Genomic DNA, 60,948 nt, shown 5'->3' with positions numbered 1-60,948 from the left:
ACGTTACACACACAGAGTCCTTCCAGACGATCCTCCCTGGGGATTTGTTATTCCAACCCTGGTAGCAATACTCGAGTCGATGATTGACTCGAACAATTCCAGGCACTCCTTGCTGGCTCCTCAATCAGGCAACACAATAGGAACACACGCAGTCTATCAGTAATTCATTAACTGGATCTCCTCTGTAAGCACAGTCATGTAAAAGACCAATGGCAATTATGTAAGCGTTTCCTTCTGTCTGCACAATCTCATTCAGGATGAGACTAAGTCAACATGATAGCAAATACACTGTACAAAAGTCCCATGAAACAAAGAACTAAGAATCACAGAAAATTTCATTCAAAATTAGAAAACCCAAATTTCAACATGTTAAATAAAACTTCACTACTATCATAAAGTACTACTAGAATCAAACTAACTACAGAATGACAACTTAGAAACTTTCCACATTAATTGGGAAACACATGGTCCTTCCACGTTTCAGCTTGAGGGGTGTGTCTCACACTCTGAGACTTTTAAAAGTTCATTGTTTTCAATACCAAAGCGTTCAAATACACATACCTGTAAGCACAGTCATGTAAAAGACCAACCACGTTGTCTTGGAATTTTTTCTTGGCAGTAAAACGGATAATAATTCCTAAACGTACGTCCACACCAAAGTACTGTCTTCAAGCAGTGAAAATCAGTAGAGCATTGCAATGCATTGTGGGTGAAAGCACTATCAATGAAATTCCACACATGTGTCATCACACTCAAACAACATGCAGTCATCCTGATCACATGACTGACAATCGTAACCGGAGTTACACATTCCCCTCAGATGCTTACACACTCCGGGTGTAAGTTATTTTGGTAATTGATACAATGAGACTCAAGTTAAAACATAAAAACTTAAAAGGCAAAGGTCATGGTCAAGTCAATGTAACCCACTGTTATTGTTTTTAACAGTCAGTCACTCTAATCATAATTCACGTCTTTGCAAACAAGAAACATCTCAGTACCTGGTATAGGTATTACATGAGTGGTAGGACTTAACAGGCTTAGCACTTTGCTTGTACCGCCATTCGGTCATAGGTCAATTTATCAGCAGGTCTTCCAGCATTCAGTCGTTTTGGTCGTCCTTCTTTGTGTGGTTGTGGCTTAATTTTCACTTCATTCTGGTGTGTTTCTTTTTCATCAGGCACATCTGTTGTATCAGTAGGGTCAGCTGCTGTTTCTATGGTGCTGATATCATTGTCGTCAGTTACTATTGGTGATGCTTTGGGGATTGGCGGGTTGGCAAACAATTCCTCCATATCTGAATCAGTGTCTGTGTCCTCTTTCTTATCAGTCTGTTTTCTGGCGGACTGTCTGGTAATCGGTCTTCTTTCTTCAATTTCAACCTCTTCTGGTTCTGAGGCGGACAAATAGCCAATAGGAAGTAGCAGGTTCCTATGTAGTGTCCGTTCTACCCCACCTCCAGTTTCTGGTTTTACCACATACACAGGCAAGTTGTCGTCCAATCTCTTCTCAACAACATGCACATCAGGTTTCCAGCGATCGGCCAGTTTGTGTTTGCCTATCAACACGACATTGCGTATTAGTACTCTGTCTCCCACAAGCAGATCACTACCACGCACCTTGCTGTCATAGCGTCTCTTGTTGGCGAGTGCTTTCTTCTTTGCTTCCGTCTCAGCTAATTCATAGGCTCCTTTCAGTCTGCTCTTCAGGTCCTTCTGGGCTAACACCAAAACAAAGATCAATGGGTAGTCTGGCTTCTCTTCCAAACATGAGGTAATACGGTGAGAACTGAGTGGCATCATTCCTGGTACAATTGTACGCATGCACCAGAAAACTGATATGCTGACTCCAGTGCTGCTTTTCCTTGGTGTTTAACGTTCCTAGCATGTTCAGTAAAATACGGTTAAACCTCTCTGGCTGCGGATCCCCTTGAGGATGATATGGGGTAGTTTGGGACGTGCGTATACCGGCCACTTTCAGTAATTCTCTTATGAGTCTGTTCTCAAAGCTGCGTCCCTGGTCGCTATGGATATGGGCCGGTAGTCCATAATGCACAAAGAACTTCTCCCACAGCACTTTTGCCACTGTCTTTGCTTCTTGATCTTTAGGCGGGTATGCCTGAGCACATCTAGTATAATGATCAGTTACCACTAGTACATTCTGTGTGTTACTTCTGTCCTGTTCTATGGTCAGAAAATCGATGCAGACTAATTCCATTGGGCAGCTGGAGAAGATGTTAATCATCGGAGCAGCGCGGCGTGGCAACTGTTTTCTCTGTACACACCTACTACAAGTCTGGCACTTTCTTTCCACATCTGCCCTCATTCTTGGCCAGTAGAATCTTGCTCTGAGGAGATCGAAAGTTCGGTCGACTCCCATGTGACCCATGTCATCATGCAAGGCTTTCATGGCTTGTGCCCTATACTTGGTCGGTAATACCAGCTGATTAGTCTCCCTTCCATGGTTATCTCTAGTCTTTCGGAATAATACTCTATGCCATAGAAACAGCCTGTTTCTTTGTCTGAGCAATATCTTGACTTCATCAGGAAGTGATTTCAAGTCTACACTCTTCTTTTCGTCTTCAATGTAGCCTATCACTTCATTCAACACTTCATCATTTCTTTGCAAGACAAACCAATCCTTCTCTTTTGCTGCCATGGAGACAGGGGTTCCAGGGGGGTTTTCACCATAGTATTGTAGCTGGTAATACGGTTTCAGCAATGCAGCTGCTGAGATGGCCACTGTTTCAGCAAGTGCGGGTGATTCAATCTTACTGTGGTGCTGGTTATTGTCAACTTCAGTGGTACATGTGCAGGACAGAACATGATGCTGATATACATTGGCTGTAGTGGGTCTTGTAATACCATGGCTCATGGTAATGGCACCTATCACTTCTCTGGTCATAATTTCATCTGATTGTTTATCAACTCCTAGGACGCGTTCCCTCAGCCGTCTTATCTTTTCTTCCATATTTAGTGATTCTTGGTCATCTGGCATGTCGGCATTTGGACGGCGAGACAGTGCATCAGCGTCGATGTTTGCTCAGCCACTTCTATACTGTAGTGTGAAATCATACGCCGCCAGGGCAGCTAACCACCTATGTCCCGTAGCATCTAACTTTGCTGTGGTAAGGACGTAAGTCAGCGGGTTGTTGTCAGTAACAACTTTAAACTTCATCCCATACAGATAGTCGTGAAACTTGCTTGAGACACACCACTTCAAGGCGAGGAATTCTAACTTATGCACTGGATATCTCTTTTCACTTTTAGTCAGTCCTCGACTGGCAAAGGCGATTGGTTTAAGCAGGCCATCATGTTCTTGGTACAGTACTCCACTCAGGCCATCCAGACTGGCATCTGTGTGCAGTATATATGGTCGGGATAGGTCTGCAAATGCTAATACTGGAGCGTTTGTCAGTAGTTCGATGATCTTAACCATGGCTTTCTGACATTCTAATGTCCATCTATCGCCGAATGGTACGCCATCATTGTCCTTGTACTTCCCTAGCCTCTTTCTCAACTTTGGAGGGATATACCTAGCAGTCAGGTCGTTCATTGGCTTGACAATTTGGGCATAATTCTCAACAAAGCGTCGATAGTATCCTGTAAATCCAAGACATGTCTTTAGCTCTTTAATATTCTTTGGGGTGGGCCAATTCTTCAAAGCTTCTATCTTGCTGGGGTCAGGGCTCATGCCATTTTCATCAACTTTATGTCCAACATAGGTGACTGTCCTCTGGAAAAGCTGACATTTCTCAGGTGATAATTTCAAACCATACTCAGCTAATCGGTCCAGCACTTTTATTAGCCGGTCTTCGGCCTCGTCAACAGATCTGCCAAATATGATCAAGTCATCCAAGTATATCAATAGTTCTATCAGGTGCATATCACTCATACATTTCTCCATCAGTCTCTGAAAAGTGGCTGGTGCTCCTGTGATTCCCTGGGGCATCCGTTCAAACTGGTAGAAACCAAGGGGACATATAAAAGCTGTCTTCTCCTTGTCTTCCTCCGCCATGGGAATCTGATAATAACCCGACTTCAAATCCAGCACATGAAACCGTGTACACCCGTTTAGGCAATCGAGTGCTTCCTGTATCTTAGGTACCGTGTACTGATCGGGTATTGTCCTCGTGTTTAGAGTTCGATAGTCAACGCACATACGTATCGCCCCCGATTTTTTTCTCACAAGCACAATAGGCGAAGCATATGGGCTCTTTGACTCCTTTATTATACCGGTATCTAACAATTCCTGGATGTGGCGCTTTGTATCGTAGAAGTCCGCTGGTGCAATTCTCTGTGACCTCTCTCTAAAAAGGGTCAGGTCACTCAGGGGAATGCGATGTTCAATGGCCGACGTATGTCCTACATCCCAATCGTGTTGCGAAAACACATGCCGTCGTTGCTTTAGCTTCTCATTGATTCTGACCTTGTCCTCATAACTAAGCGAGGAGTCACCAACGTCAACAATGAAGTCCGCTTCATTTTCCGTCTTGTCAGCACTGTCCTGTGCTGTCACTTTCGTTTGGTAACTGCCGCACTCAGTATTCCCCTCAGAGCCCTTTTGTTCTGGTTCAGGCATAAGCTCACTGGGTTGTATGGCCGCACCCATTCTGGTAAGACTAAGTCCGCAACAACACATCTTGGCATGATGGTTATGTTATGTCTGGTATCATTATGCACAATGACTTTCACTCGTTGGGTACTCCCTGGCAGGAGGGTGGTGACACTGCTCTTTATTATCAATCCCCCTGGAGTGTGGTGATGGGATGGGGTTTCCACCAACACAGTAGTTTCTGGCAATCCAATTATTCCTCTTCCTATACATGTCAATGGCATTGTCTTTCCACTCGGTATAGTAACGGGCCTCCTCCCTGCTAGCCTAACAGGGCTGATCCGTCCATCATGACCACACTTGTCAAAGGCATCTATCCTCTTGTACGCTTCAGTGAAGAGGGCTGCCATTGGCAATTTCTTCAGGTAATGCTTTCCCGCTATTTCTTTACATCTATGGGCCATATTACGAAATATACTAGTGTTGGTACCACAAATCACTGGTACGTCTCCACTTTGGTCACGGTCTGGGGTAACTAAAGCAAGAGTTTCACAAGTTTCCTCCACTCCAGCTACTTCCGTAGGGAACCGAATAGATACTCTGATATACCCATAGTACGGAACCACTTGATCACCTGCACCACATACTACCAAGTCTTCAATTGGCTTGAGGCGGCAGTGAGACAGGTGTCGATCATAAAACAAGCGCGAAATGAGGGTGACTTGGGAACCACTGTCAAGCAAACACGGGCAACTGATTCCATCGACGAACACTTCTGTAGTCATACTACGGAATGTTCGTTAATTTGTGCAATGTTGTCAATTTTGTCTTTCCTTTGTTCATGTGTATTACTGGGGCTACACTCTTCTTGGACATCCACCGGCCCCTCTACTGTGGGTGTCCCCGGTAGTTTCCCTTCAACTCAAAAAATGCTCGTGCGAACTTCTGCTTGACCAGCTGTAGGTCTGGGTTATCCTTTCTGAGACATTTCTTCTCCGTATGTCCGTCCAAACCACAATTAAAACAAAAGTTCAAATTCTTGAACATATCAGATCCCGCTGGGTTAGAACTCAACGACTCCATTGCTGATGTCGATGTTTCTGGTGTTGGGGTGGAGGCTGGTGTCGATACTTGGGACTGGTTCTGCTCTCTCCTCCTGCGATTTTGCTGACGTGGTCGTTGCCGACTAGTTGGCGTTGACCAGGTGTTACTCGGGGCTGGCTGTGTGGGTGGCTGGTTGTCATTTCCCTTCATCATCTGATCCATTACCTGCTGCACTACTTGCTGTATATCCGACTTATCCAATGATTGCTTTACCACTGGTGCCGATGTTGCGGTTGCTTCAAAACAATCACAGATAGCGGTGTAATTTGTACTGGCACTCGGCGTTGTCCCCCATGGACTCTTTTCTTAGCTTTCTCTTCTTGACGTGCTTCCTCCTTCCTTACCAGCTGCATTAACTCAATGTAACCTGGCGGGTGGTTGAGCTTCGTGTCGAGTTGCAACGATGACAAGTGGCTTTCATTGTACAACACTCCATCGGTGAACTGTTTCAGGCGAAGGTAATTGGCCTCATACTCTTTGACACTGCCTTGTCGTATTGCTCGTCGCAACAGAGTCTGTAATTCCTGCAAGTACTGAGAATGTGACAATTCTGGTTTCTGATAACACGACTGAAATGCCTTCAAAGACTCGGCAGGGGTAAGTCTTGTGCCATACGAACCCTCAAGGGCATCAAGGTAATCACGTACTGTCAAATTGGGTGCTGGAGTCAATGACCTAATAGTGTTCATAGCAGGTCCGGCTAAGCTTTCAGCGATACATTTCTTCTTTTCTGCATCTGATCATTCCATTCTTTGATCATTTGCTCTGCTTGCTCTGCCCAACTTTCATAGTCGTCTTCATTTACTGGTACTGGTCGCCTACCGGAGAAAACTCTCAGTTTACGATACCACCCAAACTCATTTGTCCTTGGTTGCAGATTAGTCACAAGTTTCTCCATCATATCCATCCAAGCAGCATCAGGACCAGCTTGGCGTGGCGGTGGTGATATGCTTGGGGGTCTGTCTCTCGGCTGGTAAGGCGTACTATTCCTGGGAGGGGTAGGCAATGAAATATATTCTGCTGGTTCTCTGTCCCTTACGTCATCGTAGCCGTCCAATCCAGCCAATTGTGCTTGGGTCAACGGTGGTGGAGTCTTGATTGCCGTCCCCCAATCACCCAAATCCTCCTTTATAGGTTCCTGTCCCTCCCTCATCCAGCGGTAAGATGCTCCATCGCTGCTGGCCATATGCAGCGAAGCCTGCTCTCTGACTTTGACCGAATGGGGGAACCTTAGCGTTTTAAAAAAACGGGGCAACAGGAGTGAACATCCCAACACTAGTGTCGGATCCACTCTTTTCATATGCCAAGAATCAGCCCATTCCCTCTTTGTGGCTGAGTGGCAAATCACACCTATTCCACCTTCACATCTTAATATTTCTGTTAAGTCGGCATCTTTATATTCTCTGGTAATAAACTGCAATAAATCACTCACATCGTTAATAGTTCCATGGGAAACCCAGAAAACTAATCCATGTCTAAGATCAATACCATTCTTATCATATACTTCAACTGCTTTTCTCTCAAGCTCATCCATTTTTTCGTCAACAACAAAACAAAACAAACAATGCAATGCAATACTGATATCAACGGGGTTGGTCTTTTGTAATCTATACTCTTAACTGTTAAAACACTACTGCAACATTAACTGTATGATAAATAACTCATTCAATCCCATATCCATCCCGGACGAGCCCCCAATTTTGTAACCGGGTAATTAAACTGACCTTGAATGTAGCCAGCCAATTAAACCCGACCAAGGTTCATATCACACAATAAACAAACCAGGAAAGAATGATTATCGTACAATTTGCGTTGCAGTTCATATTAAGGTTTATTTCACTACAGCTAAAATCTCTACTACTACTAATAATAATAATAAAAGAACAAAAACACTGATCTACAATGATTAAAACCAATAGTAGTATTACTGGAAAATAATTTCCAGGCGCAAAATCTAAAGTTCATCCACCATAATAAAGTTCCAGGTAATTCTAAAGTGGCTGTTGTCTAGGATTTATTCACTTAGCTATTGTTCATATGGCTGCACAATGGCTTCTCCTTGAGCTGTAGGTCAATGTCCGTCCTGTTGCTATGACGATGACAGTCTATCCAATAGGAAACTACGTTACACACACAGAGTCCTTCCAGACGATCCTCCCTGGGGATTTGTTATTCCAACCCTGGTAGCAATACTCGAGTTGATGATTGACTCGAACAATTCCAGGCACTCCCTGCTGGCTCCTCAATCAGGCCACACAATAGGAACACACGCAGTCTATCAGTAATTCATTAACTGGATCTCCTCTGTAAGCACAGTCATGTAAAAGACCAATGGCAATTATGTAAGCGTTTCCTTCTGTCTACACAATCTCATTCAGGATGAGACTAAGTCAACATGATAGCAAATACACTGTACAAAAATCCCATGAAACAAAGAACTAAGAATCACAGAAACTTTCCTTCAAAATCAGAAAACCCAAATTTCAACATGTTAAATAAAACTTCACTACTATCATAAAGTACTACTAGAATCAAACTAATTACAGAATAACAACTTAGAAACTTTTCCACATTAATTGGGAAACACATGGCCCTTCCACGTTTCAGCTTGAGGGGTGTGTCTCACACTCTGAGACTTTTAAAAGTTCATTGTTTTCAATACCAAAGCGTTCAAATACACATACCTGTAAGCACAGTCATGTAAAAGACCAACCACGTTGTCTTGGAATTTTTTCTTGGTAGTAAAACGGATAATAATTCCTAAACGTACGTCCACACCAAAGTACTGTCTTCAAGCAGTGAAAATCAGTAGAGCATTGCAATGCATTGTGGGTGAAAGCACTATCAATGAAATTCCACACATGTGTCATCACACTCAAACAACATGCAGTCGACCTGATCACATGACTCACAATTGTAACCGGAGTTACATATATATATATATATATATATATATATATATATATATATATATATATATATATATATATATAAGTGTTTAAGTGTTTGACAATTGATGGGGATATTGATGGCTAGATTTTGGTTGTTAGAAGTGTATACATATGTGACAAATTTGATATTGTAATTCATGCAAAATATTTGTTCACCATATTAGGCGTCAACGGGAAACACATTTTTTCAAATATTAAACAACCTATAATATTATCTGTGCAATAAGATACCCTCGATTACTGATATGCATGTACTTGACTATTTTAGGGTGGCTAGAAGTGTATAAGTTTACGACAAATATGATATTGGAAATTAACACAAAATATCTTCACTATCAATGTGCATCTGTGAAGAAAACTAATGATTTTTTCCTATTAAAGTTGCTGTATCGGAGCTTTCATATACACTGATATAAATAAACTTGGCAAAATTAGGGTCGTTAGAAGCGCTTAATTATATCACAAGTATGATATTAGAATTTTACTCAAAACTTTTGTCCATTACACATGGGAATGCAATAGGGATACATACACATTAAACAGGTAGTGTGTGTTCCACATGGAATCATTAAAATGAGTGTTATCATTTTGGTGCGAATAATATTATATAGGGCTCAGCCCTTGGTGTCACGCCAGGGGTTAAGATTGGCAATGTTATTTGTATTGATTCATGATAAAATGTAATTAATTGTTACTTCATAAACGTATATATGACAACTATGCCCAGTTTCCCTCTGATGAAAGCAGTTCACGTACGTACACGACGTCAAACCCTGCAGCAGTGCAGGTTGGCCTATAGATTTTCTGTAACGTGTAAAAATTTTGGACAAAAATTGGCCAAATTTTACAATGATAACAGCCTATTGCGTTAAACAAGGGACATATCATGCAATCATTATCATTGCAATGGTAACCGCACTGCCCAACTTCCACTTGCAAGCTGAAAACTATAGCGTTCCGTCTAAAAACTGGCAATTTTTGAATTTAATTATTGACACAGGGGGCGCTTTTCTAAAATTCAATCCCAGCATTCTTTGCGTATGCCACCGTTCATATGCACGACAGTTTTCTCCCTTTATCTATATTAACGATATTCTGTATCAGCGACAAGGTGCATAATAACATTTACTGGCTAATAAAAGAGGTATATTTTATAAATGGCATGTTATATAATAATAATTTGTTTCGTATTTGTTTATTTACGAGTACTCAAAAAAAAAACATGGCGGCGCCCATGAAAGAAGGGTACACTTCCGGTTGCTCGCATAGTATATTATGAATAAGCGCATGCGTAGTCAGTAAGCCGCTGGCGCTATTAATAAATAAAGCTTGTGTTGTAATGTACATATAGAAGTCAAATTCCAAAGAATGAGCAAATGATAGGGGTAAGAGAACATTGCATGAACATACAGTAAACTTGAAAAAGTATGGGGCATGGTAAGGCTCTGCATATATTTCAAGATTTGAAATTGGAATGGGGAGGGTAAATGTGTTACAAAATGGAAAAACAGCAGAGTCACATGTTAGATAATAGGGGCATCTGGGAGGGTCGCACTTTACTTTTATTGTTTATTCATGCTATTTACCGCCTGAAAACTCACCGTGGGGACGAGATGCGTCTAGTTTTTTTGCACATATTCTTGGTAAACTGTACTCAACGGATGACATTGACGCTGTCATTTTGTGCGGGGATCTCAATGTCCGTATTGGAAATTTGCATGATAATATTGTTGGCATAGATAACGTACCAGACAGACAGGTGTTGGACAAAGTTGTAAACCAGCATGGTCGGTCACTCATCGAGTTCCTCATTGATTCTAAAATGTGCGTTTTGAATGGGAGGGCAGATCATTTAAATGATAATTACACATCGATATCCACCAGAGGTAAGGCCGTAGTGGACTATTTTGCTGTGTCACATGACTGTCTTCATCAATGTGTAAATTTTACAGTCAAAACTACGTCTCAAATTATAGATGAGAACAATCTAGTACCCTTGTTGGGCAATCGATGTAGACAGCCTGATCATTCCGCCATTATTTTTGATTTTATTCCAAGGTTGAATTGTGCACGTCATCTTGACGATGTTCATGAGCGTGTCACAAGTAATGGTAAGTTTGGACAAAAAAAGTACAAACTTGGTGATATTCCTGCATCATTTATGGGTTCTGAAATTACCCGACGTTTATTGATGGGTATCATTGACAATATTACAACTTGTCGTGAAAATCAACAGTGTATTGATGGCATTTACTCAGAACTATGTAATTGTATTGTCAAAGAAATGGATAACTTGTTGCCATCTCAACATTTTATTGGACGAACTAAAAAAAGGTATCGGCATACTAAACCTTATTGGAATGATGAGCTTAATACCCTCTGGAAATCCATGCATGAAAAAGAACAGTTGTTCTTGTCTTGTCGATTAGGCAACTCCCGTTTCAAACGAGAATTGCGTTGTGCCTTCAAACATGCCCAGTATAAGTTTGATAAAAAATTACGGCATTATGAACGTTGTTGGAGAAATGGTACAATTGCTGAAATTGAGAATGTCTCCACAAAAGACCCTAAAATGTTCTGGAACCATATTCAAAATTTAGGTCCCCCCAAAAAGAAATCAATTTTGATGGAGGTGTATAATGAAAATGGTGAAATCATAACAGATCCAAATAGAGTGCTAGATTCTTGGCGTCAACAGTTCTCATCTTTATATGAGGACAAAAATTCCCAAGATTTCAATGCTGGGTTTCATGATCAAATAAAAACACATAAGATATTGATGGAACAAAATATGTCGGGTCCAACTTATCTGCCAAATCAAGAACTCAACAGAAATATTATTTACGACGAAATAGACAAGGTTGTAAAAAGAGCAAAAAGTGGTAAAAGTTCTGGCATAGATGGTATTCCGTATGAGGTTTTGAAAAATAAACACACAATAGAGGTCCTGGTACATTTGTTTCAATTATGTTTTGACACTGGTATCATATCACCTTGGAAAACGGCTGTTATTATTCCCATACCTAAAGATACATCATCTGACCCACGTATACCTCTAAATTATCGAGGCATCAGTCTGCAAAGTACTATCTCGAAATTGTACAGCTCGTTTTTGAATTATAGACTTTTAAATTATGTAGAATGTAATGAAATTTTAGCAGAGGAACAGAATGGATTTAGAAAGGATAGGTCTTGTCAAGACCATATTTATGTTCTGACTACCATCATTCGCAATAGAATGAATGAGAATCTACCAACGTTTGCTTCATTTCTTGATCTACGTAAGGCTTTTGATTTTGTAGATAGAGACTGTTTACTTTACAATATTGATGAATGGTATAGATGGTAAAATGTATTCCTCCATAAAAGCAATTTATAGCGATACAAATGCAGTTTTAAGTCTCAATGGTAACCTATCAGCTACATTTCACACAACTACAGGTGTTAGACAAGGAGATAATTTATCACCAACTCTATTTTCTTTGTTTATTAATGATATGGTTAGTGATTTACAAACCTTAGATTGTGGGATAAAGATTGGTGGATCAAATTACTGTATGCTACGCTTTGCTGATGATATTGTTTTGTTTTCAGATTCAGAAATGAACTTGCAAAAGATGCTTGGCCAGTTTAATGTCTAATGTAAAAATTGGCGCTTGACAGCGAACGCACTTAAATCTAAAGTTGTTCACTTTCGAAGAAAAAATAGCAGTCGTAGCGAGTTTCAATTTCACATTGGAAATGTCAATTTAGATTTTGTTACACAGTATAAATATCTTGGAGTTTTACTTAATGAGCACCTTGATTTCTCTGTAACAGCAGCAGCTCTTGCCGAATCGGCAAATAGGGCCTTTGGTGCAGTTATGTCGAAATTAAGATTTTTAAGTAATATGGGATTTAATACGTACACAAAAATATATAATGTCTGTGTGGTGCCGATCTTAGACTATTGCTCAGGAGCTTGGGGTTACATTACGTATAAAGTGTGTGAAACGGTGCAGAACAGGGCTTTGAGATTTTTCCTAGGGGTTAATAAATTTGCACCAATATTAGCAGTAAATGGCGACACAGGTTGGAATACATGTATCACAAGGCACTGGGTAAACAAAGCCCGGTTATGGAATCGTCTGTGCTGCTTAGATGAAAGTAGATTGACAAAGAAAATTTTTTTGTGGGACCACTCATTGAATATTAATAATTGGTCATCTGAAATGTACAATATATTTGAGTTCTTGGACATAGATGATATTTTCCCTTGCAACATTCACAATATAGAATTAAAAAAACAAACAGACTGTACTAAAAATTGGTCTGACTTTGTAAAAAACAAGCCAAAATTGCGTACATATGCCAAATTTAAGTTTAATGTTGGAACAGAAAAGTATTATTAGATTTATCAAGAGCCGAAAGATCTTTACTTGCTCAATTACGGTTCGGTATTCTTCCACTCCGTATCGAAACTGGCCGATATAGAGGCGAATGTGTAGAAAGACGTACCTGTCAGCTGTGTTCTTCAAATGAAATTGAAGATGAAATACATTTTATGTTTCACTGTTCCTTGTACAATGACCTTCGTGACCACTTATATAGTACATTAAGACTTTCAAACCAAGATTCTGTTTTATATGACGACACTCGAAAACTTGCATTCCTAATGGAAAATAATACTAGAATTACAGCGAAGTATATAGTCAAGGCATTTCATAGGCGACGTAGCACTTTATTTCAGAAATGATATTAAATAGATTTTTGTTGTACTTTTATTTGAGTGCCAAATGTATTTCAATGGTTCCAATACTATAGTGACTTATAAGCCCGTTGGGCTGGGTGACCACTCACTCTATAGATATTGTATTTTTTATAAGTGATGTATATGATTTTAGTGATGTCACATGTCACTTTAATAAATAAATACTACTACTACTACTACTACAAGAAGGGACAATTCTGACTTCCCCCTGCTGCCAGTTTGTATTATCAACTGAAAATTTGCTAAAGGAGTGGGGATTGTATGGATCTCTCTGCCACACAGCAAAAACAAACGCACCGAACAAGTGATAATGCTATTTATTCTATTGGAAACAATATTAATCGGAAAAGCAATAATACACTATATTTAGAAACAAAATGCAATGCATGAAACAGTATACTGGTGAAACAAAGCCTTCACCTGCGTTTCAGTGTACTGATAAATCTTCACATGATATGATATGAAAAAAAAACACCCCTTTAGAAATTCATTGTAACTAGAATGCACACATCATTAATGTTGCAACAAACAATTTACAACAGTGTAAATACAAAAACTAAAGACCCTCACACCTGGATGATAAAAAAATCAGTCTATCAATGCTTCCGCATGCTCCTTTATGATTACCTGTAGACCGCCCTCTATGCACTATAACCAAATATATAAATCTAGCGTTTCTTTTGTTCCTCCTATCTTTTTCCATCACCTACTGTTACCAAGATAAGTTGAATACATTGGTACAAGGTACGTTCTTTTCTGTACATAATGTATTTCTTCCCAATTGAAGTTGCAATGTCTGTTTTAGTCAAATTGATTTCTATTCTTGCATTTTTTATTACATTTTAAGTTTTCTACAGATGTATATGTATATTTTGAAAGTTTTAAAAACATTCAAAGAAACTCTAACTACAGAGTGAAAAGTTGCTAACTACAGAGTGAAAAGTTGTACTACACAACAAATGCATCAAAGTTCATAAAAAATAATCAGCCTGTGTGTTACTTTTTAACTTTTTTCAAACATACATCATATATAGGTTAATTGTTATGAAGATACATGGATGAGGCAAAATGGGAGCCGATAACAAATCCACGAAACTGAAGGTAAGGAGACCATAGATTTGATTTATAAGAACTTATGGATTCAAAAATGTAAACACACTCCACCTAGGGTAACTACAAATTAAATGTCAGAAAACTTTGACCACTGCTACCTGTATTCCAGCTTTTTTCACCACTTATGTTTTCGACATGATTTGCATGTATTTGACACTTTCAGAGACCAATAGCAGCTCCTCCAGTACAGAGCATCTCCTCAGTTAATCAAATAAAAGCAGTAACTTTGAATATATTGCTTATCATGGACATAGTTATGTGTAAACAATTTGAATTTTGTTTACTTTGAATATTTGTTTCTCATGGACATGTGTAAACAATTTGAATTTTGTTTATGTCCATTCTGTCAAAAACTCTTAAAGCAATCTAATTACATGTTATTTTGTTTATACAAAACACATCCAACACACTTGAAAAAAGTGACTTTTATATGGATAGAAGCAAAACCTTTGCAACATGCTTTAAATGGAAGGAGTCACCTCTTCTGCAGCGGTGTGTATGGGACTCTATAAAACGAGTCTGTTACTATGCACAACACATAAAAAATACAGCCCTAGTCCATGTCGAAAATTTCAAAATGGCTGCTGTACCACAACTGGTGATCACTGCCAGAGCAGCTTAATGTACACGAACGACACAACCAAAGTTTCTTCAGCAAAATCTTGCAGTGATTGTATATTTTCAAAATTTGTAAACTATGGACATGTAACAAAGGCATAATTTGCTTCAGATTTGTTAAACATTAAAGGTATACTGTCACCTGTTCGAACTTTGCCACAGTTACCATGGAAAGAGAAAATCTGACCAATAACAGATTTTAAGCGGGTGGCCGCTTTTTAAAAACAGCGCCCTCACATAGGCATTGTTGAATACCAAGGAATGCCCTTTTACCAAATATGGGCATATTTAGATTACAGGTGACTGTATACCTTTAATTGCAAATTTTCAGAAAAGGATAATCTTTAGCATGAAAAAACTTGTACAGCCAGAGATGGAATGAGCGTCTCCCTTTAACAAACTGCGTTTTATTTGTTTGTGACCTGATATGAATTTTCATATTTCTTTCTACCAACCTACAACATACTTTGCAGACAAATTAAATCAAATTTGTATAAAACTTCATGGGATGTTTGTCCTTTCAATTTTAAACCCTTGCCAATCACTTTGCTTTCCAGATGTGCGCACTGGGATGCAAACTTTGAGAATTTTACTGATGTATCCCATAATGCTCACTTTTCAGACATATGGTATTTTATTTGTATGTATACTGATGTTAAGTTTGTCCATGCTAACCCTTCCAGCACAATTTGTGGACAAAAGGCATTTAATTTGTATGCATCCTGTCGTGAAATTTAAGATTTCTATTCTGAGCATAGCCCTTACCACATATTTTGCAGACATAGAGCTTTAGTTCATGTGTATCCTCATATGGACTTTCTGAGCTCCATTTACAGCAAAGCCCTCACCACATATTTTGCAGACATAAGGCTTATCTTTTGTATATGTCCTCATATTCTGACCCTTGCAACAAACTTCAGACATAAGGCTTTTCCTCACTTTTTTTAGAGATTTCCATTCTTCGTATAGCAATTACCCCACACACTTTGCAGGTTTTTCATTTGTATGTGTCCTCATATGAATTTTGAGAGTTCCATTCCGAGCAAAGCCCTTACCACACACTTGGCAGACAAAAGGCTTTTCATTTGTATGTGTCCTCATATGAACTGTGAGATGTCCATTCACAGCAAAGCCCTTACCACACACTTGGCAGACATAAGGCTTTTCATTTGTATGTGTCATCATGTGAATTTTGAGATTCCCATTCACAGCAAAGCCCTTACCACACACTTGGCAGACATAAGGCTTTTCATTTGTATGTGTCATCATGTGAATTTTGAGATTCCCATTCTGAGCAAAGCCCTTACCACACACTTGGCAGACAAAAGGCTTTTCATTTGTATGTGTCCTCATATGAACTGTGAGATGTCCATTATGAACAAAGCTCTTTTCACACATTTGGCAGACAAAAGGCTTTTCATTTGTATGTGTCATCATGTGAATTTTGAGATTCCCATTCTGAGCAAAGCCCTTACTACACACTTGGCAGACAAAAGGCTTTTCATTTGTATGTGTCCTGATATGAACTGTGAGATGTCCATTCGCAGCAAAGCCCTTACCACACAATTTGCAGACATATGGCTTTTCATTTGTATGTGTCCTCATATGAACTGTGAGAGTTCCATTCCGAGCAAAGCCCTTACCACACACTTGGCAGACAAAAGGCTTTTCATTTGTATGTGTCATCATGTGAATTTGGAGATTCCCATTCTGAGCACAGCCCTTACCACACACTTGGCAGACATAAGGCTTTTCATTTGTATGTGTCCTCATATGAACTGTGAGATGTCCATTCTTAGAAAAGCCCTTACCACACATTTGGCAGACAAAAGGCTTTTCATTTGTATGTGTCATCATGTGAATTTTGAGATTCCCATGCTGAGCACAGCCCTTACCACACACTTGGCAGACATAAGGCTTTTCATTTGTATGTGTCCTCATATGAACTGTGAGATGTCCATTCTTAGAAAAGCCCTTACCACACACTTGGCAGACAAAAGGCTTTTCATTTGTATGTGTCCTCATATGAACTGTGAGATGTCCATTATGAACAAAGCCCTTTTCACACACTTGGCAGACAAAAGGCTTTTCATTTGTATGTGTCCTCATATGAACTGTGAGATGTCTATTCTGAGCAAAGCCCTTACCACACACTTGGCAGACAAAAGGCTTTTCATTTGTATGTGTCATCATGTAAATTTTGAGAGCTCCACTCTCAACAAAGTCCTTACAACACACTTGGCAGACAAAAGGCTTTTCATTTGTATGTGTCCTCATATTAACTGTGATATGTCCATTCTCAGCAAAGCTCTTACCACACACTTGGGAGACAAAATGCTTTTCATTTGTATGTGTCATGTGAATTTTGAGAATCCCATTCTGAGCAAAGCCCTTACCACACACTTGGCAGACAAAAGGCTTTTCATTTGTATGTGTCATCATGTGAATTTTGAGAGCTCTCACTACATACTTGGCAGCTGAGAGGCTCTTCCTCTATATATGTGCTCATATTGACTTTGACTTTTCCACACTTTACAAAAACCTTCCTGTACTCTTTGCAGTTATAGGTCTATCATTTGTTTCTGTCCATATATGAGAGTAAGTTTATGAGCAAACCTCTTACCTCACACTTGACAGAGAAGTCTTTTATTGTATGTTCCCTCATGTGAACTTTGAGACCCTCATTGTTTGTAATATCTTTTTCCACACATTTTGAGGTCAAATGACGTCTCATTTGTATGTGTCATCATATGAATTTTGAGGGACTATTTAAGCACAAAAGCCTTTTGGCTTTTGATTTGTATGTGTCTTGATGTGAACTGTTAGATTTACACAGAAAAGTTTTACCACACACTTTGCAGACAAGCCACAGTTTCTTCGTATGTAATCTTGATGAAAGAGAAACCACTTCTGAAAAAACCTCTCTGTCACTAGTTTCTTTTGGCTTATCTTCATCCTTGATCTTCCTGAAAGACTTCTTTACTCTGAAATATAAGCATTCATGTGGAATAATTGTATTCAAGTTCTTATTTGTGTTTGTTGAAAAGGAGCTCTGGTCAGCGCTCACATTTATACCAAATTTTCTGTCAGTGCGAGGTTGTACCGGAGGTATTTGATGAAGCAAGTCGTTGCTGATGATGTAGTCCCCACAAAATAAGATTGTGTTGGTATCAAATTCGACAAACTGGGTAGTGAATTATTTTTTAGCAAAAGCCTCGCTTTTCAATATGCTGGTATTGTCAATATGTCAAACCATGGACCTCACCGCTGATGTACACACATTTTTTAAAAAGTAGTTTATACGATGGTATCAACCGGGACTCGAACCCACAACGCACGGCACCCAATCACCTAGCGCAGAGGACAACAGTCAAACCGCTCGACTAAATCCCCAATCCTAAAAAGATTGGTTCAATAACCGAGCTAAGGATGTTACAATTTTGACTGCGCCCTCTCCACTCGCTGTAGAGTTCGTGAAGCACTCATGCTAGCACACACGCTATCATACATCTCACACAAACTATATCGAAGCGAAGCAATGAATACAACGCTTTACACCGGGCGGTCTTCATTAAAAAGCCCAAAAGAAAAATGAAATTCAATATTTGTGTGTAACGTTACAACAGTTATTAGGTACTTTAATATGTTGTTTGACAAGTGCGTTTTAATTGTCTACTGCAATTTTGGTGGCACTGTTAGTTTAAAATGGTGTAGGAACTATCCAAGGGTCACATAGCACACTGCATTGTAGGCATGACCCCCAACTTAAACAATAGCTACGAGGGTAAAGTTAACATAATCTTCTTCCTCAGCAGGTGAAAATGATTCAGCTTCATCGTCAGATCCAACTTTTCCAAATGCGTCCGATGCAATAACAAGTGTGAAAGTAAGTGAGGAAATGTACTCGGACTTTTGTATCACCTTAAATATTAATGGAATCACTGTAGCTTTTGTATTTTATAGTATTTGATAACTTCTCATCTCAATATCTCTTTGTCACAATGTGGTTACAACACAACATTCTTAGCCGTAAGTTCGAATGCTGTGTGTTTTGTACATTCTTCCTTGAAATGAAAATTACATTGACTACTCAAATCTCAAGTTATGGTTATTAAAGTCCCACTAGATGTATCTTTTAGCATTATTTTTATGATTTCATGTTCAAGTTAAAATAGGTTTGTGAGAATGTACTAATTTAGGTATGTGTTTACACTGTATACACCTATTTTTAACTACCCTCTGCGACTGTATATGCAATTTTGAACAAGATAAAGATTACAATGCGATTAAATGTTTGCAAAAACATTAAATCGTAGCCCCATGTGGAACAGCAAAAATGTTGGCTACTGTGCACATCTGTACTGAAATCTTTACATAAACTGCACAGAGTAGTCAATGTAATGCATAGGGGTGAATGTTTTCAACTGTGACATTGTATGTTGTTTCCTTTGTAATTACCAATTTTTGAAATGGCAAGAAATCAAAATGACCATTAAAATTTGAATTTACTTGTCAAATGTTTTACGAAGGAATGGCTTCCTAATGCAGTAAAAGAGCCAGTATCCCTTCAGAGGGTAGATTTCAGAGAAAACCTGGAGAAGAATAGGAAGATGGTTTGAGGTCTACAAATTTCAAGAGAGATACAGCTAGTGCAGCTTTAAAGTTCATTGTTTCTCCTGACATAATTAGAGCTTTAACATACAGTCACATGGTGGCGATTTTTACATATTTCAGACCAAGGATAGCTTTTTTATATCCATGTTTGGAAAATTTGAATTCAAGAGTTAACAAGACACCTGCAAACTCTGCTGCAGATCATGGACTGAAAACTACAAACAAACACAACCAAATATGAGTCTTTGTGGGATACTCTTCTCATAAAATATTACTTGTGAACCAATTGTACGATTCAAACAAAACTGTGAAGGACCATGTACAGTGTTTTGCCCAGAGTGCGTCCTTGCATCTTTTGACGCAAAATTAGCAGCAATGTCCCGCAAAAATACCGGACATGGGTCATAGGGACGCACTAAAATCAGGGCTAGAATTGTAAGTCCAGCGTCCACAGACAGACTACTTCTTTTGTTACCAAATTACACACTCGATAGCCAGTACAGTTATTGCTTCTCTATTGAGAAATTGAAACATTTAAAATTTAGTCTATTTTTTTCGTCACAATGTAAACACTATTGAAATATCAGTTAGTCTGTTCCTGGTGTGAGCGAGGCGATGTGCGTCCACTCGGCCCTGCAGCCTTGGGGACAAAAATCAAATGCCGGGCCACGTACAATCCTGATAACCACAATGATTTCGGAAGCAGAAGGCTTGTAAAAAGAACTAACTTTTCACAAATTTTATTGACCACCAACTTGAAATGAAACGTTAACATGTACATATACGCTAGTACAATGAAGTACGGAGAATCAATTTTTCAGTCATGGCACATGCATGGCATCAAACAGAATTGACTGCATGTGTATTTGGTGTACTGGAAGCTCATGATTTCACCTAAAAATATCATCAACCCCCCAATTTTTGTTGAAACACTGTATCTCTGACTTTCAAAGTAGTAATTTGCCTTAAATTTCCCCAGAAGGAGTCTCAAAAAACTCTCCGATCGTCTGCTAGAGACCGAGGTCACAATGCTGAATTCCTTATATAGTCAAGACCCCCTAGCTCGATTGTAGCTGATCTTAACAAGAACCACCTAGCTTGTCTAAACAGCGTTATGGCAATGTGCTATTGCTATCATGAGGACCAAGGAGTTCTCGCAGATATTTGTGGTTTCAAACTATATTTTTCAATTTTCAGGGAAAAGTGTCAGTCATTGGAGCAATTATAAAAAGGAAGAGAACTTTATAGCAGTTATAAAAAAACAGGTTACAATGTGTATCAAACTACTGTCTTCAACCACTTCTAGTTCTGGAGTCATAAGTGTAATGAAACATTCTTCTTTATTTCAGTTAAAGACATGTAATGCAGAATCCCCATAAAAGAAAAATGCGCATGAAATTGATTTTATCATGATGATGTCTTTTTTTTTACAATTCAAAACAATAAATACAACCAGTTAAAATGACTTTCTCACAAACCATTATAGGAGATGTCCAGCAATCTTAATTTTACAATGCATGTATGTATTCATGATATCAAATTTTTTATGGAAAACAACAGCCCTACATGTTTACAATACCTTTCTGCCTTGGTGACTTGACTTTGCTTTGCGTTCTTCGCTCACACACTGACCCCTATTGTAACTCAGTGTCCCCCTATTTTAGCAATCATGGGACACTGTGTCCCACCTTTACAATTCCTGGGCAAAACACTGCATGTATTTTTTTAAATTTTGGGGCAAATTTTATCATTTATCCATCATTTGGGAGAGTCACATTGGCTTTCTTTGAATGTGATGTGTCAGAGGTCAGTTGCACACAGTACTGTAAATTTCCCACAATTCATTATGATTTGTGCCATTGTAGATTCCTAACAAAGTCTCCTATCTGTAGACAAATTTATAGACTAGTTGTGAAAATTCTGAAAATGTTATTTTAAGCACATCATTCTTCTCAATTCAGATTCTAAATGATTTGGAAAATTATGCATAATTAAGAACAGTGACAGCACTTTTGAAAATTTTTTCACTGATTGTCTTCAGCCAAACAGAATGAAGCGATGGAAGGTAACCGAGACTATTTGCACCTTTTTTATGAAATAAAAGGATATCGATTTTTCGAATGAAAATCACAAAATAAATTCGCATCCTAAGTTTTCTCTGAGATTAACTCCTACAGTTCGTACTGCCCAACAGCATGGCATTTGTAGTACATGTACCTACAGAATGTGACTTTTGGGGTTGTTTAATTGTTATTGGAAACTCTCACTGAAATATGTAAATGTACTTGCACTTGATATCATTTAACAATTATTCTGATGCTGCACATTATTGCTTGTGCAGAATTGAAAAAGTTATACGAAAAGTAACCGTCAATGATACAAATCGAAATGTAGTTGAACTTGAGGGTGAGAAAAAGGATGAGGATGACGCCAACTTTGGACGACAGCCGCCAATACAAGTTTTCATGACGACCGGACGTCTCCTCGAGAAATAGCACAGTATGTGTCAAGAGACCATTGATATAGAAATAGCCCATACCTTAACAATTTCACTGCTCGCCTTGATGCATAGAAATCCTCAGTGGTCTTTGAGTGGATAAGATTCCCTAGCGGTAGACTTAATGTATTCACCCGCCTGCATTGGCATCGATCTTCTGCACGACTTCAGCACTGACGACTGTGCATTTGCAATAAAGTGATTTTCACGACTCAGCCCTTCTTCCGAGCCTTCCGTTTTACTTCGAGCTCTTCGGTAGTAGTTCTGGAGATCTATCGCTGTCTTCGTTTCACACTGGAACCCTGAACTAATGTCCACACAAGCGATGTTGTTGATCAACTATCAGTGTGAAGATAATCTCTACATGCCCAAAGTGCAAACGCACGACTTCGAATGGCCGTGAAACACCACAGTCACTACAATATGGGTAATCCCTGGTTTCCACACCAAAACCGGCGATTCCAGAACAAAGGTGGGTAGGCTGATCGTCGCGCTACGTCGCAGTTACTGCCGTAAAGTATGGCTGACCGCGGCGGCCTTCGTCCGCACGAGTAACAGGTCAAATGCTACAAAGCTCGTATTTGGATTCAGAATCAAGTTGATTTCGGAGTGACTTGTGAAGTTTTGTTGCAGTATCAGAACTGCATTGTGGAGACCCACTCATACGTGTTCCTATGAACAATTGCGAGGATAAGTGATTGAAGGCAGATGCCCGATAGGCCGGTGTTAGAGTTTTTTTCTCAATTTCTCTGCGTTTGTTGGTTTCGCATAAAATGACGTCATAAAAACAACCGCTTTCAACATTGTACATTACCCTCACAATTAAGCTTACTAGTATTGAAGTCTTAGCAAGCACCAGCAACGAGAAGTGTCCAACAGATGATGTTGACCCAAATAAACAAATGTCTTATATAACAAGATGCTTCGCTGAACCCACAGGCGACCCAATAAGTATTAGAGTTTTTCACAGTGTTTTCTCTATCATTTTCTCTTCTTTCTTCATGCTCTGAATGATCGGAATAAATAAAATAAATGGTTTATATAACCTAACCTAACCTGTGACTCTTTATTTATTTTACACTCCATTACAAGGACGTATATCTCTCATACACACATGCTGTAATTAATTAGTCAACACAACTAATTATGCTAATCCGTAGACTTATCAGGGATTTTACGGGTTGGTCAACATTGCGAAAGATAGGAATGGTCACTAAAATGGGCTCTTTTTTCATTAACATCACTGTCATCATCAGGTGTAAAATAAATAAAGAGTCACAGAGGCTTGGTTAGGTTATATAAACCATTTATTTTATTTATTCCGATCATTCAGAGCATGAAGAAAGAAGAGAAAATGATAGAGAAAACACTGTGAAAAACTCTAATACTTATTGGGTCGCCTGTGCTGAACCCTGCTGAATGAAGTAGTTCCCGATTATGTTGTGTAAGCTTATGAGCTACCAAAATGATTGAGAAGTGGATATGATAGAGCACACCCCCAACCACCAAAAGGCACTTCAGATTCTGCAATTTTGACATCACTTAAGAAAGATGTTCACGTTTTTCTGTTTTTGTCGGCTTATTCTTTGACTCACATTGACACATTGCAAGTAGTTGACTACAAAGTTGCATATTCCCAAAAAATCATATACGGTAAAATGTTTTACAGAATTTGATTGGAGACAATGACATGATATGCTCTTTTTAATAGTTATTTTAATTTGTTTTTGATATACAGCAAGAGTTTGGGGATTTCAAAATGATCTCTCAATCCCTTCTACGGTGATCTTTAATTATTTAATTGTCCGAAAATATAAAACAGGGGAGGTAGGAAAAAAATGATCAAATAATGCTACTAATAATTATACTACTAATAAAATAAAATAAAATAATAATGCTAAAATAATACTAAAATGTCACCTTATTTCCATTCATTCATTCTGTATTGTGAAAAGCACATCGAGCAATAAATGATTGATGTTTATTCAATATTTATTTCTAGACACCGCTAAAATCCAAGTAGATGCCAAATTTATTTCGCTATATTTGTACCGTTGGTATTTCTGGATACACTGGTTTATATTTCTGGTATCAATGATTGTGGATATCTACTTATCTTGCATGCGTTCAGTTGTATTCATTCACGAATGTAGTATTTGAAAAGCTATTATAACAATCAATACTCTTTGCTACACCGTTTTCTGGTTCTTGAAGGTGCCATAAATTGTTTTGAGAGAGTGGAGGTGCCACAGCTATATTGTGTTGAAGAATGAATTATGCAGAGGATGATGCGAGTCATTGATAAAGGAACGAGTCAAGTGATGACCTGGCATGACACAGAAGTGTTGGAAATTATAACTGTTCAAAGGTCTATCCTGAAAAGCTTTGTGTAAATGTATCATAACTTTCCCTCATTCAATATTTGCTTCATCATCGCCATTTTTCCGTTTTGTGAGTTATATTTATACATATATAGGCCTAATACTTGATCAGTTGAAGACAGATCAATTCATTAAAACCTAATTTTATGACAATGACTTTCTGTCATATATTTTTGTTGGCATGTAGCCCTACTGTCATAAAAACTGATGGTAACAAATCTAAGCTTACATGTATACTCAGTAGGTAATCCGACCTACTAATTTTCCAACCCATCCCGAACCGTATAAGTTTTGCTTGAAATTCTACTTTAAACTCACCATATTAGTACCAGGTCTATCCTGGATTTCGTGGATATGCGTCAGAACTTTCCCCCATTCAATCTTTGCTTCATCATCGTATTTTTTTGTGAGTTGTAATTTATACATCAGTTGAAAAGGATCAATTCATTAAAACCTAACTTAATGACTTTCTGTAATATGTATTTGTCGACATGTCCTGTCATTAAATCTGATCATGGTAATAAAATCTACAAACTCGTACTCAGTGGGTGATCCGACCTACCCATTTTCCAAACTCCTTATCCTGAAACTTCACTCGTTTTACAGGTTTTAATTCTACATAAAACTTACCGTATTTGTGAGATTTATGCATTAAAAAGTGAGACTGTATATTTTAGTTTTCCGAGATATTCTGATATACATAAAGTCAGCTGAAAATAGAGGCAATAAACCGATGAATGGATTTTATCGAACATGTTAGGCTACCCCTCATAAGCGTCCTGTTGCATGTTTCCACAATGGTTCTACTCCGGAATAAAAAGGACGCGATGCGTACGCCGTTCTACATACTCAGTACGTAGCCTCTCCAGAGGGCGCCGTGCATGACCTTTGGCCTTCTGGGACGCGGTCAACGTACACACGTCTCTCAAAATCCACTTTGAACGACCAATGACGTTGCCAAAATGGCGTTCGATGTAGGGGAAGGTATATGATTCGTCGACTGCATTCCGGTTCTGAAATCACTATGGCAGTGGATTCAGAGGGTGATCTTGATGGCGGAGATAGAGCAAGCAGAAATTTACGGCGATAGGATGTTTTCACGCAAGGTCACTCTTTATTTTGATGAAGTTTACATCGGTGCAGGAAACTTATTGACATGATGGACGCAGTCATTGAGCATTTAATGGATATAATACGATTTACGGTAAGTTGAATGTTTGTTGTTACCGAACGATAGCAAACACCCGCCAAATAATATTCCCAAACGATAGCAAAAACCCGCCATAAATATTAGTTTGATCAAGACCGTCGGCGGAACGTCTTTTGTAGTTTGCAGTGAGTTTGTAAGGCAACTTTTTCGACCCACCCTCTCAGTAACTAAAAGTATGGATTTCCAGGACGCATTACAGAAATCAATACACTGTTTTTCCCCATCATTGAAGCTACGGGAAAAACAGGTGGAGGCCTTAAAAAGCATTTATGATGGCCGTGATGCTATGGTTGTGTTGCCGACGGGTTACGGGAAATCCGTAATATACCAGCTCTTGCCATATCTCTTGTCATGCAAGCAATTTGGTCACTGTGACACTTTGAGAACAGTGTTGGTGATTTCACCACTAAATGCTCTGATTTTGGAGCAAGTGCAAAAATTGCGAGCAATTGGTATGAAAGCAGCTTCCCTTGACGTGAAGACCAAAGCGTGTAGCGAAGATAGTTCAGAAGTTGAGTTAGAAGAAACAGATGATCTGAAGCTAATCGAAACAGGAGATATCCATGTTTTATTTGCCCACCCTGAAGCAATTGTGTCTAACAAAGATGGGAGAAGTTTATTGATCTCAAGAAAATACCGGGAAAATCTAGTCGCTGTAGCTGTGGATGAAGCTCATTGTTGTATTGACTGGTGAGTAAAATCATGCTCCTTGAGTAAAAATAATACTAGGTATATGAGAGAACCTTGCCCCACAGTGAACTGGGCCAGAGGAGGCGTACATTTTAGATACTAAATTACTATTTTTGTTTACAACTGGTCAGTGCACACTGTAATTATTCGTCCATTGTGTACAATGTCTTTTAACCCTTTTCCTGCCAGACAGTAATAACTGTATCACTTCCCTATCAGCCAAGTCATTAAAAAGCGGTATTGAGCCAAAACATGACGTATTTTCACACACTTGGCTTGGTACATGTATATTATAGCATCTTTTGTCCAAAAAAATCAAGTTTAAAGTATTTATGTTTTCAACGGCCTTCAAATGTACAGTGTTATGTTAAAATACACCATATGGAATATGTTGTGTTTCATTAATTTTAACCATCTTGACCTGGTGGTGAAATATGGACTTGGCAGGAAAAGGGTTAAAGTACCAAGCAGAAAGCAGTGTAATAGTTTCCTCATCAGTGCCTCTAGAATTAATCTGAGAAAACATTCCCCCATTTTCAGATGTTACCACTGTTGACGGTCTTAAAACTCACTTAAAAACCGATTTGTTTATTTCTGTTTTCCACCTTTCAGCATGTGCTGTAGGATGTGTGCTTATACTAGTTTTCCTGCATTGTCATTTGATTGTGGTGTCACTTTTATCTGCTGTTGCTTTGTATAGTCACAACAGTCTCTCCACACAAATGTAGGAAAATATAAATGACAAACAACAAAGATAAAAAGTGTACTATAGCACATAGTTTATCTCATTTGTCCATCTAATAAATAAATAAATAAATAAGTAAATAAATTGAACCTGACCACTCAGCTTGAAGAACAGAACAGAGAAAAGCAAAGCAACAATTTTTATATTGTCACATGAACATGTCTTAAGGGACAGTGTCAATACTTCAATGTCTGATAAAAGAAAACAAATTCTTTAAGTTCCCCCCCCCCCAATGAAACTTAATTGTTGAATATTGATCAGCGCTTCCCATTATTTCCTTACTGTGACAACTCCATTCATACCTAAAACACATCCAAGATAGAAAACTACAACACTATCACACTTGTAAGATATCGATATATAATGTATCAACAATATTTCAATAAAAACACATTTATTTCTGTTTATTTCTGAGTTTATTTCAGGTCTGGATCGATTTTTTCTGCAAATGGAAAAAAATATGCAATTTAAAGAATTCTCAACCAACTCAAAATCATATCATTTTTGATGTGGTTCTTAATTTTGGGTTAATACATTGAATAAATTTCAGATTTATGCTGAGTCATGAATTGTGTACCAGTAGATAATTGCTGCAGGTTTATTTGCACTATTAATTCATAACTTTTCTCTTTAATTTTTTATTACAGGGGATATGACTTTCGCCCAGATTACTCTCGCCTCTGTGTTCTTGCGTCTTTGTTTCCAAATATTCCCCACCTGGCACTGACAGCTACTGCAACAAAAAAGTATGAAGAGGCCATAGTGTCATCCTTGTGTCTTCAAAATCCTGTGAGGATAAGGAAAACCCAAACCGCCCCAATATCATCTACGAAAAGTACCTGCGTCTACCAAGCCAAAGCGGAAAAGAAAGTTATAGTACAATTTTAGAACCCCTAGCTGAAGATTAAGAAGAGAAAGTTAGATTTTCCGTTGACATTTATCTATCTCCCATTAGAATGGTGCGGATATGCATATATCTTGTTTGAACACATTCTTGGCAATGATCAGTTTCAGCCTGCCAATGCTCCATGTCTTCCTAAATACAGACTATTCAACCAATATCACGCCCCACAAACAGCAGCAATGAAATCAGAAATTCTTTCTTCTCTCATGAATTCTACTTCTTCTCTGCGAGTCGTTTTTGCCACTGTAGCTCTTGGGATGGGTCTTGATTGTCAGCGGGTGAGGCAAGTGATCCATATTGGGGTACCAAAGACCATTGAGTTTTACTTTCAAGAAACAGGTAGGGCAGGGAGGGATGGTAGTTTAGCTAGGGCAATCTTATATTATAATAAATCAGACATAGCTTTAATCAGAAATGTATCTACATCAATGCGTAAATATTGCCTAAGTTCAGTTGAATGTTTGCGGGAAATTCTCTTAAACCATTTTGATTTTGCAAAGCCTTTAAATGATTCACCCAAACATTTATGTTGTTCAGTATGTAAAATTTCATGTACATGCATATCATGTTCCCCAGGTGAAGATATTGAAATGGAAGTGGTCTAACCCTTTCACCCGCACTTCCCTGTGTACAGGATTTACCTTAGAAAACAATGGATTTGGGACAAATCATGGTAGTGAAAGGGTTAGAGGGACAAAGTCTCTCATTTCCCGCCAAAGTATAAGCTATATCTTGGTAAACTTATCATATGTTACATGGACTTTGATTCAGCCACTGCCACTTCAACTTCAACTTGACTGGCGTTCATGCACCCTACTAGCCTTGAGATTGATTCAGAGCACACCGCTCATCTCTCTACAAATCTCTCCACTTTCACTCACTGGTGACCTTCTTTACTGCAGCAATAGTTTAAGTAGTTGTAGTAATAAATGTATAGAAACAAAACTGACGTCACCGAGTCATAGTAGATTAAGTTTCCGTATACGCCCCAAACAATATCACACGTTTCTTTTGAATATTGATGTTGTTCTCTTCACAGAATTATACTTAATCACCAGTTGTTACAGTTCAATTCTTACTCTATGCATGGTTTTAACACGCAAGTTCTTCTATTAAACAATATTTGGTACATGTCAAAAATTAAATGATGGAAGTAATCATGCATTATGCTCATGTACAGGGTTTGAGTTGAGCTGTTAATGTTGTAACCAGTGATTGAGCTCATTTCAATGAGTAGAACAATACAAATAATATTTCACGAGAAACTTAAGGCCAAACAATATTTAGCATATCTCATGAATACTGAACAGTACATCTTTTAAAGGGTATCCAGACTGAATATTTACGAGAAGTTTTCAACTTGCAGATTTAGTATTTACTCATAGATCAAATGTGTGTGAATAGTGTGTCATTGATTTTGTTTTTTTATGTCTTTTTCTACAATTTAAAATATGTTCACAACCATGTAAATATTGTCTATATAATACTTCATGTGTCACTGATCCTTATTGTAAATAATTTAACTCTGAAATAAAAAAACACCTGTAGTCCTTGATCTTGAAATAAATGAAATTTATTCTTTTGAATTTGGACACCAGCAAAACTCATCATACATCACAAGTTTAAATACTACATTGCCTTGACAAAATTATATACTTGACAAAACCTTTTTAAAGATTTAGTAAAAAAGTGGCAACCAATAGATACATCTGTGACAATTTCATATAAACACACTGAGCATTCTAGATCTGTATTGTTGAAATGGCCAGTATTCATATTGTCACCGTAGTGTGTACTGCACAAATTTAACGTAGTTTTTGATAGTATGGTCTCATATCATTGTATCAATTACCTCAAAATCATTTTATAGTGTAAACAAACCAGCAATATAATAAAGTGCACCATACAATTGTTATTTTACATTGTTGTAATGTTCACTACTCAGGTCTCGTGCATTCTTACATTTTTGTTGCTGTTTCAAAAGGTATGATATCGTACTGGTATATATAGCTGAATGATATTGTACCAACAAAACACCAGGGTGTAAGTTCACTTGGATGTCATAAAAGTTGGCCGCTATCATTTCAAATTTATGGACATCAAGTATTTGTTAAGATAATAATTCCCTTGTTTACAAAGATTTACATGATGAAATTACAACTGAAACCATTTTAAAATCCACTTGTTATTGGATACAGTACTCAAAAATGGGTTGAAAAGATGCTCAATGGTGGCCATATTTAGTCCCCGCAGATGAAGTCTGGCGGGAATTATAGATTGGGTCCTGTCTGTCCGTCCGGAGCCGGTTCTCAGACACTGCTGAACCGATTTTGTTCAAACTTGGCACAAAGGCAAAGCACTATGGCATACAGATACACGTCTATTTATTTTCGCGATACAATCCAATATGGCTGCCAGGCGGCCATTTTGTTGCGATTTTTCATGTCTTTTCGGCAATAACTCAAACGTCCTTGAATTGATTTTGTTTAAACTTGGCACAAAAGCAAAGCACTATGTCCTACCGGTACATATGCATGTTAATTTATTTTGCAGTACGATCCAATTTATGCCCCAGGCAGCCATTTTGTTGTGATTTTTTCATTTCTTTGTCATCAAAACTTATAACTGGCAGAGATAGGTCATTTATTGAATGTTGCTCAGATGATTTTGCAAGTCATAGAGCTGACGCAAGTTGCATCAATGTCATTCCACAGCTACCTAGACACCAAAGATTTATCAAATAGAGAAGCGGGGACTGTGTCATCAATGATGACTTATTTATTACAAAATTGCCCATACTGTTGACAAATATTTTCATCTTTACTTGAACGTTTGGTATCCCTCTCATTTAGCCCAACAATACTGTGCACTTTAAATGTTTCAAGCAAATACATATGAGACAGCTGGAATTATTATTCAAAAAGACACAATAAAAACAACCTATTCTAGATAAATTTTTCAAGGAACATATGATTCCTAAAGGGACAAAGTAGCTCGTTTTTGACCCTATTACAATAATTTTAATTTCTCAAAAAATCAGTTATGTTGTTAAACTAACTGAAATATATTACAATTCAACTTTCATTCAGCACATAGTCATACCACTTGAATTATTAATACAATTTTTAGCACATACCATAAATTCAGTGATGGCAGTAATCATGTATTGTGTCCATGAACAGGGTGTGAGATGAGCTGCGACAAATAGAGATTGAGCCCATTTCAGTGAAAAGACCATAATAAATAATATTCCAAAAGAAACTGAAGTAACAGAAAAAATGTAAAAAAATGAGCAACTTTGTCCCTTTAACCCTTTCACCACCATAGTTTGGTCCATTGTCTTCTATGGTGAAGCTAGACCTCTAAACAGGGAAATGGGGTGAAAGGTTTAAATCAAAGCTATAAGTCAAGGTATTGGCATGGAATGGGCCATTTTCATGACCCTTACATGTTACATGACCTTACAATTTTAAAACTTTCATTGGTAAGATTCAATCCATCAGGTTAACTAAAGAACCTCTACAAAAACTATAATTGCAGCTTTAGTCAATAAATTATGTAGTTAATTACAAAAGAGACTTTCAAATAACAATTTATCTCTCCAAATGCTTGACAACTATGCCAATGAAGCACAAAGTTGTTAGGTCTTCAGGAGGCATGAAATTGGAGTTGGGAGCTTTTAGATTTTAAATATAAGAAAATCCCACAGGTACACAATAAGACAGTCAGTTAAACTGAGTTTCTTGCATGTAAAGACTAAACACCCTGTAGAAAATGACGCAAAGATACTCAACCAGGGGTGTATCAAGGATACCCCGTCTGTGACATGGAAATTTGCACAAAGACCAATCAAAAGTCAAGAGTTTGTTACCATGACAGCCCATTTGAGAGTAGTGGCCAGAGTTACATTGAATGATGAAACAAGCAAATTGCACTTACAATACGTCAAGGATGTAAGAGCGTTACACAAGCATGGAATTTGTCCCTTCCAGTAGGATTACATTGAGCATTGCTGGAAAAGCAACTTCTGCTATTGTCATTTTCATGAAAATTTGCACAAAGCTTAATCAAAGCAATAAATAATAGTGATCACATAACATTGTATGGTCACCGTGCTTAATTTTGAGATAAATAGCATTGAATTATCTCATCCATTAAAAATGCATTGGTGAAATAATGCTGACTCAGCATTTTAATTCACAGTCTTGTATCTCACAAATGAATGTGGTGAACCCTTTTTTTTTTATTATACAGTTTGATAATACTTGCAAAGAAAAATAAATTAAGAATTTAGAGAAATGACAATATTTTCAATTTTACCGCTCGTACATCCTTGAAGGTACAAATGTATGTACCCCGAAGTGAAATGCTTAAAGGGACAAAGTCTCTGTTTTTGACCTTTTGTGATATCAATAATGCTTGCATAAAATCACTCAATGTGCAGTAAAAAGTCAGTACAGAACCTGAAAACTGCCTGAAATTACCCCTTTGCTATTGAAAAATGGGGATTTTGTGTGTGACATCAAGATGAAATGAACTACTCAATGCCAAAGTATGTTTCCTTTGACAAATAAACACTGCCACAGCAGTGTGCATGACAGTCATTATCCAATCTACACTGTACATGAAAGGAATCCACACTCTGAGATCTCATTACAAGCCCCGTGTGGTCTAAGCATTATATAACATTGGCTATCCAGTCTCATTGGTTTTATAAAAGTCCATTCAAAAATCAGTGATTGTGCTATTTTCTTTCACTGAAATAACCATGTCAACAGATTATGGGCATTTAATACTCATACTCATGATCACTATTGTCATCAGTATATGGAATGCCAACTTCATCAAATATCTCAGTTTTCTTTCTTTGTATCCATGAATATAACTCTGGAATATTCAGTCTCTCCAGAGGGCTTAGTCCGGTATCTGGAAAGTGTGCGTGCCTCCTATCAGGAGTTACTAGAAAAGGTTTTAGCTGTCGCAAATCATCCAACACAAGATTCATATCTGCCGTTTCAGTTTTCATTGGGTGGTCTGTTTTTTCTGTTTAATATTTGTGACATTATCAAAATTACGGGCAATGTCATAGAGACAGTGGCTGCTTTTGAAGCTCTCAAGATTGCCTTTTCAGTCTTCTGAGCTCCCATCGCTTTGACCATTGACTTGAAGAAATTATTGTGAAGCTCATTCCCTAAATCTGTTGGAAAATTATTGCCTGCACCCCCTTTCTGATTTATAGATCGACCCCATAACACACGTTGTGCCATTTGCTCAGACAACACGGCTTGTACTTGAGCAATCTTATTGACGGCCTCAATTGCATAATTTGAATGGTGTGCTTTCTTTGATCTAAAGTACATCAACAAATATTTCCAATTTATGATGTCTCTGTCACCATCACCTTCCTTGTGTGTATCATCCAGCTGCATGAACATCAGACCAAGTTCCAGGACCTGTTTACTGTAAAGGCGAACTCTATCCATCCCATCACCATGGAGTTGTCTACCAATACTTCCAAGGGGATGTTCACATGTATAGTTGTGGTCCTGGACTTGCTGAAATTCTTGATGTTCAGCAGCGGAATCAACATGGGAGTGATGATGCACAACTGAATATAAATGATCTTGGGCAATATCCTGCTGGTTTGCACCCATGACCTGAGCATCATGGCCACCAAATTGTGCTTGGGATTCATTTATTACATCAGGGATCACATAATTATCAACAAACTTTCCAATAACCATATTGATATAATCTTTCTTGACAGATTGAGTTGAAGATGGAGATGGTGGGATGTACCTGGTTGGCTTACTGGTAACATTGGCCATATTAAAGAAGTCAAGTGCAGCCTCAATGACAAAACAGCGTACAATCAAGAGGAGAAATTGTTTAGCAGCATCATAATTTTTGGTGACATCAGAAGGTAAGTTGTTTCTTTGTAATAGTTCCCTATAATATTTTAAAGTCCCAGAATCCCTAGAAGAATCCTGTCTGTACAATTCACTCCACAAAACTGATAGGAAAGCACGTTTAGCATGCCAGTTTTCAATTACGATAGGGCAAACATGCTCTAGTCTATCTGTTGGTGTATGTGCCCCACTCCTTATATATTTAGCCTTATGTGCACGAATTCGTGTTAACTCATCCCCTCCAAATGGTACCTGTGGGATTTCTTGATTAGCTTTGCCATACAGTGATGTAAGAAAATCTTCAACAGAAACTTGGATGTCTACCATATCACTATATTTCTTTTCATCCTTAAATTGTATTGGAAGGTTATACACACTTGATTTTTGCTCCATTTGTTGAGAATATCTGTGTGCTATGTGGTCTGGTACAACAGAAGCAAGATGTTTGAATTTTGTGAGATGTGTTACAATGATGCGTGCAACAAGAACGATTAGATTTGATCTGAAAATTTGCTTTTCTTCTTTTGATGGTATGAAAGATGACGGCGGCATGTCATGTAGATTAGCTTTGGGGGTTTCATTTGGAAAAGATGAAAAATCAATTCTGTCAAAAACTAATATCAAAGTAAACCAGTGATGATCCTTGTTTTTGTTGTTCACCAACAGTTGCCGAACATTTTCCTTCAAGTCTAGGTTGTCACCTGTGATTTGAAATTTCCTGCCCTGTGTCACCTTTGTGATGATTTCATCTTGATATCTTCCTCCTATGTACTCAAGAATATTCATTTCCTGCTGATGACTCAGACAGACACCAAGCCGGTTGAAACGATCATAAGTCTGAAATCATATGAAACAGAAATTATATGTATACGCATACAGTTCATCCTCTTTCATTATCCATTTGCTAATGACTTGAGCAAATAGAAAATTATAACAAAAGTATAATCTTTCTTGACAGGTTGAGTTGAAGATGGAGATGGAGATGGTGGGATGTACCTGGTTGGCTCACTGGTAACTTTGGCCATGTTGGAGAAGTCAAGTGCAGCCTCAATGACAAAACATTGTACAATCAGATTTACACAACATTGAACTGGCAGGGACTGTGTCACCTATTGACGACTTGTTTCTTACAATACAGTATATAGAAAGATGGGTATGCTAATCAGAGAAAAAAGAGAAAGACTGATCCTCCTTTTGTCATAGTAGTATATCAGATAAATTTCTTACATACATGAAGAGACAGATAAGTCGTTTTTACAATTAGAACTCTTGATTAAAACCCTTTGTGCCATAAAATGACCAACTTGAATGTTGATGTTTGACCTGAGAAACAGTGCCAACTTGTAGAGTTAGTAAGAACTGAATAAAATCATCATGGCCCTGTTACAGTCAGTAACCAGTCTGAGTCAGACCATGAGACACAAAGACGCCTGAGATAACATTTGCATTATGAATGGAAATTTTATCTGAATGTAATAAAGTTTGTGTATAAAAATTTCATCTGTGGTCTGACAGTGGTTAGAGTTTTTCTAATTTTAATAATTCTTTGGTATTTGATGCAAGATTCACGTGTAGAGAACTAGAATCACTATGTAGGATTACTTTCAGATTCTGTTCCATATTAAAGGGGAAGATTACTCAGTGACTATGTGTTCATGAACTAAAAATTAAACTGATGTCAAATCAATCTTTGTTATTCATTCACTTTCACAAAGTGATAGTGCGATGACACCCTTTTCAAAACTATTGGTTATAGGTAGAAGTGACATAAAAGCCTAGCACTGCACTGACACTTAGAGGGCTTCCCCATAGTCTACAGCTTGGGTAACCCTATAAGTGTCAGTGCAGTACTAGACTGTTACATCACATCCACAGATAACAAAAGGCTTTCAAATGGGCGCCATGGCGCTATAAGTAAGTGACAGTTAGTAACAAAGATGGATTTTACACCAGTTTTTCATAGATTTCATAGACCTTCCCCTTTAACAATTAAGTGAACTTCTTGAAATAAAAAGATTTGTCATAAGCATTCCCAATTTATAGCAAAAATGAAGTGGATCACTGATACACAACCAAAGATTACATCTGTAATTTTCTTGAGTCAAGTAAACATATACCTTGGAATCTGCTTTACCAGCACTCAAAATCACAGTATTAATCCTCTGAAGTAAACTCAGTTCTCGATGTCTTTGCTGCATTAGAATACCATAGACTGTACTGATCGGGTACATTCGCGCATCTCCACACCGGCTTGAGTTAGTAGCCTCTCTATGCACAGGGACTGCAACACCAACCAAAATATCCAACAAGTATGGAACCTCATCCTTCATTTCTCTCAGGATGCCATGCCATTTGAATTCCTTCATATCAGAAGGTGTCTTGCTTCTGTGTGTGACAAGAAAAATGTGTAGGATTCTGGTCAGTAATCCTGTCTAAGGTAAACAGTTATCTATGAAAATTCAGCCACTGTTACCATGGAAAGTTGAGATCTAGCCAATCAAACATTTTTGCAAGGTGGCCACGTAAATGAATATGTGCTACCAAATGGTCATTCAACAACTTAGATACACCCTCTTAGCCATACTATACCTTTAAGCAATTACTTCTCCCTCAGAATTTCCAGAATAAGGTGCCCCTCCTGAGAAAACCGTTGATAATTTGTTTTGGCACAGTATACAAATGGTCTTTATGTTTTTTTAGCTCCGCTGTCAGCGACGCGGAGCTTATCAAATAGGTTGATTTTCCGTCGTTGTCCGTCGTCGTCCGTCGTCCGTCAACAATTGCCTTCTCCTCTGAAACCGCAAGTCCAATTGCTTTGAAATTTTATATGCAGTTCACTTGGGGTGACCTCACTTAAGTTTGTTCAAATCGTAGTGAAATTTGCATATTTGTATTTTTGGGGCATTTTTTGGTGTTTTTGGTAAAAAAATCTTCTTCTCTGAAACCACTTGTCTGATTGCTTTGAAATTTGATATGCAGTTTACTTAGGGTGACTTCAGACAGATTTGTTCAAATTGTGGTGAAATTTGCATATTTGTATTTTTAAGGCAATTATTGTCATTTTTGGTAAAAAAATCTTTAAAAATCTTCTCCTTCAAAACTACCAGTCAGATAGCTTTGATATTTGGTACATATGTCCCTAGGGATGATCTATTTCAGATTTGTTATAATTGTGCAGAAATATGCAAATTTGCATTTTTAAGGCAATTTTTGCCATTTTTGGTCAAAAAATGTTTTTTTCAAAAAGTACTGGTCGGATAGTTTTGAAATTTGGTATACAGGTTCCTATAGATGAACTTAGTAATATGTATTGAATTTCTGATGAAATCTGTAATTTTGTATTTTTGGGGCAATTTTTGCCATTTCTGGTCAAAAAATGTGTATTTCCAAAACTGCTCATCTGATAGCTTTGAAATTTGGTATACAGGTTCCTACAGATCAACTTAATGATATTTATTGAAATTATGATGAAATCTGCAATTTTGTATTTTTGGGTTAATTTTTGCCACTTTTGGTCAAAAAATGTGTATTTCCAAAACTACTCATCTGATAGCTTTGCAATTTGGTATACAGGTTCCTACAGATCAACTTAATGATATTTATTGAAATTATGATGAAATCTGCAATTTTGTAATTTTGGGTTAATTTTTTCCATTTTTGGTCAAAAAATGTGTATTTCCAAAACAACTTATCTGATAGCTTTGCAATTTGGTATACAGGTTCCTACAGATCACCTTAATGATATTTATTGAAATTATGATGAAAGCTGCAATTTTGAAATTTTGGGGCAATTTTTGCCATTTTTGGTCAAAAAGTGTGTTTCTCAAAAAGTACTGTTCTGATAGCTTTGAAATTTGGTATACAGGTTTCTACTGATGAGCTAAGTAATATATATTGAATTTCTGATGAAATCTGTAATTTTGTATTTTTAGGGCATTTTGGTCAGAAAGTTTCAGTCTTAAAAAACTACTCATCGGATAGCTTTGGTTGACATGTTCTTAGGGATGATCCGATGTGATATACTGTATTCAAAGTATGATGAAATTGTGTTTTTTTGCAGCTTATTTTAGCCACTTTTTTTTTGGCCATTGCATTGAGCTATCAAAGATTTCCACCTTCTTCATCAACATGTGTCAAAAATAGTTACTCTCACATAAACACAGCGGAGCTATATCGGCCGCTAGGTCGCTTGTCAAAATATGTATGGGCTTGCTTTATCTGACTTTTTATTGTGTGCAAAAGATATAATAACATTTGATTCACATTTAATTTACATACTAGTAATAGCAAACAGTACTGAAACATGGCTCTATGATGTTTTATTATGTACTACAAGCATCGAAACAAACTCTTAAAAAGGAGTTCCCTGTTGTCAACTTGAGATAAGGAGTGATTCTAGTTACAGGACAGTTGATTTGCAGATAATCATTAAAGGGACAAAGTCGCTCAATTTTGACATTATTTCAGTTGTTTAAGTTTATTGTGAAATATCATTTGTATTGTTGTGCTAATTGAAATGGGCTCAATCTCTAGATGTCACAGCTCAACTCGCACGCTTTACATGGGCATAATGAATGGTTACTTCCACCATTTAGTTTTGGTATGTACCAAAAACTGTTTTATAACAGAATTCAAATATTATAAGCATGCAAAACGTGAGAGTTGAACTTTAACAACTGGTGATTGAGTATATTTAAGTGAGGAGAACAAAAATAATAATAATTCAAAAGAAACTTAAATAACTGAAATAATGTCAGAAATGAGCAACTTTGTACCTTTAGAAATAGCTATTTATGAGTGTTCCCTTATAACATTTACATCAGTTATTAAATTAAAAAATTAAGGTAGGTCGTGGTATTCCATGCAAGATAGTTCAGCTCCATTGTTGAAAAGGTGTAGGCGTTTGACTTGGAACTTTACATCAGTTATTAAAATTAAAAAATTAAGGTAGGTTGTGGGTATTCTATGCAGGATAGTGCAGCTCCATTGTTGAAAGGTGTAGGAGTTTGTTTTGGAATTTTCACTACCAAAGCTTGTGTGCGTGAATAACAACAAAAATAGCAAAAACTTATGCCTCTCACCACATTAACTTTATTTGAAAAGTTTGATACATCAAATTAATAAGAACTGTTTTTGCCAGGGAAATATTGACATTGATGAGTGGTGAAAAACAAGTCACTGGGGTGTGTCGAAAATTAGTGAGCTAGGGGGCAAAAATCTCAACCCAGCAAAATACTACCATTTTCACCACATTTATTGCATTTTTTAAGAAAACTGCCATGAGGACCCCATTTATTTTTGCTTCAAAATGAAAGAACATCAACTTTTGGTTATATATTGCAACATGTAAAAAATCAATTTAAACCTTTTTACATTTTCCTAATAATTTATTCTTTGAAAAACCAGCATTTTCAAATAAAATTGTGATTTTAGAAATTTATATAAAATGTTTGACAATACTTATTACAGAATGAAGTTGACAGACTTTCAGCCGACATGTCAGTTGAAAATACTATGTCAGTACTGGGATCCACCATTCTTTTTGTGTTCAGAGAAGACCTTTTGTGAAGTTTTAATATTTCTTAAAGATGGGGAAATTTCCTATTTTTTTGTCATTTTTATCATTTTTTTCAAAATTTTGCATGGATACCCCATATTTTTTTACTTCTTTACAATGTACTCATTGAAATTGTGCTAAAAAGTAAACTTCACCAATTTGTGAGTATTTACTTGAATACCACGACCAACCTTAAATAACAATGACCTTTTACTGTTTCAAAGGAAATCACATGAAAATTCACATTATGTTTGAAAAGGAATTTTACCTCAAAATTGAACTTTCACTGGCATCTTTCTTGGACAGCCTTTCACAGTCACTGTTCAGCTGAATCAACAGGTTCTTTTTGATTGCAAAATTCAGTGATCTGATTTTTAAAACTTTAGAAGCAATCAACTGTGGTAAACCCGTCTGAACAGCCAAGTGAAGATCCTTTGTTTCATTCTGTTAAAAAAGGAAAGGAAATACCTCTTAAACTGGTTAGGTAGATTTCACATGTCTGACTATATAATGCTGCACATCATAAAGTTTCAAACAAGTCAGTGGTATTTTGTTGCAAGTACACAAAGGTTGATTTTAGCATACATGTATTCAGATATAGTAAAGGCCAGGATGAAAAAAAATATATTACTCCTTGAATTTTTCTTTCATAGCCATAAGAAAGGCCAGGAGCGAAACATTTAATCTTCAAAAATCAAATTCCACACTAATTCTATTACACAACACTCAAAATTACTGAAATAAAAATAGTAACAATGTCTGTCAGTGTCATTGTTGCTCCAATACAATTATCAAATCAAGCTAAATGTATAAAAATGATTTCCACATAATATGGGTATGTTGCAATAAGGATATCTATTAGATCATAAGAATTAAATTTCACAGCATTTTGATCAGTCACAGCATTTTGATCAGTAGTTTTTGAGAAAGAATTTTTTGACTAATATCCACAAATTGTCCCCAAAGTCAAATACTGCTAAGGCCAGAAAGAAAAAATGAATTGTTCTTTGGAATCGCCGCTTCTACTTCGGCCGATTTGGAAATTTTTTTGGTTTTTGGGAAATTCATACTTCTGCATTGCAAATATTTTAGTACTGCCACTAGTGGCGCCCTACACTTTGTCGGGTTTTGGGCATGGGATTTTGAATTCGACTTCTGACGTGTCTTCCCTGAGTTGACTGTCAATACGTTGTTGCAACATCTGAATTTTGCAAAGCATAACACAAACTTGATTGGTTTTTGGCAGAAATTTCTCCATCTTGTCAAGTTGAGTACATCGTTACCCTTGGATTAAAAATAAAAAATAAAAATAAAAATTTTCGCTCGCCGCTCCTGAACCTTGGTCCAAAAAATCCGATGAACAGTAATTTTTTTCTTTCTGGCCTAATTGTGTTATAATTTGAACAAAGTTGAAAGATAAGACACCGTTGCATGCGTCTAACCCAAATTGACGGCAATCATCAAATAGTTCCAGAGAAGATGAATTTTTACCAAAAATGTAGAACATCAAAAAATCAGTAAAAATAGGACACTCGAGATTTCTACACAAAATCATTAATCATTGTTTGACATACTTGTTTCAATGGTATTGACAACTTTGAGTCTGCCATCTCTGGATTCTGTAATCCTGATGTATCTAACACTGATGCATCATTAAGACTGATATTACTGGTACTGTTGTTGTTATTGCAGTTGTAAACTGGTTTCGGTTTGATGAGCTGATAGGCAACTCTATCAGACTTAGATCCTACATGCTCTACCCCTGTAACAGATGACTCTGAAATATAAAATGAAAATTTGTAAAAATTGTGTGAGAAGATTGGACATACAACTTAAAGATTATCATGCAATAATACTGAGCCCCGGGACTCAGTCTGGCAACTATGGACACATTCATTGTAATATACATACCAGACAATCAGCAAATATAACTTTACAAATATTGCTCCCTTTTCTGATGCCATAGAGTTGAGAATGATAAAAAATATGCATTTTGAGGGTGTGGACAGAATTAGGGTGAGGGGTGCTTTTATGAAAATGGGTACACTGCAAGATGGTTATTATTATTATTATTAGAGGAGATTCCGCTCCTTCATATGCTGAGGATTTTTAAAGAATAGAAATGAAATAGTGTGATTTAGTAGCACTTTTATTATTTAAAATCTTTTGGAGAGCTTTGATGAAAATTGGTGCCAACATGATGTAAGCAGCTTGGGAGGTGAATTCTCATGTCTGAAGTAGAAGATTTTGAAATGGCATGATTTTTGTAACACTATTATGATTTAAATTATATTTTTTATAAGTCAGAAATGTTTTAACAACCTGAACTGTCCCTTGAAAAATTTTATGTACAAACTTTGACAGCATAACAATAGAATTATTGTCCTTGGCTAAGAGAATGTTCACTTTGCATTTTTGTGTGAAATTAATAATGCCAAAAATGATTTGTCTTTTTAATATATTTCTATGTTTGTGCAATTAGACAAAGAGCCTAGAGTGAAGTTTGTGTTCTCTAGTAACACTCTATTTCATAAAAACATGCAAGTAAGTCAAAATCTTGACAGGGTTTTAGATTTGCACAATGATGGTTTCAGAAAATCAGTATTTTTTAATTCTATGTGGCCGTAAGATATAATTTTATCACTTTTTAGTTATGTTTAGTCCTTAAGTTGAAATTTTGTCTAGGTCATTTACATATTTTGGTCATATTGTATAAAAATTTCCTTGTATGAAAAATACTGGTCCTCCCTCAAACGCTTTCACAAAATTTAGTGACCTCGCCTAAACATTTGCATGAACATTTGCATGAAAAATGGTGACACCAGCCATGGAGGTAGGACCGAGCCATGCACCAGCCCTCCCCTCAGGCCTCCCTGTTAATTCTATCCGAGCCGGGCCCTAAGTATGGAGAATCCGTATGACACTTTGAGACAATATATGGTATACGTATCAGACCCTGTATTTTGCGCAATACATCGATCTGCCGGCCTAACGCATCATCAATTGTTCACTTGTACATTTTGAAAATTTCATGGCATTGATATCGTCGCTACGCGTAGCCGGTACTACACAAAGCCTGTACTTCCGGGTACAGGCTTTGTTGTAGTAACGGTTTACGTGCATCAGCATGTGGCATCGATGATACAGTAACTTACCTTCAGCATGACAAATGCATGCAAATTCTGCTATCTTTTCTTCAATAATTAAAATTCTTCGATAGCACCTTTGACAGATAACCTGCCCCTGATTGCCTGACAAATTGACAGCACCCCATTCTCGAAGGCGACCAACGATGTCGATTTCAGTAGAGCACCGCCCAAACACAGAAACATAGTGTTTCTCGTCAACTGTGGTGTTGCAAGCCACACAGACTCTGGCCAAGTATGACATAATGAAAAAAATATTAGACAAGCAAAACTTTCTCAATTTCTCTTGTCCGCAGTTGTCGTCTGCTCCGAGCTACTTCCGTGTTTATATTCTACCGGGCGTAATCAACCAATCAGCTTTACCCATGAGAACAGCCAATCAGATAAAGCATTCAAGGTGGATTTTGAGAGACGTGTTGAACGCGTCCACTTGTGGCCCGAAGGTCATACACGGCGCCCTCTGGAGAGGCTAACTCAGTACGCCCAAATGATCACGTGATGCCGGTACAAACAAACCCACATGTGTACTGAACGCGTATGGAAATACACGTACGTCTGTGCGCGTTTGCGCACATGGCTTTGTTTGTACCATGGTCGATTCGAACTCCGGATGTGGCCTCAATTGAAATAAAAGCCGGGATCAAAGTGCCAGTAAAGTGTTGTATCTCAACTATTTTGTGGAACATTTTTGAATAGAAAACATGCAATTACCACCATCAACGTCATCGTTCGAAAGCGGTTTGGCAGATATGGATGCAAATTATCGGACTGAGCCTCACACTCTCAGCCTGCGATCGACTTTTTAGCCAGGCAACACGGGCGCTGCGAGCACCTCTGACGTATATGGACCGGATGGTCTATGCTGACTTCCTTCACCTCCAGTGGGGACAAATATGGCCAGGGTACAATGCTATAAGCAGAGTGTGTGAACTAAATCAGGATGCAAGTTTGATGGATCGTATATCAAAGCTATAAAAAACGATATCGGCCGACCATTCTCAGTACTCAGCTCATTGACAACGAAAGATGTCCATCAAATGTTATCGGGACCACAGCCCGGCGGTGGCAGTCCCCGGGTTGGTGGGTACCCATGCTTGTTACCCAAGTTTGAAAAGTACCCCCTTTCCTAGAATATTTCTGAGAAAAATACCCCCTATTTGTGGCAAATATGGGAGAAATTAGCCGTAAAAAACATATACCCTTAATTTTCGAAATCTAGGAGGTTAGTATGTTGACTTCCAGGGTTGACCCTGGAGGTTGACTTTGTATACATGTACATACATCACAAATGTTTGTCCTCACCTGATTTTAGTCACATTCATACACAATCATCTTCCTTATCCGTTTGGATCTGGAGTTCTCTGCTGGCTCCTGTGTGACAATACACCTCCCATCATCTTTGTGAGTGAGACTAGACCAGATTTAGTGTCCTAGGGAGATTATGAAAGGACTACCCCTAATCTCGGAGGTTACTCTGAAAAAGTACCCCTTTTTTTCGTTTTCACGGACCCAGAATCTCCGAGATGACTGAAGAAAAACACCCCTTTTCCGTGAATTTGGTAACGCGCATGGGTACCCACCAATCCGGGGACTGCCACCACCGGGGACCACAGGTACGCATGGGTGCAGCGTTGCTTCAAGTTGGATAGTCGATCGAAGGCCCTGAAACGAAATTGAGGCTGCGTCGAAGGCCGAACCTCGGGACTGACTGGTGTAAAGCAGAACCGAGGTTCGGCCTTCGGCCTCACACTTTCCACCGACTATCCAAGCAACCGTGACGCTGTACGCACGACCTGCACCTGTGATCGATATCTGTTCACTTCTACTAGAAATGCGTACATATACACGGTATATGCATGCGTACTGTTCATGACCAGTCAGCAAGAGTTAGAAAATATCTTTGTGTAAAATGCAAAGATATAATCGTCATTGGATAATAATACATTTTGTGTCAGAATTTTAAAACTTCAGTAGTCGTATGAAAGCCGACACGCGACGGTAGAACTACGTAAATATGTATCCCCTTGCCCCACCGCGGCCAAAGCTCCGCTGCCCCACTGAACCCCTGACCTCAGCAGGTCACCGGGTCATAGTAAACTTGTTATGTTTGGCGCGCAGAATACGAAAACTTCCCGCTTGTCCGTCTGCAAATTTAATATTTTATAGCGGTTCGAAGTAAAGCGTTAAAATATTGTTTTGTCGGCACAGAGATATGTAGCTATGTAGGCTGGGGTGGATCTCAGCTGATAGATACAAAGTATGTAAACTGAAGCAAAGGAAATGACACCAGAATAAAGCACGTGAGCCACACTCCTCATGAACAAAGTGATTAGCATTATGTATTGTGTTTTCTGTTGGGAGATAGATTGAATGGGAATGTAGACGAACTTGAAACTATACATTTCCGCGCGTAAACTCTGTTGAGAGTTCAATGACTCCTATGGTTGTACCGCGCCAGGGGGGCGCACACCGATATACACGTAACCTGTCAAATTTTATACTTTTCGTCGTTAGGCGCAGGTAATTCTGCATTCAAACTGCGAAATGATGAAAAACGTACAAATTTGCAATATACCTTAGAGGTTAAATCAATCAGGATGTGCCAATTCTAAGCCATTTATTTGCTTTTCTTCATAATCATAAAACCACAGAAGTGCATAGGGTAAGCGACGGGGGTCACGTATCAATGGCGTTCGAAAATGGTGGCAGGCAGTAAATGGAAGAGCGTCACTCACGCGCTCGACGGACTGAGTAAAAATATAGAAAAGTGCAATTTTTGCCGAAAATCGAAGAAATTAGCGCATGAAAATATACTTAATTTAATAACATACAAATAAGGGGTTACCGACTCAAATTTTGTTGTGGGAATAAATAAACTTTCATCTCTCTCGCGAGACTGAAACGGGAGTTTAAAGAATCGCATTTTTAGTCAAATTTCGGGATTTTTATCACACAATTTGTATATCACCATATTCCTGAAATCGTAGAGAACCTGGAGCCCCCAAATCACGCCGTTCTTCGACCTATAGCGCGAGAACGGGGCAAAGTAAGAAACGAGATTACAATCGTGTACCGGGAAAAGATTTTAATATATAGGAGTAATGAAGCCATGTTTTTTATCACAGAAAAGTCAAAACAAAAGAACTAAAAAAAATTGTGAAAGTGTCGTTCCCCATTCAGTCATTAATTCAGGTAGTAATGTTATTTTGCAGTTTTCCACCAAAGTTCAGAAAAAATTATCCAAATGCCAGGAAGTTATCGCTTCTTCTTCAGTTTTCATTCTTCACTTATTTTATATATGCCGTTGTTTTCATACAACGTGGTAGGAATAGAAACTTTGCCAATTTATACTTCCTTGTCCCCTCTAGCGAAAAACCCCATGTGTGACCCTAACACGCGCCCAAAACCGACTGCCAGACCGACTGAACCTCGATGTATTTCCTTCATAAAGTCAGTAAAGTAATTTTGCCGCTTCCCGTCAAATTTCATAAAAAATGACTCACAGAAGTTATATCGTTTTCCATTTCCGTATCTGGTCAGAAGTAGGCATATGACACATTTGAATGACGTAATGGAAATAAAACCATGGCAACATTTTCAACTTCACACATCGTAGCGGAGACCCCATACATGAACAGTAACATAAATGGCAAATGAAACTTTCTCGTTGACCACTACACCTGGGTCCCAAAACCTAGACCTGGCAGGTAGACTAAATAGTATAGTAGAGAAGAAGCAAAAGCTTGTTTCATAAAAGCTTAATCAACAACAGATCAAATATTAAACCTTCAAGTTTTTATTCAAGAAAGATCTCTGTGAGAGGATGTCACTTCAACACGATTGGAACTAATTTGGGATAATTGGATGGTGAAGTAATGTATGTTACATCTGCAAACGTAAGCTAATCTGTTGTTTTTTTTACGTTACACACTCGTTTTTGTTAGTAATTTGTATTATTGCAACATTAGGCTACGGGGCACCGAACAATTTTGAGAAATTTGAAAAAATATGATCCAGTTATCCCAAAATTAGTTCCGATCGTGTTTTTCTATGTTATTTTCAAATATTTGATAGGTAAATGACGATTTAGTTCATATGGGATCCATGGTATTTTTAAAGGAAAGTGGAATGCTCTTGTTACGCAATCTCAACATAAGTCTTGCTCTGTAAACGTACACAAGGCCTACCTCATCATGCCAACTGTGACAGGGCACTCAACAAGGATGTATGTTCAGTCTGTTAATTTTTCACTTTGTAAAGACGAACTGTCTACATTGGAAAATAGATATTAATTTTCTTAATAGTGAGCAGTTATCATCAGTAAACTTCGTGGGTTTTCCGTTGCTACCCTTGTTCTTCCTATCGGTGCGAAATATTCACTTATATGTAAATTTTGATGAAATACCTTGGATTTTGATGATTCCTATGGATGTGTAAATATTTACTTAAATAATCAAACCCCTGTAGGTTGGTGAGGAAGATTACCTTTGTGTTGAATCCCTCTTAAAAGTTAATTCGAAAACTCATCTGGAAAAACACAACATTATTCGGATCACGTGATGAAGAACACGAAGAATTTTATTTCTGATTTAAAAGGTCACCATATCACGACAATTAAAATTTTGTAAAATTCTTACGCATGACATTAGTCTCAAATCTTTCATAGAAAACTCACACTGGCAAGAAAGTCACAAAGGCCAAAGAACGCTGGGTTTCTGTAGGGGAAATGCGCACAAACTCTTCGGACAAGACTCTGGTCTATTTGTGCCTAATTTCACAACTGCAGAATGTTGTTCATCTGTATTTAACCCCAATGGTCCGAAACCCTCACTTTTAAAGTGGAGGTTGTGCAAAGTAGGACAGCATGATTTGTCATAGCTTACAATTTTCTTGAAGATTATAATTGGTTGACAATCCAGCTTCCGAAAACATTTCATTTATAGCCAGCCGCAGACGAGTCAAGCAATGTTACAAGCTTCGGCAAATTGGGGTTGCAACTGATACCTTAAAATATAATTGTTTTCCCTTGAAGTTGTATTTTAATTTGTTTTTGGTTTGGTGTTGGGTATTTGAGACTTTATATAACGTTTTTAATTCCCCGTGTTGTTTTGGGTATATCTTTGATAAACACCTGACCGCCACGGTAACCGGATTTATTCAAAGCTGACAAGTCAAAAGAAAGCAAGGCTTTTTATGGTTGTTGGTTGATAGCCAAAGAAAGTGCCACTAGGTAATCATCAATTATGAATGCGTTGGTGTGTTTTGCATATATTAATGTAAATATCAATGACTTGGCTGCTGTATAAAATTTGGGAAAGTAGGACAACAAAGTACCAAAGGCATTATGTTGGAAAGGTTTGATGACGAAGATAGAACCACATATGCACCTGTCGCACTAAAATGTTCTTGTTGCACAAATGCTTATAATATCCGAACAGATTTCATGACACCTGGGGATTTTCCTGTAGAGTCTCTCTCTTCATCGTCTTTAACTGAGGTGTCATGAAGGAGACCGACCTCTACTTGATCTTCGATAAGATTCATTGCAATACCGATATAGGATGAGGGAATCGTCATTACGTCACACATGTAGTGACTTTCTTTACCTTGGCGGCAACGTTTACAATGGTCGCGTGCGTACGTGTCTTACAGGACCTTTAAGCGTAGTTATGACGATCCCCTCCCTTTAGTTTGGGAACCGAAAGGTTCTGTACGAAACGAAATTTTGGGAATAGGAGTACTTAATTTTTCTAGTTATACTCATGATCTTTGCAGTGCATCATGTCACATCGACGGTCTTCCTCCTATTTTTTTAAACTCTTTGTCACTTGGCCGCATCCTCCTCTAATCTGACCATAACCATTATCGATGACCCAACGTATCGACATCACTCGACATCCTAACGTAATACAGCTTCTTTTGTAATGTTGACAGATCGATTAGGGGTCCGGATTCTTCACACCAAAACCAGGTCGCCCTCAAAACTTCGTTCCAAAACCATTTCGTCCTCCCCGGGAACTACCTCGTCCCACGCTCAAAGTACCACCTCGTACTACCATCATCATACTATACCCAGTCGTCATAAAACAACGATATCACGATGTATCACAGCGTTGCTTTCACCTGTAACTTGGAAGCATTACTTTGTCTGGAGAGTTTGACGACCACGAACCATTTGTTTCTTGCACAAACCATAGACGGTAGGATAAGAAAAAAGGAAAAAATCAAAATACTTGATGCTACAAGTCTGTTGCCTTGCGCGAAATTGTGTGATGTAATTTTCTCGAAATGTGTACACTGTCAAGACTTTCGTCCTGGGATGACGGATAGATGTTGAAAATTTCGATGGCAGTGATTGGTTATTTTCAGCTTTGACGATTTGCGACGATCGTACATGAGTTGCCAAAAAAAGTCTGTCAGCGGGCTTCAACATAAAAGTGTGCATTTCTGCTAATTTTTTTTTTCAATATATTCATTCCGTGGTAATTTGCACCTTAAATCGATTAGTCGAATAGAAACGTTGATGGATCAAAATCCCTACCCCTAAACTTAAATGTTAAGTTTTTTTATCGGACATAGCGCGAGTTTTTGACGTCGCCCCTGAGCATTTGTATCGCGCGGCCATCCACTGATAAACGTGCCCAAAGGCGCTTTGGCACGAATAAATACACACTGAAAAATATTTCAAAACTGAGATATCAAAAAGAATCATGAAGAGCAAATGATTTAAAAGTGGCCAAGACAATAAAAGAGCGTAAAACATTAGCCACATTAAAATCCAAAGACGTCGTTAAAGGATGAGATTTTGGTGATCATTTAAATTTGAAGGGAAGCACACAGTTTAGTGGAAAGCGGCAGGTCATTCCATAATTTTAGTGCAGCATAGCTAAATACATGATTTCCAAATGACTTGGTTGAAACTCTCAGAGCTTCCATATGCAACTATTCTCGGAGGGGAGACGACAAACTGGTCGGTATTTGGAAAGAAGATCATGCAAGTAAAGTGATGCGCTATTGTGAATTATGCGGAATTTATGCAACAACATTTTAAATTTAATGCGCATTTTGGCTTGCAATCAGTGGAGCTCGTGAAGGACAGGCATGATGTAATCGAACTTCCTGGCTTTGATGACGAAGCAGGCAGTGGTATTCTGGACAAGTTGTAGCTTATTCATACAGTTGGGAGATTCCATATAGAACTATTACAATGACCCCATCTCGATGTAACAAAAGCATGAACTGGGTGTCTGGTTGTGTCCTGTGTCAGGTACTTTCGAATGTGAATGATTTGTAGATATGAAAAAAATGAAGATTTGCTCACAGCAATTCAAACATAAGACAAAGACGACAAATGTTGGCAGTGTAAATGTTTATTGGCAATACATATGATAGTCAAACATATTAAAATAAAATAAACAATAGCAAGAAGAAACCTGTTCTGAGACCAAGACACCCCTACCGCTGGGAACGGACATTTCTACGACCCCCATGGTCTAACTTCTTTTCTTGTCTGATGCATTACAAATGACACACACTGATTCGACATGCACAGGAACAGGCGATATATATTTAGGGGTTATTACACGAAGTTTGGGCGATACCGCGTCGTATTCGAGTGATGTGTCCGTATTTTGACGAGTTGCGCAGCAACGAGTCAAAATACGGACACATCACGAGAATACGACGCGGTATCGCCCTAACTTCGTGTAATAACCCCTTTATCATACATGCATGCTTTGGTTATGACTGTTTTCCTACAGACGCTCCGAAATTAGCGACGAAATCAACTTGAAATCGACCTTGCTTCCTCCAGGCTGTACTTATAAAAAGTTGGTTGCTAAGGAGTGATGACAACCGTATCACTTCTTGATATTATTCCGCTATTGGGCTATTCCACTTCAAAGGAGGGCTTATGGAGCACTTTTAAAGCAAACAATTTAAATATTACGATGTTGACACAGGTTTTCACAATTTGAAGAAGATTTATTTTTAGTTTAAAATGACGGTGGATGTAAAACATAGGCGGGAGTTTGTAAAATGGATGTGTTTTCGTGTTTTGATACATAACCTCATCCCTGCGTGAAAGTTATGAGGCCGCCAAAAGGGTCAAAATATTCGCGCCACGCTCAAACTCTATCGAGTATGAACTGCTGAGAGCACAGAGCAAGCAGCTCTGCGACATCTATGAATGCACATACAGTGGATATAATACCCGTACCAGTCAGTTTATCTCGAAGAATTATACATGTTCCAAGACGTCAAATATGCCGAATTTACCATCTTAGTAAGCGGATTAGTGAAAACATGAAGTGAGTACACTGTAAGCTGTAGTGTCGTAACTCGTTCGTGATTTTGTTGCTGTACAAATAAAACATTTTAAAGGTATTTCCGTCGTCTGTGCTCGTATATTTTCGTTCCTGGCTTGCCTAAATAGAACTCAACTTCCTTTAACAACCTAAGCGAAAGTTTGACTTTCCCAAGATGGTACATTGTATCTGAAACCCGCACCGCATCGGTGCCACCAGACACGAACATGACAAGTACAAATCGGAAATATCATGTGCACCTTCAACCTTGTCTGTCGCGAGTATTTTCAGTGCGATTGGATTTTCGTGGCTCATTTACGACTGTAAACGATGTAATTCACCGCCCAGATACATTAAGCTCATCAACAGGAAACTTGTCGCAAAGCGATTCTATCATGGTGCTCTGTCAACCGATATCTTTACGTGTAATCATATATCCATGGTGTAATCTTCAGCAGCGTAGACGACACGAAAACACTGTCGCCACGGGACCGGCCGTGAATTGACAGGTGTCGGCAAATTATACAAATTTTTATTACGTTTGTTTGTATGTTTTTGGTACAACTGTACTTGGCCTAAGTGTAATGCCCATAAAGTGACTGCAAACAATAGAATTTTGACCATAATCATAATGACATTTCGGATTGTCATTTGTCTTATTCGCTCAGCTGTTTTATATGTACAAATACCAAAGATGGTCATGCATACAGCGAAGGTCACGCGTACGCGTCGCTGTAAGTAGTTCGGTTACAGTGAAAATATAATCCATATTTTCACTAGTTAAAATATGGGCTCATATCAGTACCGTCTGAACAATAGAAGAATGGCAATACAGGCATAGCATGTATGATAAATATATATATATATATATATATATATATATATATATATATATATATATATATGTGTGTGTGTGTTTGTGTGTGTGTGTGTGTGCGTGTGTGCGTGCAAGCGTGCGTGCGTGTGTATAGGTGTGTGTGTGCGTGTGTGTGTGTGTACATTGACAAGACAGAGGGATGATTGAAAGGTTTATGTGTGCAAGAAATTTTCTCAAATTTCATTTTAAATGCCAAATTCCACCCCGTCGGAAAAACATGCTAAGCTTAGTATATGTGTTTAACAATTGATGGGGGTATTGATGACGTTATTTTGGTTGTTAGAAGTGTATACATATATGACAAATGTGATATTGTAATTCATGCAAAATGCAAAATATTAGCTCACCATATTAGGCGTCAACGGGAAACACATTATTTTTTTCAAATATTAAACAGCCTATAATATTACCTGTGCAATAATACTGATATGCATGTACTCGATTGTATTAGGATGGTTAGAAGTGTATACGTTTACAACAAATGTGATATTGGAAATTAACACAAAATATCTTCACTATCGTTGGGCATCTGTGAAGAAAACCGAAAATGATTTTTTTTTTCCAAATTCTGAAGTTGCTGTATCGGAGCATTCATATAAAACAGTAACTCTGACATTTAAGTAAACTTGGCAAAATTAGGATCGTTAGAAGTGGTTAGTTATATCACAAGTATGATATTGGAATTTTACTCAAAACTTGTGTTCATTACACATGGGAATGCAATAGGGATACATACACATCAAACAGGTAGTGTGTGTTCCATATGGGTTCATTAAAATGAGTAATTTCTTTTTGGTGCGAATATTTAAGAAAGCGTGTGTTGTAAATATGTACATACAAGTCAAATTCCAAAGAATGAGGAAATGATAGGGGTAAGAGAACAGGACATGAACATACAGTGAATTTGAAACAGTATGGGGAAAGCGGTTCTGGTAAGGTCCTGCATGTATTTGAAGATTTGAAATTGAACTGGGGAGGGTAAATGTGTTACAAAATGGAAAAACAGCAGGGTCACATGTTAGATAATAGGGGTATCTGGAAGGGTCGCATTTTACAAGATGGGACAATTGTGACTTCCCCTGGCTGCATGTCTGTATTATCAACTGAAAACTTGCTAAAGGAGTGGGGATTGTATGGATCTCTCTGCCACACAGCAAAAACAAACACACAGAACAACTGATAATGCTATTTATTCTATTGGGAAGAATATTAAATGTAAAAGCAATAATACACGATATCTAGAAACAAAAAGCAATGCACGAAACAGTATACTGGTGAAACAAAGCCTTCACCTGCGTTTCAGTGTACTGATAATCTTTACATGATATGACATGAAAAAAAAACACCCCTGTAGAAATTCATTGTAACTAGAATGCACACATCATCAATGATGTTACAACAACCAATTTACAACACTTTAAATGCAAAAACTAAAGACAGGCACACCTGGGCGATAAAAAACCAGTCTATCATCGCTCTCCCATGCTCCTTTGTGATCGCCTGTAGACTGCCCTCTATGCACTTTAAACAAATATATAAATTTAGCTTTTCCTTTGTTCCGCCTACCTTTTCCAATCACCCGCTATCACCAAGATAAGTTCCATACATTGCACTGTACGTTCTTTTCTGTACATTATGCATTTCTTCCAAATTCATGTTGCATTGTCTGTTTACAGATGCGTATTCCGAAAGTTTCAAAAACAGTCATCTAACTTCTGTGTAAGCTCAATCCGGCAAAGTTCAGTTTGGTGTTGTTATTTTGAAGCAATCTGTGATCTTAACATTTTACCATTTTCTTTTGTCATACCTAAAGAATCTCTAACTACAGAATGAAAAGTTGTACATAAAATGCACCAAAGTTCATACAAAACAACAAGCCTGACTGTGTATTAATTTTAAACTTTATATATATATATATATATATATATATATATATATATATATATATATATATATATATATGACTCACTGATAACACCTTCAAGACGCGCTTCGTTAATCACATGCAATAGTTCCGTAATGAAAGATGTCTGGTCCCTCAAACAAAAGAACCAGGTCTTTGACATTTCATGGTCGATTAAGCCCCTTATTGACACAGCATCAAGTTACTCTAACATAAGCAAGCGATGTAATCTTTGTATATCAGAAAAATTACACATTATCAGTGCTGACAAATCTACGCACTTAAACAAATGCTCGAGCTGGTTTCAAAATGTCGCCACCAAAACAAATATGATTTATCAAATTTTAACACCACCTACAAATAGAATGGTACGCCCCAATCATATATATAAGACTGTCGAGCTAAGAATCCTCTACTACATCTTCTATCTGATGATTGCAGGATGCATGAAACTTAAGTAACAGATATCATTACTTTGTACTTGAAGTAATTTTGTTATTATATATATATATATATATATATATATATATATATATATATATATATATATATATATATTCTCCAGATAGATAAACGTATGCATGCATGCATAGCTAGGCGACTGATGCCGTATGTTGTGGGTTCGAATCCAATTGAAAACTATCCGTACATAGATACACAGCTACCTATATCAGTTAATTGTATAAAGATACATGTATGAGATAGAACACGAGCAAATAAAAAATCCACAAAAACTGAAGGTAAGGTGACTAAGTATTTAATTTATAAGAAACAAGTCATCGTTGATGACACAGTCCCCACTTGTTAGTTGATACTTTGATAACAAGTCCTCAGAGAGGATAGAATCCTCTTCATTAATTAGGTCTGTGATAAAAATACTTTGATACAGATGGCGCTCAATGGCCAAGAATGAGTTCCATGCTGATGAAAACATAAAACCAATGTAGGCCACTATCCTAAAGGTCATTAAATGAGTCAACTAGGAATTAATCGACAGGATGTTGCAAAACATTTTTGCCTACTAACCTAACACTAACAGATAATCACCGGTACCATATTTCATAAAGTTTGATGCAGTATTTACAACACTATGAGATCAACATCTGTATCAAGTTTCATCAAATTTGACGTTGTATTTGTGGATATATCACTCTAATTAGGAAAGTTCATTACATATGCAATTACAAATTAATTAAAACGACATTGATAAATGTCTTTTTCACTGTTATTGAATGTGAGCTTAACATCCGTACAAAGTTTCATGAAATTTGATGCAGTATTTCTTGACAATCAGCCTAATTATGAAACTTCAATAATTGACATGATACTGCTAAATGACGTGAAACAAATTGACGAGCATATGTATGAAATAGGTCAATGTCAACTTTGAATGATACTGGTGGAATATGTCTGAGTTATGGCTCTGTACATGAAAAAATCGTAATAAAATGGCCACCTGGTGGCCATATTGGATCGTATCAAAAAACATATCAATGTGCATATGTATGACATAGGTCAATGTCCTTGTACCAACTTTGAATAAAATCAGTTGAGATATGCCTGAGTTATGGCTCTGTACATGAAAAAATTGTAACAAAATGGCCGCAATGCAGCCATATTGGATTGTATCACAAAACAAATTAACGTGCATATCTATGACACTGGTCAATGTCCTTGCACCAACTTTGAATAAAATCGGTTGAGACATGTCTGAGTTATGGCTCTGTACATGAAAATATCGTAATAAAATGGCCGCCTGGCAGCCATATTGGATTGTATCACAAAACAAATCAACATGCATATGTATGACATTGGTCAATGTCCTTGTACCAACTTTGAATAAAATCGGTTGAAACATGTCTGAGTTATGGCTCTGTACATGAAAAAATCGTAATAAAGTGGCCGCCTTGCGGCCATATTGGATCGTATCACAAAACAAATCAATGTGCATATGTATGACATAGGTCAATGTCCTTGTACCAAGTTTGAATAAAATCGGTTGAAACATGTCTGAGTTATGGCTTTGTACATGAAAAAATCGTCATAAAATGGCCGCCTGGCGGCCATATTGGATCGTATCACAAAACAAATCAATGTGCATATGTATGACATATGAAGTAATCCTTGCACCAAGTTTGAATGAAATCGCTCCTGGCATCTCTGAGATATCTGCGTGAACGGACGGACGGACGCACACACGGACGGACGCACGCACGGACGCACACACGCACGGACATGACCAAACCTATAAGTCCCCCCGGACGGTGTCCGTGGGGACTAAAAATCTAAACACACTCTGCCAATAGGGTAAATACAAATTAAATATCAGAAACATTTGACCACTGCTACCTGCATTCCAGCTTTGTTTACCACTTATGTTTTCGACCTGATTTGCAGGTATTGGACACTTTCAGCAGCTCCTCCTGTACAGAGCTTTCCTCTTTTAATATCACATAAAAGCAGTAACTTTGAATATTTGTTTCTCATGTACATGGGTATGTGTAAACAATTTGAATTTATTTTATGTCCATCTGTCTAAAACTATAAAAACACCCCTCTACAGCCTTGTTACTTTTTATTTTGTATGAATACAAAACACTTCCAAAACACTAGAAAAAAGTGGATTTTCACACACATGCATGGATACAAACAAAACCTTTGCAATATGTTTTAAATGGAAGGGGGTCACCTCAACTGCAGCTGTGTGTACGGAACTCCATAAATCGAGTCTTACTATGCACAACACATGAAAAATACAGCCCTTGTGCATGTCCAAAATTTCAAAATAGCTGCTGTACCAGAACTGGTGATCACGCCCAGAGTAGCTTCGTATACACAAAGGACACAACCAAAGTTTCAATGGCAAAATTTTGCAGTGATTGTATATTTACAAAATTTGTAAACTATGTACATGTACCAAAAGCATAATTTGCTTCAGATTTGTTCAACTTTAATCGCAAATTTTCAGAAAAGGCTAATCTTTAGCATAAAAAATTGTACAGCCAGAGATGGGATGAGCGTCTCCCTTTAACAAACTGCGTTTTATTTGTTTGTGATTTGATATAAACTTTCAAATTTCTTTCTACCCCTTACAACATACTTTGCAGACAAATTAACTCTCATTTGTATAAAACTTCATGGGATGTTTGTCCTTTCAATTTGAAAGCCTTGCCAATCACTTTGCTTTCCACATGTGCGCATTGGGATGCAAACTTTGAGAATTTTACTGACGTATTCCATAATGCTCATTTTTCAGACATATGGTTTTTTTTTATTTGTATGTATACTGATGTGAAGTTTGAGATGTGTGTTCCATGCAAAACCCTTCCAGCATAATTTGGAGACAAGGGGCGTTTAATTTGTATGCATCCTCTCATGAACCTTGAGATTTCTATTCTGAGCATAGCCCTTACCACATATTTTGCAGACATAGAGCTTTTGTTCGTATGTATCCTAATATGAACTTTCTGAGCTCCATTTACAGCAAAGGCCTTACCACATATTTTGCAGACATAAGGCTTATCTTTTAGTTATGTCCTCATATTCTGACCCTCGCAACAAACTTCAGACATAAGGCTTTTCATTTGTATGTATCCTCACTTTGTGTTTGAGATTTCCATTTTCAGTATAGCCCTTACCACACACTTAGCAGGTTTTTCATTTGTATGTGTCCTCATATGATTTTTGAGAGTTCCACTCTGAGCAAAGCTCTTACCACACACTTTGCAGACAAAAGGCTTTTCATTTGTATGTGTCCTCATATGAATTTTGAGAGTTTCATTCCGAGCAAAGCGCTTACCACATACTTTGCAGACAAAAGGCTTTTCATTTGTATGTGTCCTCATATGAACTGTGAGATTTCCATTGTGAGTAAAGCCCTTACCACACACTTGGCAGACAAAAGGCTTTTCATTTGTATGTGTCCTCATATGAACTGTGAGATGTCCATTATGAGCAAAGCCCTTACCGCACACTTTGCAGACAAAAGGCTTTTCATTTGTATGTGTCCTCATATGAACTGTGAGATTTCCATTGTGAGTAAAGCCCTTACCACACACTTGGCAGACAAAAGACTTTTCATTTGTATGTGTCCTTATATGACGTTTCAGATATCTATTCTCAGCAAAGCCCTTCCCACACACTTGGCAGACAAAAGGCTTTTCATTCGTATGTGTCTTTATATGATTTTTGAGATTGCCATTTTGATTGAAACCCTTATCACACACTTTGCACACAAAAGGCTTTTCATTTGTATGTGTCATCATGTGAATTTTAAGAGTTACATTCTGAGCAAAGCCCTTACCACACACTTTGCAGACAAAAGGCTTTTCATTTGTATGTGTCCTCATATGAACTGTGAGTTGTCCATTATGAGCAAAGCCCTTACCACACAATTGGCAGATAAAAGGCTTTTCATTTGTATGTGTCCTCATATGAACTGTGAGAGTTCCATTCTGAGCAAAACCCTTATCACACACTTTGCAGACAAAAGGCTTTTCATTTGTATGTGTCATCATGTGAATTTTGAGAGTTCCATTGCGAGCAAAGAGCTTATCACATACTTTGCAGACAAAAGGCTTTTCATTTGTATGTGTCCTCATATGAATTTTGAGAGTTTCATTCCGAGCAAAGCGCTTACCACATACTTTGCAGACAAAAGGCTTTTCATTTGTATGTGTCCTCATATGAACTGTGAGATGTCCATTCTGACCAAAACCCTTACCACACACTTGGCAGACATAAGGCTTTTCATTTGTATGTGTCCTCATACGAATTTTAAGAGCTCTATTCTCAGCAAAGCTCTCACAGAACACTTGGCAGCTGAAAGGCTTTTCCTCTATATATGTGCTCATATTGACTTTGACTTTTCCACACTTTACAAAAACCGTCCTGTACACTTTGCAGTTATAGGTCGGTCATTTGTTTCTGTCCATATATGAGAGTAAGTTTATGAGCAAACCTCTTACCTCACACTTTACAGAGAAATCTTTTAATGTATGTTCCCTCATGTGAACTTTGAGACCCTCATTGCTTGTATTATCTTTTTCCACACATTTTGAGGTCAAATGGCATCTCATTTGTATGTGTCATCCAATGAATTTTGAGGGACTATTTATGCACAAAAGCCTATTGGCTTTTGATTTGTATGTGTCTTGATGTGAACTGTTAGATTTACACAGAAAAGTTTTACCACACACTTTACAGGCAAACGACAGTTTCTTCGTATGTAATCTTGATGAAAGAGAAACCAATTCTGAGAAAACCTCTCTATCTCTATTTTCTTTTTGCTTATCTTGATCCTTGATCTTCCTGAAAGACTTCTTTACTCTGAAATATAAGCATACATGTGGAATAATCGCATTCAAGTTCTTATATGTGTTTGTTGAAAAGGAGCTCTGGTCAGCGCTCACATTTATACCAAATTTTCTGTCAGTGTGAGGTTGTACCTGAGCTATTTGATGAAGCAAGTCGTTGCTGATGACGTAGTCCCCACAAAATAAAATTGTGTTGGTATCAAATGCGACAAACCGGATCCTCGCCTTTAAATATGCTGTGTGCTGGTATTGTCAACATGGCAAACCATGGACCTAGCCACTTGATGTACACATATTTTTAAAAAGTGGTTTATCTCCATTAAAAAGCCCAAAAGAAGAATGAAATTAAATATTTGTGTGTAATAATACAACAGTTATTAGGTTCTTTCACATGTTGTTTGACATGTGCGATTTAATTGTCTTCTGCAATTTTGGTGGCGCTGTTAGTGTTATGTAGGTCATTTTCACACACTCATCATGACCTGAGTTTAACTAGTCTAGAACATTCTCAAGGTCACTGCCCTAAACGACCTCATAACCTTGAATTCAATTAGTCATGTTTGGAATGTTCTGGAAACCTTATTAGTTGTGTAAGAGAGATAATTTTAGAACAGTAATTAGCACGTCAATAAAAGTTCTAGATTGTTCTTATATCCTCTTATGTAAGCACATGAGTATACATTGGGACGGGCACAGCTTGCAGTCAGACATTTGGGATTGTGTCTCTTGCGTTTTACTTCAAGACTTTGGAAACTCCAGCAGTATTAATTTTCAAGACTTTTCAAGACCTTCACTGCCAACACTGGATTTATACTGTGGACTTTGTGCAACTTCAAGCCTGCAAACCAAAGGACTGTTTATTCATCCGACTGACTGTTACAACTCTGAGACTGGAGGGTAAAGTTAAGGTAGAATGTGCCTCAGGGATGCAAATTAGGATTCTAAAACTTTTAAAATTCTTTTCTGATATACCACTTGCGGGGGTTCATTTTAAAGCTCTTGGTGTAAGAAAATTTTTCACCAGCTTAGTTTTTTTGAAATTCGAAAATTTTATTTTTGACTCTATAGAGTTAACATAGCGATGGCGGCCATTTTAAATTTTATATATCGGTAAATCTTGGGTTATTTGTTTCCGTAGTACCAAAATTTGCACTGTGACCCCCGATTTTTATTCTTGATTTTGAAAGACAAGGGTTTAAAGATTCTTCAAGGAAAGTTTGAGCAAAAGTTTAAGTCTTTCACTTTCAAGGCGCGAACTACCTTAACGTCAATCTCTTCCTCAGCAGGTGAAAATGATTCTGACTATGATGCTGCACAGCTTCAGCTTCACCTACGCCAGATCCACCTATTCCTGATTGCGTCCGATGCAATAACAAGTGTAAAGGTAAGTGTAGAAATGTACTCCAAGTTTTGTATCACATTAAATATTAATGGAATCACTGTAGCTTTTATATTTTATAGTATTCAATAACTTCTCGTCTCAACGTCTGTTTGTCACAGTGTAGTTACAACACAACATTCTTAGCAATAAGTTCGAATGCCGTATGTTCTGTTTGTCTTCGTCGAAATCCAAATTACATTGACTATTCAAACCTCAAGTTATGGTTATCAAAGTCCCACTAGCTGTATCTTTTAGCATTATTTTTATGATTTTATGTTCAAGCTAAAATAAGTTTGTGAGAATGTACTAATTTAGGTGTGTGTAACACTGTATACACCTATTATTAACTACCCTCTGGGACTGTATATGCTATTTTGAACAAGATAAAGATTACAATGCGATTACATGTTTGCATAAACATTA

General features: G+C 37.6%; 5 protein-coding genes and 1 long non-coding RNA gene across 6 annotated transcripts in view; 1 reads left to right on the top strand and 5 right to left on the bottom strand.

Annotated features, from left to right (window-relative positions):
- Positions 1–5,367: 5,367 nt before the first annotated feature.
- Positions 5,368–8,516, bottom strand: LOC139126068 (uncharacterized). Its single transcript, XM_070692125.1, has 2 exons — positions 8,343–8,516; positions 5,368–7,962 (listed from the first exon to the last, which is right to left on the bottom strand). Exon 2 carries the CDS (start codon positions 7,190–7,192, stop codon positions 6,359–6,361), a length of 834 nt encoding a protein of 277 aa, XP_070548226.1. The 5' UTR covers positions 7,193–7,962; positions 8,343–8,516; the 3' UTR covers positions 5,368–6,358.
- LOC139125748 (modulator of apoptosis 1-like) lies at positions 5,868–6,347 on the bottom strand. The gene has a single exon (XM_070691845.1). The coding sequence runs from the start codon at positions 6,345–6,347 to the stop codon at positions 5,868–5,870; it is 480 nt and encodes a 159-aa protein (XP_070547946.1).
- A 5,144-nt stretch (positions 8,517–13,660) lies between the features above and the next one.
- LOC139125984 (uncharacterized) lies at positions 13,661–22,770 on the bottom strand. The gene is made up of 2 exons (XR_011550420.1): positions 22,244–22,770; positions 13,661–18,074 (listed from the first exon to the last, which is right to left on the bottom strand). It is a non-coding gene; the product is annotated as an uncharacterized lncRNA (long non-coding RNA).
- A 3,197-nt stretch (positions 22,771–25,967) lies between these two features.
- On the top strand, positions 25,968–28,115 carry LOC139125747 (uncharacterized). Its single transcript, XM_070691844.1, has 2 exons — positions 25,968–26,482; positions 27,875–28,115. The coding sequence occupies exons 1-2, from the start codon at positions 25,968–25,970 to the stop codon at positions 28,113–28,115; spliced, it is 756 nt and encodes a 251-aa protein (XP_070547945.1).
- Positions 28,116–33,146: 5,031 nt separating this feature from the next.
- Positions 33,147–43,209, bottom strand: LOC139125746 (uncharacterized). The gene is made up of 5 exons (XM_070691843.1): positions 42,753–43,209; positions 41,172–41,374; positions 39,866–40,041; positions 36,158–36,425; positions 33,147–34,877 (listed from the first exon to the last, which is right to left on the bottom strand). Exons 1-5 carry the CDS (start codon positions 42,985–42,987, stop codon positions 33,147–33,149), a joined length of 2,613 nt encoding a protein of 870 aa, XP_070547944.1. The 5' UTR covers positions 42,988–43,209.
- Positions 43,210–55,283: 12,074 nt separating this feature from the next.
- LOC139126017 (zinc finger protein 26-like) overlaps positions 55,284–60,948 on the bottom strand; it is a 7,848-nt gene continuing 2,183 nt past the window's right edge. The window contains exon 2 of the mRNA XM_070692086.1: positions 55,284–59,157. Coding sequence (XP_070548187.1) covers positions 57,426–58,682 — 1,257 coding nt within the window. The 5' untranslated portion in view covers positions 58,683–59,157 and the 3' untranslated portion in view covers positions 55,284–57,425. The remainder of the gene's footprint in view (positions 59,158–60,948) is intronic.

The sequence above is a fragment of the Ptychodera flava genome (assembly GCF_041260155.1).
Source record: "Ptychodera flava strain L36383 chromosome 3 unlocalized genomic scaffold, AS_Pfla_20210202 Scaffold_26__1_contigs__length_13983176_pilon, whole genome shotgun sequence".
Taxonomy (NCBI): Eukaryota; Metazoa; Hemichordata; class Enteropneusta; family Ptychoderidae; genus Ptychodera; species Ptychodera flava.
Note: the sequence above shows the minus strand (reverse complement) of the source record. Positions and strands in the feature narration are given on the sequence as shown.

Bases quoted from the DNA above. Each gene is read 5' to 3' on its own strand.
- LOC139125747 (XM_070691844.1), top strand. From the start codon at position 25,968: ATGGATTTCCAGGACGCATTACAGAAATCAATACACTGTTTTTCCCCA. The intron at 26,483-27,874 runs GTGAGTAAAATC...TTTTTATTACAG, and splicing joins GCTCATTGTTGTATTGACTG to GGGATATGACTTTCGCCCAG.
- LOC139125746 (XM_070691843.1), bottom strand. From the start codon at position 42,987: ATGTCATACTTGGCCAGAGTCTGTGTGGCTTGCAACACCACAGTTGAC. The intron at 41,375-42,752 runs GTAAGTTACTGT...TTTATATTTCAG, and splicing joins ATGCATTTGTCATGCTGAAG to AGTCATCTGTTACAGGGGTA. The intron at 40,042-41,171 runs GTATGTCAAACA...CTTTTTTAACAG, and splicing joins TGTCAATACCATTGAAACAA to AATGAAACAAAGGATCTTCA.
- LOC139126068 (XM_070692125.1), bottom strand. From the start codon at position 7,192: ATGGATGAGCTTGAGAGAAAAGCAGTTGAAGTATATGATAAGAATGGT.
- LOC139125748 (XM_070691845.1), bottom strand. From the start codon at position 6,347: ATGAACACTATTAGGTCATTGACTCCAGCACCCAATTTGACAGTACGT.